Genomic DNA, 72,089 nt, shown 5'->3' on the forward strand with positions numbered 1-72,089 from the left:
TTCTCATCTTCAATTGGCATTCAAGGATAAGAAGCCAGGATGGAAAGCAGTCACAGGTTTGCTTTGGAGATCAGTCTCCAAGTGGGAGATTGTTAAGTATCGAGCTTGATTTACCCCTTGTAATTTTTTGTATTAAAAACGCACATTTGTAAGGCCCCCATTATGAGGAGAAGCCATCGTGCTTGAAGAAAAATCACTCGCCGGAGACCAAAATTTTCACGGCCAGCAGTCTCGGTCGGAATATTCCTTTTTGCCGGAATATTATGGCCGAACAGTGGCCGAAAAGTGGTCGGAAAATGAACACTCTGTTGGCTGGTGGCCGAATTCAAAAGCAGACTTGTCTTCTCAAGGGCAGCCACACATGGGCGGATTGGAGGGCCCGATTTGGACTTAACCACACAAGGGCGGCTACACATGGCTGCCCCTCATGAGAGAGGGCAACCCTTTTGGCTTATAAAAGGAAGCCGTTTCTACATACATTTCACAATGTGAAGTTGATACAACAAGGTGGGAGTGAGGTGGTGAGAGTGAAGCAAGGTGGGAGCTCTATTAAGGGTATACTCCCTTTGCAACCTTCTTGTTTTGAAGTACTAAAGCCATTGAGTGGTTGCTTTCCCGTGGACGTAACCCACATTGGGTAAACCACGTATATCATGTGTACTCTCTCTCTCTCTCTACTCTATAATCTCTTGTGTGTGAAAATTATCTCTCTCCATTAAGTAATCTACTCAATTATCTACTTAGCTACGCCATATTTCCTAACAGGCGACTCTAGGGGAGTGAACTTAGGACTTGAGGAGGACCAAAGAGGTCAGCATCCCACCTTTCAATGCAAAAGCAACTATCGTCAAACTTTTATCGGGGTGCCAATGTCATTTTCAAACCTGGCATTTTGACATCCTCAAAGTTCAATCAAACAAGAAAGTAGCTCAATTTGCTCATCATTTGCTCATCCAAAGTTGGTTAACATTTCTATTTCACTCCTCCTTTCAATCATTGTCCACAAAAAAACCAAGATTTAATGTAGTTTTAATTGACTAAAATTGTAAAATCTCGACCGGATTCCTAAGACGCAAACTGCTAAATCTCTACACATGTCAGGTTAGCAACTATATATAAAGGGGGAAAGAATTTCCTCCCCCTCCGCATGGACATGTGCCGCATGCTCCTGCTGCACGCGAGTGTTCCCTACAACCCGACAACAAATGTGACACAGTGCACACACGCACGTGCAAGGGAGACTTGCTTATTTGATCATCCAAACTTGGTCAACATTTCTTCTCCAATCCTCCTTTAAATCATAGTCTATAAAACAAACCAGTGTCTAATGTATTTTTAACCGATTAAAATTGTAAAAAATCTCCACCAGATTCTTGAGGCGCAAACTGCTAAATTTTTACACATTCAGGTTAGGGACTATATAAAGGGGGAAAGTATTCCCCCCTCCCACCCTGCCCGGACATGTGTTTGATGCTCCTGCTGCTCACGCAAGAGTTCTCTGCCTGTAGCCTAACGACACGGGTGACACAGTGCACACATGAGAGAGAGAGAGAGAGAGAGAGAGAGAGAGAGAGAGAGAGAGAGAGAGAGAGAGAGAGAGAGAGAGAGAGAGAGAGAGAGAGAGGTGCCACTGGTGGAGTGTGAACAATGTGACAGCGGGAGAGAGTCGACCTCTACCATGCCATCTCTACCCACGCCCGCGACCAGTGCAAATGATCTTTCCTAATGGTTATTTAGCATGTGTCAATAGATGGAAAAGGTGTAGTTCAATTTTTAATAGATTGGGCAAACAAAAGTAGGAAGGCAAGTCTGTTACATTGTATAGCATGTGCGTTGTCACACATCTATATCTATACTTCATGCGTAGGTTGAGGATCAAAGAGCAACAACACTGCACGCAGCGAGTTGCGACCACAAGCACGTGCTCACACACATAGAGTTGATTTTGTGAACATAGAGCAATGCCGAGACAACAAAAATTCCGCTACATGAGCAAACATAGAGGGGAAGAGAATAAGTCTTTTTTTTGTGAGCTCATTTAAAGACTCTGCTAAGGAGAAGGATTTCTATCAAGGAAATAAAATAGATGGTGCTATTTGTCATAGTGGGTGGCTTGAAAAGAACGCAGACTTAGGCAAGACATTAGTTAGCATATACGTCAAGTGTGGTGGAATTGATAGAGTGCAACAGGTTGTCTCGATGCCATTGATTATAGGATATGTACAACATAGGATAAGGGTGAAGAAGCTCAATAGATGCAGAGAGAGGGCATCTCTCCAAATGCAATCACCGACAATTTCACCTTGAAGGCATATGGCATTACACAAGATGTTGATATGGGCAAAAGAATTCGTGATGATATTGTTAGTCAAGGGTTGTTGAAAGAAAACATCGTGCTTGGCAGTGCCTTGGTTGACATGTATGCCAAACGTGATTGTGCTTGAGGAGCTTCCTGTCCGAGATGTCGTCTCTTAGAATGCACGGATTGCGGGATATGCCAAACTTGGGTAGGGCCAAGAAGCTCTAGGCTATATGCGACAGATGCAAAGTGAGGGTGTCTCTCCAAATGCAGTCACATATGCTTGCATCTTAAATGCAAGGGTCAGGTTCGAGAAGCTCTGGGCTATTTTCAATAGATGCACAGAGAGAGCATCTCTCTAAATGCAATCACACACAATTGCACCTAAAAGTCATGTGACATCACACAAGATACTGATATGGGGCAACACTGTTTCACTAAATGTAAGGCTTATGTAGTATATGGCATGCCTAAGCACCACCGGAAGCGGTGTTGTTGGCAAAGGCCTTGCCAATGTACCATTGGTAAGAGCGAGCGAGACCCATATATATATATATATATATATATATATATATATATATATATATATATATATATATATATATATATATAGAGAGAGAGAGAGAGAGAGAGAGAGAGAGAGAGAGAGAGAGCACTACAAAGTTGTTTGGCAACTAGACACAATTCCTATTTATCAGTTTTCCAATACAAAATTGTGAAAACTTAACCAATTCAACACTATTTCCCTCAAAATCTAGGTGAGACAAAGAGGAACTCAATTGGCCTTGTGTGTGTGTGTGAGTGTGTGTGTGTGTGTGTGTGTGTGTGTGTGTGTGTGTGAGAGAGAGAGAGAGAGAGAGAGAGAGTACTTTTCTTGATTCTATTTTATGAAGTTTGTCAAGAGCAATAGGCTTGAGGGTAAGAGGGGCCATGCCGTTGTCGAAGGCGGCGCCATTTTACTAGTATATATAATAGGGTCAAGAGTAGGGTCAACTACACAAGCAAAAGAATATGAAAACATGTATTAAGTTGCATATCGCGTGCTTGGGTGGTTCCCTCTAGGGGGAGATTGACATCTGATCTCCGGTTGGATGTGCTCGATAAGGGAAAAATATCGTCTCTTATGAATTGTGCATCCAGTTTTTGGAAAGGTTGTTCCTTCAAGGCACATGCACTACTTGAATATCATTGTACATTCTTTGCTGAGTTAATATAATATCTCCACTCACAATTGTGAGTATGGGGAAAAACAAGTGCCATATGACTACAGTAATTTCGAATATCAAAATGCTTGAGCACTTACATTCAACAAAGGGAAAGTGCATTGCGCTCACAAGCATCATGTCCTTGCAATGCCACACTTACACATCATCCACAATTCATTTTGTTCTCTCTCTCTCTCTCTCTCTCTCTCTACTACAATAAGAGCAAAGTCCCACTCCCCTTCTCTCCACCCTTTCTTATCTTTTGCACGTATATACATGCTTACAAGGGAGCACCTTCTCTCTCTCTCTCTCTCTCTCTCTCTCTCTCTCTCTCCCTCTTCAATAAGAGCAAAGTCCCACTCCCCTTGTCTCTGCTCTTTATTATCTTTCTCACACATATACATGCTTACAAGGGAACACCTTTTGTTTTGGTTGGTTTGGGGCAGCGGGATGGTGGGATGATGGTAGAAAATCTGAGTGAGAGTTTAGTAGAAGAATATTTTTAAGTCTAAATTTGGCTAGGAAATATCTACAAAGAGATTTCATTTATTCATTTTAGCAAAGTTTCTTGATCTAAGTAACATAATTTAAATTTGATCCTTGCATCAATCAACTATATCAATACAATAAGTTCTCAAACCCTAACCCTAGACACAAACAAATGTGGCCGGTACATTAATAAAATTCTTATAGCATTTGTGATTTTATAGTGTTCAGGAAAGGTTTGCATCAGCTTAGCCTTGAGCCGGTCAAAATTTCATATTAGGCAGTTTCAAATCAAGTTGAAAGGAAGAAAAATTCATATTAGGCGGTTTCAAATCAAGTTGAGAGGAAGAAAAATTGAAACAAAAAACATGAAAATTCGTATTAGGCGGTTCAAATCAAGTTGAGAGGAATAAAAATTCAGATTGAATTGTTTTAAATGAAGTTGAGGGGAAGAAAATTTCATATTAGGCGGTTTCAAATCAACTTGAGGGGAAGAAAAAATGAAACAAAAAACATGAAATTAGTTTAGATCCTACAAATTTGTGGAAATTGACTAGTATACACAGTTAGTATCTCTACAAGTAAGAAATCTGACCATTTCGAGAAAAATACTTTCTCGACCACTATCATAGACTTAAAAAGGGCAAGCTATCTTTATGATTTCTTTTACATCAATAGAAAATGCTAAATTGAATAGGTTATTTTTATGGCTCTCTCTCTCTCTCTCTCTCTCCCCAAATTTTCCTAACTAGCTTTCTATAAACTCCATACAGTCATAAAATGCATAGGTTACAAAGACTTAAAGCCGCAAATATGAGTCTATAGGATCTTTTTACAAGGAAGGCCGCAATCGCAACCCGTATATAGCATATACGAAACCAGTGAACAAACACATGGCTCCGTATGAGCATGGAGCAATTGTAATGAGTCTGTTGGCTTAATTTAATACAACTCCACTCACTCTTTGGCTTTCTAAAAGAAACCCTTAAATATGTTGTGTTGGGTTAGGGAGACTCCTTTCATTCCACATCCTCACATGTCTTTACTTTTCTTGGATCCTATTGTTTTAGAATGCTAAAGTGAAGCTTCACCTTCCATAAATTTTAGTAAATTTTACACACACACACACACACACACACAATTTTTTTTTGCATTCTATTGTTTTAGAATGCTAAAGTGAAGTTTCACTTTGCATAATTCTAATAAATTCTATACACACACATATATATTAATTAGTTCTTTTTATTTCACCTTTCATTTCGCAACTTCACATGGCTTTACATTTCTTGCATTTTATAGCTTGATTCCGGTCAGTGCTAACGTTCAAGAAAGTCTCTTTTATTAAGCGGTTGCTGATCTAGTTTTTTCCTTACAAAGAAAAAAAAAATACTAGCAAAAATTTTGAGATTTGTAAAATTTTTGGACGACTTTCTCACATATTTCATCGGTTTTTCTTCCGTTTACCATGGTTTGCAGTTACCTAGTCTCGATTTTCAATCGGCTCAAAACTAGCTGAGGCAATCCTTTCCCAAACACTGATACCGGTTTAATTCAACCTAGCAATTTTATCACTTTTTTATTATTTTTGAAAGCCATCGTGACCCTTTCATTTGTTTTGAGGGAATACTGCTAAAAATATATATGTTTTTTAAAATGCATAGATTACAATGTTACGTCAAGGAATAGGAAGAGAGGAAACCCAAAATTGGTGCAAGGGCATGAAGTGTCCATTGGTTTGAAAAACACATGGACGCTTCTTTTCTAAAGTAGCATACTTGGCAAGTAGAGAGTGTCCTAATAAGACATGTGATGCTCCTTTGTGTCCCCTAAAAGCTAAACCAAATGACTCCACAACCTTGCAAACTTCAAAGATGTGACAATTCGAATTCCAATGCAAACTAGTCAAAAGCCCCAAGGCTGGGGACAATTTCTCTTTGACATCTTACTATCCCAATTGGGAGCAAACAACTCATCAACCTCTATAGGCTAGTATATTGCAAAGGGATTATCCAAACACCTCACACTACATATCGTGTCCAATGGCATAAGATTATGTTGGATAGATTAGTCCATAAAACCTAATATAAGTCCTATCCACACTCTAACCCAAACAAGATCTATCTACTAAGTCGCAATTGTGCCTTTTAAGCTGCAAAAAGTTACATAATTATGTGTAGTTGTTGTCCCCTAAGCCGGATGGAAAGATGATTCAAAGACAACTCATTCGACCCACTGTATGTACCTGACTAATGTGTCTATTTGGCCCCATAGAAAAATGTGTAAAACTTAATTGAGCATTGTTTATTTTTGGGACTCCCATTTATGTTTACACACATCATTTGAAGGAAGACAATATACCAACCCACTGTGACCAACCCCCGTGTGGCTCGGTGAGAAGAAGGGGGGAGGGGGGGATATATCTTGGACACAAGGAGGCAAGGGGGTGGTGTTTGATGCAAAGGATATTTGCTATTAAAGAGGAAAGGGTTTTGGCTTCGGTCACTTAAAACCATGTATTGGAGAATATGTGTGCTCAAGCATGTGCAAGACCATGTTGTTTAAGCACTGTAGCTACCACACTCTTTTGACTAAGCTTATTTTGGTCAAAAGGAGTTCTTTTTTCTTCTCCAAACCCACAACTGTGAGCGGATGGATTGTGTTCAAAAGGAGTTCTGAAGTGAAGGAAAGAGTTCCTAGAGAGAGGGATATCCTTGAGCTTTTTGGCTTTCTAAAAGAAGCCTTAGAGAAGAGTTGAGTTACACATGCTTTCAATGTTTTAAGTATGAATTAGATTTATTTCAAATAATATTTTGATTTTAAAATATTAAATGGATTTTTTTAATTTCACCTTTCATTTCAGATCCTGACATCTTGACTTTTTTTTTTTTGTTGGCAAAACTCACAATTTTCTATTCTTTTCTTATTTTAAAAAAATTGCTCATTCAAGCTAAATTTGATTTAACTCAAAATAATACATGCAAGCCTTGGCATATCCTTTGTAGAAGGGTTTTCATCATATACAAAAAAAGTCCATTCAATGGGCACAAGGCCCCTCAAGGGATTTGAGGAGTTTTACCATACACCGAGCGAGATTTTTCGAGCGAATCAAAGTCCGAGCAAACATTTATATGACATGGGTCTATATTGTCCTTTGTGGTATGGTTTGAGCCCCATCTTTAACATCAAAGATGAATCAGAAGGGGTCATGCCACTTAGGGACCATGTCTATAGTTTTCTTCTATTCTCTCTCTCTCTCTCTCTCTCTCTCTCTCTCTCTCTCACACACACACACACACACACACACACACACACACACACATAGCATATGGAGAACCACCCTCAAAGCCTAATAGAGCAACGATCAATGTGTGTCAATTCTTGTCTTCACGTACTTATTCAAGAGATGTGACTCATGAGGCTTTGACTCCAGGAGCTGTAGGGAACAAAAATGTCGCATACTCTATGTCTCTCCTCTCGCATCACCTCGCTCTTACTCTCTTGCTACAAATGCACTCTTTTCTCTCTTTGACTATAACACAGAACATTTTGTCTCCTCTCACATGTTCTCTCTCTCTCTCTCTCTCTCTCTCTCTCTCTCTCTCATAATGGACATGTGATCGTGAATGTAGACTAAGGTGGAAGCTACTAGAGGAGCAGGGAAAACCCCAACTGGCTAGACAAGGCATACGTGTGGGTGAGGGTTATTGATTAGGAAAAAAAGGAGGGGGAGAGAATCTTTATAATATGTATAATATCTAGCTCTTACAATTGAGAGAGATAGGTAATGAGGGCACTAAGAAGAGTGAAAATGAGGGTTTGAGAAGTGCCATGTATGGGAACCTTGATTGTTGAGTGAAATTGAATTTTAAAATACACAAAAGGGTTGGTGTCTATTCATCTCTAAGACTCTTAAAATTATCAAAAGCCTAATTGTTGAGCCCTCTTCTCCATGTGTGTGTGTGTGTGTGTGTGTGTGTGTGAGAGAGAGAGAGAGAGAGAGAGAGAGAGAGAGAGAGTTCATAGTACTCTTGAATGAGAAGACCGATTTGTTTTTGGCACATGTCACACTAGGGCATGGAAGCGAAGGCCATGCGGAGGTGGTATCCAATCATTTTCATATGAAAACAAAAAGGAGGTATCTACCTCTTGTTAGTGGGACGACCTAGCACCCTCAGCCAAGTTCTCCAAGCAGCATCCAATTGTAAAAAGTGCACACGAGAGTTCATTTTAGAGGAATCGAACCCTAACAGAGACAGTGCCTAAGCCAGAGGTTTAACCACCTGGCTACTCCCATTCATTGAGAAAAATGCGTAGCTTTTGTTTTCAAGTTCAATGTGACAGTAGTGTTAATGGCCATTTGCAAAAGGAGGATGGGACAGGTGCCCTATGTCCTTTTGCTACCTGCCATGCTTGCTGGTCCTCAACAAATATATCCACCTTGTAGAATTGCTGCAACTCCTACAGATTAAAATATTATTAAAGGAGAAGTAAAATTTTGTAACTATCCACCATTGTAAAAAGGAGAAAAAGTGAATGAAAATAATATATAAAATTCATGCATGCTAGAGGTGTGCAATTCTCAAAACGTCCAAGCGAAGTCGTTTTATCAATGAAATTTCTAAGGTCCTATTTTGTATTTACTAATAGTACCATCTTACATGATGTGAAATTTCAACGTTAGCCACCATAAATCTATAACATCAAATCAAACACTAGTTGTATACTCGTTGAATCATTTTGTTAAGGGTTAAAAATAAGGGAAAACTACCAAAATACGCCTCTAATTATGGAAATTCCCAAAATACCCCCCATATTTTGTCACAAATTCCCAAATTGCTCTTCAAATTATTAAAATTCCCAAAATACCCCTCGATAGGAGACTAAATATCTCCAAAGTCAAATTGTTTTGTAGATTTTCATAAGAAGATTGATTGTCTATCATTGTAAGATGTTAAAACTAGAATTTGAGATGCTTATATAGGCTTTGACGATGAATTGCTTCATTGTTTTTAGAGATAAATGCCCTTTTTTGCTAGCTATTTCATAAGAAATTATGTGTTAAACACTCAAAAATGGATCTCAATTGTCAAAAGGAATAAACTCTAAAAGAATCCAAAGCAATAATCTACCCAAAACAGATACAAGGGTATTTTGGGAATTTCCACAAACTAGAGGGATATTTTGGTAATTTTTCCTCAAAATGCAAAAAAATTGATACTTCTATGTCTATCGCATGAGTGCTTAAAAGCGCGTTTCTCAACCTTCAAATACTGATATGTGAGAAATTTAAGGAGCACATTGATTATAGTAAAAAATTTTACACTAAGTTTCTTAAATTTTGTAGGTTACCGCACTTTTAAACTTATAATTTAAGGCAAATCTCAAAATTTGTAAGTGGGATGACATTAAAAGTTAAGAGCATTTTGAAAAAATAACAAGACCGCCTATAGCTTTTCTTGCCAGTGGCTCCCCATTATGCTTTTTGTGAGCCTTCAACAACCTTCAACCACGGTGTATTAAACCTTCTCCAAGCCATCTGCGGCGGCGCGGCTGGCTACGAGGGGGACAACCAAAGGGCAGTATGCACGCAGCTTCAAAAATGACCTGTAGATGACTTCATGAGGGAAGGGGGCAAATTTGTGCCAAGTGAATAACGGGCGGCAACAGAGCTAATGTGCAAGGCGACAGTTTTGCCTCGAGCGCTTAAGTTCACCTCCTCCTACCCATCTGCGGCGGCGGCGGCGGCGCAGATGGCCACAACAAGCTATATGCAACACACCTTTGCTTATTAAAACTTTCCTTTTCTGAACCTGCTGTGAATAAAACCCATTATTAAGCTTTGTTTAGTTATTAAGCTTCGGGACGTTATGATATTATTCTATTGAGAGGCATCGTCTTCATCCTTCTTTCCAGTTTCTTGCTGCTGAGGCATTGGGTGGTGCTAACATTACGAGTGGTGATGTGTCGAAGCTACCGCCGGAGTGGGTATATTCTTTGACATATACTATTGTCACTGCCATCTGATTGCTACTGCAAGTGATTCTAGTCAAGAAGTTCGGCTGTGCATCTCAGTATCCCCTAACCTCAAAAATAGTTATAGGGGGGTATCAACAGTCTTTGTGTATCTAGACATAGATTTGGACCTCGACCTAGGTGTAAATAACCTTTGCAAATGGTGGATGATGCTACATGCCTTTGCTTCATCGATTTGGTCTTGTACAACCAACAAATCATTGAGAGCATGAGAGGAGCCGTTAACGGACTCTTCGGTTGTGCACGCAAGGGGGAGCTCCTTGATAGCGCATTGTTTCAAGATGCACTGGCAAGTTACACTATTATGCAAGTCAACGAGCCTATGAACATTACCTTCAATTGGGCTGACTTTGAGCCTTGCTTACTCGAGGATGCCACCTACTACTTTGAATGAATAATCATAGTAGACAAATTTAGCCTTGACAAAGGGATAACCATACTTTTTTCTCGACATTTCACTTGAGTCCTCTCATACCATACCAGGCAGAATGCATATAGAAAATGGAACAGATGTATCCTACATAGTTTCCAAACGGAACAATCTTATTAATTGTAGTGTAAGGGATGATGAAAACACAATTCTCTCATAGAAACTTCATTGCACTATCCTGCACCCTTGAGACAATTATTTTAGAGGGGTTAAAAATCATATTCACAGGTTGCATCTCATACAAATTACATCATCCTCATAGACTCGATGCTGCAAATCACAGTTTTGCAATGCTAGGTGCTATCAATAATGTGATGTTAGGCTTGGAGAGTGTGGCATTCAAACAATATGCAAACACAAAAACCTGCATCTAAATTTATAACCAAAAGGCTATAGACAAATTGATTGTAGCAAACTCATCATTCCCATGGAAATCTCTTATAATATACACCTTTCATCCTTTATCCTTGTGCATAACACTCTTCCAACAAGTTCTCTTAAACTCAGTGATTTTTGGAGATTTTTTCCTTGTCAGGTTTGTCTATGTGATAAGCAAGCCATGACTATCCTCCCATTCCCCCATGCTCCACTACTTGTTGTCAAACCATTTTTGTTCTCTTAGACTCGGTGATTGTAGGATATTTTTTCCTTGTCAAGTTTGTCTCTGTGTAATGAGAAACCAATGACTATCCGCCCATTTTCCCATGCTCCACTACTTGTCGTTAAACCATTGGCCACATTGCCTTGTGCACCTTCAGATTTCATGTCTTTCACGCAGAATTGATTTTGATAAAATGTCTAATGCAATGATGATCTCTTGCTTGATATAATCGATGAAGCACTCGTTGTAGCCAACCATGTCGTTGCACATGGCTAGAGGAAAGTGCTAGAACGCTTTGCCAAACATGCTTTAAGTTGACTTTGAGTTTTGTAAAGATCTTTTAAAAGTGAAAATCACCAAATTAATTATTGCTAAACCCCTCTATAGCCATCTGCATTGACACAAGTGGCTAGAGTCAATATCTTCGTAAGATCTAAAGAGGAAATAATGAATAATTAAACACAATATCATATATATTTTATATTTTTATGATTAATCTCGCAATCAATATCCTTCAATTTTTTTATTTTTACGATTAAGCTAGCCACAAATATCCTCTATTTAGCTCTAGATAGTTAAAGAATACTCTATTTAGCTATAAATAGTTAAAGATTGCTATGGTGCAAGAGAATTCCGTATGGTAAATAATCTGATAATTTTTTTGCAAGTGCATCTTGGATAAGAGTAAGGAAGGGAGAAGGTTAGATTTATAGCAAAAAACACAAGAAATAACAAGCTCAAGAGTTATCCAATGTCACGATTGCTAGCACATATCTCTTGCTTAGCATATCCATTCTTAAATTTAACCGACATCTTTAGGAAGTCTAGGGCCAATTTATTCAAGTGAAGAAATGAGTGACTTACAGGTTCTCTTGGCTATGTGTGTTTTGATAAAATGTCTCTCATTAACTCGCTCGATTTTATCGTTGCTCAAAAAAGTTCGCTCGAAGTTTGGGATTCCTCGGATTTGAGACCATTGACCATACACTAATCCTTACAATGTATTGCATATTTCGAGATATTTGTTATGGATTTCTCTCACACTTTCTTACGAAGCTTGCATTGCAACTTTCTTCTATTAAGGATAAGCCACAACAAGTTTCCAGTACATGTTCTTTGTCCAAAGGATCACACTTCTTTTGAAAGAGTAGTGTATTTCTAGACTGTCAAATTGCTTTTAAAGTCGTCGCTCTTATTATACAAATTTCAATAAGGAGATCCTCATTATTGATGCGTCTAGAGCCAATCACAAGGTCGTGTTTAAAGAAGGGGGTATCCAAATGGGTGTACACCAATCTACAAACGGAGCCCGTGAAGCCTTTGATTGCGAGACATTCTCAGAACAGGTGTGAGAGGGTCTTGACTTTTCATTATTTTCAATGCTAAAGTGAAGCTTCACCCTGCATAATTCTAGTAAATTCTATACACACACACACACACACATTCATACACACACACACACATATGTTAATGAGTTCTTTTTATTTCACCTTTTATTATTTCATAGCCTCACATGGCTTCACTTTTCTTGCATACTATAGCTTAGTTGTAGTTAGTGTTCGGGAAAGTCTCTTTTATTAAGTGGCCATCGATCGAGTTTCCTCCTCACAAAGAAGCAAGCCAAAAATACTAGCAAAAATTTCAAAATTTGCAAGATTTTTGAACTATTTTCTCACATATTTCATCGGTTTTTCTTCCCTTTACCATGGTTTGCAATCGGCAAGTCTCGATTTTCAACCGGCTCAAGGCTAAGCAGAAGCAATCCTTTCTTGAACACTGATTCTAGTTAAACTCAACCTAATCATTTTATCACTTTCTTATTGTTTTAAAAGCCATCGTGACCCTTTCACTTGTTTAAAATATTGAGGTGCACTTTCCTGAACTAGCATAAAGTAGATCCATACTCCTTGTTGAAAAAAAATTGGACATGGCAAATAATAGTTGAAAATTCAGGGAACAAACATGGGCGTTGTTGTACCTTTCTTGGGTTTTTTCCAAACTCAAAATAATAGTTGAAAATTCATGGAACAAACATGGACGTTGTTGTACCTTTCTTGGGTTTTTTTTGAGACTCAAAATTGTGAGTGGATGAATAAAATTTTTTCAAAGAAAACGTACAAAGTAACCTCAAGATCATGTCATGCCTTGAGAGATCTCGAAATACATCATAAACTACCTAGCCCCATCAAAGAGGCAAACCGCTACCCATGTTCAAGTTAACCCACTTCAGTTAGCATGACGCTAATGACCCTATTACACTTGTCCGAGTCCTTTCTTTTACCAATGGAGATTATCACTTCCCTGCTTTCTGTGAAACTAGCTATTGAGAGAGCATTTTTGAACACCCAACACTTATTGGCCTTCCAGACTTGCTTGAAGTAGTAAGATCTAGTAATTTGTGTGAACACGAGCAACACTTGACTTTTCATCGCCTTCCCTCCTAAGAGCAGGTCATTCTTGAAGAATCCTAATTTCAAGGTCTTTTGTACCCATTTGTAGATCTTGCTTCCAAGATCGCTTATAGCTGGCATGCACTCTCTAAACAAGTGAGGGAGGTCTTCACTAGAAGTTTTGCAACCTGAGCATCTATCTAAACCAATACCTCTGGCTTGGATCTTTACTCATGTCGGCGAAGCCCCCCATAATACCTTGCATAGAAAGATCTCCATCGGCAACAACCATTGAGGACCCCTGCTGTTGTTTGTTATCGTCGCCCATCTTGACTCTAGCCTTTTTTCCACTTTGCTTGTTCAAGGGGGAGAACAAATCAGTTGACATCATTAGAGTGTCATAAATAGCCTTGGTTTGCGATTTAAAGAAGTGTCTATCCTTGGACCATTGCTAGGCTTTCCACTTGAGCTTGGGCTTGCACACGTGCATACAGAAGTTGTCAAGCCCCTCTACTGCTCTATTGATAAAAAATCTTCAGCTCCATTGAGGTGGAACTAGGTAGCCAGATAATCTGGCCCTTTCTAGCTCCGACTATTATTGTTCCACAAATGGGCCAGTTGATTGAGCTTTTTATTGTCAATTTTTTAAAGCAATTTCTCTCTAGAATGGGTTCAAGAGGATGCTATGTGCTTTAGAGAGCCAAGGAGACCAAGGAGTAATGGAATTTTGAAAATACCTCGTTAGATCTCTCTCACTTCTCCAGAGTCTCCATTGCTCTAGTGCATTTACATACTAGTTCATCCGTTGTGCCTCCGAGTCTTAGACTAGTCCACTGGGGGGCAAGCAGTTTGTTGTGCAACTCTAGGTATTTCCACTCGCCACCTTACGAGGATATTTTTGCCTTGTCAACCATGTCCTTTGTGTCATAATAGCCCATGCCTGGTCTTGCTTAGTCATTGATGCCAACAACTTGGCACACTGGGCCTCTGGATGAATTATAGGGCTAAGAATCATGATGCCCCCTTTCTCCTTTGTCCTTTGTCATAATATTCCATGCCTAGTCCCGCTTAGTCATTGATGCCAACAATTTGGAACATTGGGACTGCATGAATTATAGGGTTAAGAATCTTGTTGCCCCCTTGTTCCACTAGTCTTGCGACGTAATTCCACATGGCCCATTGCCACGGCATTGAGTCCTTGGTGCTATTTTTCCATAAGAATATTTTTTAGTGGTTTGAAGAAATCTTTCCAGTTACACTTGGCTAACTTATGGAGCGGACCAATGAAGGCTATGTATGGGATCATAAACGAGTTGATCATGCTAGCTAATAGGACGTAGCTAAGTAGATATTAGAGTAGTGTACTTAATGGAGAGATATAATTTTCACACACGAGAGATTAGAGAGAGAGAGAGAGAGAGAGAGAGAGAGAGAACACGATATACGTGGTTCACCCAATGTGGGCTACATCCACGAGAAATCAGCCACTCAATGGATTTAGTACTTCAAAGTAGAAGTAGGTTACAAAGGGATTATACTCTTAATGGAGCTCCCATCTTGCTTCACTCTCACCACCTCACATCAACTTCACAATGCACCACAATAATTTTTGTGTGTAGAAGAGGCCTTGTTTTATAGGCCAAAAGGGTTGCCCTCTCTCATGAGAGACAACCGTGTGTAGTCGCCCTTGTGGAGACAAGTCCAAGTTGGACTCTCCAATACGTCCATGTGTGGCTGCCCTTGAGAAGACAAGTCCACACCGGCTATCGGCCATTGACTTCTGATCTCTGGCCACAGCCAATCGGCCAACGAACCGATCATTTTCCAACCACTTTTTGGCCGTTGTCTGGCCATAATATTCCGACAAAAAGGAATATTCTTGGTCGTTGAAAATTGATTATTCCGTGAGTGATTTTTCTTCATGCACAATGTCTTCTCCTCATAATGGGTGCCTTACATATGTACGTTTTTAATACTAAAAATTACAAAGGGTAAATCAAGCTCCATACTTAACAATCTCCCATTTGGAGACTGATCTTCACAATGAAACTGTGATTGCTTTCCATCCCCGACTTCTATCCTTGAATGCTAGTTGAAGATGAGCAAAAGCTCAACTTCTCCTTGTTGACTACTTTTGTAAACATGTGTGCAAGATTTTCACTTGTGTGCACCTTTCCTAGCTTTAGCTATCCCTCTTCCAAAAGAGTAGGTATTAATTTATATCTCACCTCATAGTGCTTTATTCTTGAGTGAAAGACTGAATTCTTTGCAAGATGAATGGCGCTTTGACTGTCACTGTACAAGACACAATTGTCTTGCTTGTATTATCTAAGCTCCTCCAAGAATATGTGAAGCCACAAAATCTCTTTGCTTGCTTCTGTCATTGCAACATATCCTACTTCCATGGTAGAAAGTGAAACCACTTTTTGCAACTTTGAAACCCAAATTATTGTTATGCCTCCAATTGTGAAGACATAGCTAGTAGTTCTCCTTCGAGTGTCTTTGTCACCTACCATATCTGCATAAGCAAACCCTTGTAAGAAAATATCAGTGCCTCCAAAATACAAATAATTCGTGGTTTTCCTCTTTAGATACCTAAGTATCCACTTCACAACCTACCAATGCTCTTTACCTGGATTATTCATGAACCTACTCACAAATGCCACTGCATGTGAAATATATGGCCTTGTCCAAACCATAGCATACATTAGAGAACTTAATGCCGCATCATATGGAACTTTAGACATATAGGCTGTCTCCTCTTGTGTCTTTGCACACGTATCCTTGGTTGATTTAAATTGACTAGCCAAACCAATTTTTGATCTTGCATTGCAGACCTTTCTAGTACCTTCTTGATGTAATCCTCTTGAGACAGCTTTAGTGTCTTCTTTTTCTTGTCCCTTGATATCTTCATACCAAGTATCCTCTTTGAAACACATAAATCTTTCATTGAAAAAGATTTAGACAGCTCCTCTTTTAGATCTTTAATGTCCTGCATGTTAGCACTTGCAATTAGCATGTCATCAACGAACAACATTAGGATGATGAACATCCCATCTCCCAAATTCTTTGTGTAAACGCAATGATCTGAGTTGCATTTTCTGAATCCGTGGTCCAACATCAATTGATCAAACTTCAAGTACCACTGTCTTTATGCTTTCTTTAAACCATACAAGCTCTTCTTTAATCTGTAAACCATTTTCTCCCTATAGTCAATACCTTTCAAGCCTATACTTGTACTTTTCTTCCCACCTTCTTCTTTCTCCAGCTTATACACCCATTTGTTTTGCAATTCTTGCTTACCTTTAGGCAACTCAACCAACTCCCATTTTTGGTTGTGATGTAATGAGTCCATCTCCACCTGCATGCTCTTCATCCATTCTTCTTTGGATTTGTGTTGCATAGCTTCTTTGTATGATTCTGTCTCTCCAGAATCTGAGACCAAAAGATGGTTGAAGGAAGGAACAAACCTTTCTGGAGGTCTACTTGCTCTTGTGGAGCTTCGGGGAATAGGTTGAGGCTCCTCATTTGGTTGACGTTGTTGCACGTTCTCACCGTTTGCACTCCTTGAGTCTTCACATTTTTGGAGGTCTACTTGCTCTTGTGGATATTCGGAGAATATGTTGAGGCTCCTCATTTGGTTGATGTTGTTGCACGTTCTCACCGTTTGCACTCCTTGAGTCTTCATCGTCCTCAAGCTCCATATACTCATCATCTATTTCTTTATTTGTTTTTTCTCCAAGTAATCTTTGTACATATTTTTTTCATTGAAAATTATATCCCTACTTCTAAAGGTTTTACCATCTTCACGATTTCATAGGTGATACCCAAAGTAAGCTTCTCCATAGCTAATAAAGAAACACTTTTTGGACTTTGAATCTAGCATTGACCTCTATCTATGTGCATGAAAGCCTCACACCCAAACACTTTGAGGAATGCATAATTCACCGGTCTACATGTCCATGCCTCTTCTGGAACTCCCCCATCCAATGCCATTGAGGGTGATTGGTTGCTTTGTATACCGATGTACTTACTTCTTCCGTCCAAATCTCAAGCGATAGGCCTACATGTAGCCACGATGCATGTAGCCACATGCATCATGCTTACTCCATGATTGTTATGTTCATCCTTTCGGAAATGCCATTCTGTTGAGGTGTCCTTGGAATCGTCCTTTGCCTCCAAATGCCATTTCTAGCACAAAATCTTTCAAAAGCTTGGCTGCAATATTCGCCTGCATTGTCGGATCCAAGGCATTTAACTTTGGTACTTGCTTCATTCTCCACAAAGGCTTTTCACCTTTGAAATATGGAAAATACATTGGATTTATTCTTCATTACATAAACCCATGTTTTCCTAGTTTCATCCTCTATGAATGTTACATAGTACAATGAACCACCAAGTGACGGTGTACTTGCAGGATCCGAAACATCAAAATGAACCAAGTCAAGTTTTTTATTTTTTCTTTCATTTCCTGATTTTTGAAATTTTACCATCTTTTGTTTATCATAAACACAATCTTCACATAACTCTAAGTCCACTTCTTTCAAACCTGGTAGAAGCTTCTTGAATTGAAGGATTTGCATTCCTTTGGCACTCATATGCCCAAGCCTATAGTGCCGCACTATCGGCTTCTATAGCTATTGCATAAGTTGAAGATTGCATGCTGAAAATACACAAGTAAAGTGTACCAACCTTTTCTCCTTTGACAACCATCAAAGATTCCTTTGAGATCTTCCACTGTTTGTTTTTTAATGTAATGTTGTGACCTTCATCGTCCAATCGTCCTATAGATATTAAGTTTTTGCGAAGAGAAAAAACATGCCTAACATCTTTAAGCTTCCATCCATTTCCATTAGCAGTTTTGACACAAACTATACCTTTGTCGACAATTTCACAAACTTCATCATCTCCCAAGTATACATACACAAAATTACTTTGGTATAATCTTGGAAATGCTACTTGTGCGGTGTTGCATGGAATGAAGCCCCAGAATCTACTATTCAAGAATTAGACACATTGTCTAATGAGAGAATTAGAGCATCCTGGTCTTCTTTACCTACCACATTGGCCTTCGATGTTGGCTTGTTGTCTTGGGACTCCGACTCCTTCTTCTTCTTCTTCAAGAATTAGACACATTGTCTAATGAGAGAATTAGAGCATCCTGGTCTTCTTTACCTACCACATTGGCCTTCGATGTTGGCTTGTTGTCTTGGGACTCCGACTCCTTCTTCTTCTTGGACCAACCATCCTTCTTGACGTGGCCCTTCTTGCCACAATTCCAACATTTGAGAACTAACTTTGTGCGTGACTTGCTCCGCCTTGAGCAATCCTTTTGGTTTTTGAACCTCTCCTTAGGCCTTCCTCTTGTTTCTGCTGAGAGTGCAACACTTGATGATTCACTTGTGCTTCTCCTTTGCATTTCCTCACTTAGGAGAACACCTGCAACATCATCAAACTTAAGAGAATCTGTGCCAAAGATAGAGTTACTTACAACAATCACAAGGTTGTCCCAACAATCCGATAGAGACGATCGTATAAGGAGATCTTGCACTTCATTGTCGAAATTGACTTTCACCGAGTGAAGTTGACTTATGTTCATGTTAAAGTTTTTTAGGTGTTCTGCAACTGAACCATTCTCTGTCATGTTTAGATTGAATAAGCATTTCATGAGAAATACCTTATTGGATGCCAATGGTTTCTCGTAGAGGCCATCAAGTGACTTCATCAAGACCTCCATGGTCTTGATCTCCAAAACGATGAAGGCCATCGTTGATGCCAATCTTAGCCGAATTGTTCCTAATGAATTTTGGTCAAGGAAAATCCATGCTTCATTTGCCATTGTTGTGGGCTTCTTTGCAAGACCTTGTAGTAGAAAATAAAGGTTCTTCTAGTAGAGATAGTCTTCAATCTGCATCTTCCAATGTTGGTAGTTCTTGCCGTTGAACTTCTTGATTTTGAGCTTTCCTTCCGCTGCCATTACTCCCACTCAATTCAAGGAATCCTTTCCTTGAGGCACTTTAGCTACGAGAAAACCTTGCTCTGATACCAGTTGCTAGGAAATAGGACATAGCTAAGTATATATTAGAGTAGTTTACTTAATGGAGAGAGATAGTTTTCACACACGTAAGATTACAGAGTAGAGAGAGAGAGAGAGAGAGAGAGAGAGAGAGAGAGAGAGAGAGAGAGAGAGCCATGGGAAAGAAGCCACTCAATGTCTTTAGTACTTCAAAGTAGAAGTAGGTTACAAAGGGACTATACCCTTAATGGAGCTCCCACCTTGCTTCACTCTCACCACCTCCTCACATCAACTTCACAATGCACCACAATACATTTTGTGTGTAGAAGAGGCCTTCTTTTATAGGCCAAAAGCACTACCCTCTCTCATGAGAGACAACCATGTGTAGCTGCCCTTGTGTAGACAAGTTCAAGTTGGACTCTCCAATGCACCCATGTGTGGCCACCCTTGAGATGACAAGTCCGTCTTGAAATTGGCCATTGACCACTAGCCATTGAATTTTGTCCTCCGACCAACCGTTCGATCATTTTTTGACCACTTTTCGACCGCCATCCGCCCATAATATTTCAGCAAAAAGGAATGTTCTTGGCCATGGAAATTTTGGTTTTTTGGTGAGTGATTTCACAATGGATTCTCCTCATAACAAGGGCCTTTCATATGTGCGTTTTTAACATTGAAAATTACAAGGGGTAAATCAGGCTCCATACTTAACAGATCACTGCAACTTGGCTCGGGAAAGGAAGAAGAACTCCCACCTTTACATTTTTCTCCCTATCTTTTTCATGAGCCAATGGAATCTTTTCTTGTGAGTTACATTAGCCCCCAATGGAGCACCTAGGTGGAAAAATATCTTTCCTTCTACAACTATTACTTCAGTCCACATAAAGGGATCGAACGAGTCATTTTTTGATAGTGAAATCAATCTTGACTTATCAATATTGCATTTTGACCCAGAGACTATGGCACACATTTGGACAATCTTTAAATCCTTAGACTATCTGAAGACAAGATCTGAGGAAAAGAAGGGACTCATATGCAAAGAGCTTCATTATGAGTTGGTAATTGTTAGGCAACATTAGTCCTTAGATCTTCCCTCTCACAACACTGTCTTTGAGCATGGTAACCAAAGGATGGGTGCCAATGGCAAAAAGCATTAGGGTTAGCAGGAAGCCTTGCTTGATTGATCTTTTGACTTCAAATGTGTCCATAAACCTATTGTTAAACAAGAGCTCAAAGTGGCTTCCAACACCAAGGGTGCCAATCAATCGACAGCTACATCCCAAAGCCAAGCGATTTCATGACATCTTATATGAATGACCACGTGATCCATTCATAAGATTTTTCTAGATCTAGCTGGAGTAGGATACACTCTTGCTTGGTTGAGGTTGTGTAGTCAATGCCCACCATTGCTGCCAACATATTATCATATATAAAGAACTTTCTTTGATAATTTGTGTTGGTGGGGAGTAGTTGCTTTGTCAAGAATGTGAGAAAGCCCAAGGGCTACAACTTTGGAAATAATTTTATAAGCCCCTAAAAACTAGTGTTTTAGATGAGAGCAACAAATTTGCTTTGGAATAGGCTTTATGAGGCCTCTTTTGATGCTTGAGTCAAGGACTCCATCAATCAAGGCATGGTTAGCCATTCATGTGATCGAGCACTCGAAACCCTCCTAGAATTCTTTGAAGAATTTAGTGGTCAATCCATTCAATCTAGGGGTTCTTCCTCAGTGAAAGCCTTCTCACGTGTGCTGGCTTTTGAATGAGAAATTTTCTTCTTGATAGTCCTTAAAAGATTGAACCTAGCTTCATCTACTGCTAGAGAGTGGGCCTCAAGCTGGCCAATTATCTGGCATAGGTGATCCATCATCCGTTTAGCCATTTCATCTTGGTCCTTCACTTCATTTCCTTCCCCAGCTATGAGCAAGTGGATAAGACTCTGGCTTCTCTTGACTTTAAGGGCCCTGAAGAAGTGTGATTGGTTTGCTGCATCTACTGGCTACAAGTAGGTCTCCTTGGAGAGTAATCTGGCCTTTCAAAATTCCTCGAGTTTGTTATTCAGTTAGGTGAGTTTTTGCTTCTATCCACCTTTTGTGATCAGCTTTGGAGGTCATCCCTTTTCGTTTTTGAATGGTAAGTTGCTCTACTTATTCTGTAGCTGCTTCAGGTGATCCTTGTGGGACTTCTTCATTTTGGGGCTTGAGGTTTTGACCTCTTTTTGAATGCTCCTAGCAAAGGAATCCCAAGATTTAGGGTTTGCTAAATTGATATCTTTACATAGCTTTCTCATGGCTTTCTTGGCCAGTCTTTTGAATAGAGGGTCTTTAACCCCTGTAGTCAGAAGCTTCTTGGACCCTTTGGGGAGTTGTCATTCTCGTTTGTCTTTTCTAAGTTTCACTAAGTGGTAAGTGATAGATACTATGAAGTTCTCACCTTCGTATCAAGAAACAATGGGATACAATTGGCTTTATGAGAGCAGCAACATCGATCATGACGAAATGTTGTTTGGGAAATCTATAGGCTGGTGTACATGAAGCTTGGCATGCTCTTCCAAGGACCAATTTGCCGCATGTCCACCAACGCCCACTTCTCACACAAGCTTAGCCATTTTGTATTTCTGGATCCAATTAGCACACTTGAGGAACCTATTTTGTCCTTACTCTTCTCCACCATGTTAAAATATCCAATAAGGAGCCACTTCCCTTCTAAGGAGGTGTCTTTCAGGTGCTCCCACAATTTGACTCTTTCCTTAGCACTCCAAGGGACATATATGTTAATAATGGTGAATGTATGATTTTCCCAATTAAATTTCACTCCCACAACTCTCTTGGATGGATGATTGAACACTATCTTAGGCTTTGTCCACAATTGTGAGGATGCCACTGAACCCATCAACTACTTCTCTATAGAATACCAGCTTCTTCCCACAACTTGATTTCCTTTTTTGTAGGCATCCAAGTGATACTCTTGGATGGCCCAACAATTAACTTCCTTATCTTTTTCATCCCACTGAAGAGGGATTTTTTCTTTCGGGTTTTTAACCCTTTCACATTCCAGGACTCAATAGCGAACTCTTCCCTTATTGAGAGAGGGGTACAAACTTCTTCACCTCAAGGAACTCTTCATCTGTAATTCTTGTTGTCCTCCTCCATTGCCATTTTCCAACCCTTAGTCAATGAGTTTGCCAGCTTAATAGTGCTGAGATCCTCGGGATTGGTATCCTGCAACACTTCAAAGATGTTGTCATAAATAAACGAGGCTTTAGGATTATCTGGTGGGACTTCTTTCAATTGCCCAACTACCCTAGCTTGGGATTTGAAGCGCTTGCATGGGATGCTAGATACATGCTGCCTCGAGCCTACTGCCATCCTTCTTCCTTCTTTGTAAATGAGGGAAACAACACAATTTTCTAGAATACTCAGGTTGTCATTTTGTACTCGGCGACATACAAAAAGTGATAGTCGGGGACGGCCTTTCTATTGCTAATCAGACTTGAATGGGTTTCTTTATCTTCTCTAAGGATTTTTATTCTCATTTAGTTGCTTATCCTTCCCTAATTGTTTGACATTGTTCTTTGGAGGAGTCTCTATTTTAGTAGCTCTCAATGATGCTAGTGGCTCATCTTTTTGCCCATTCATGGAGCCTATTGCAATGCCCAAGGCAGTAGGACAAGACCTTGTGAAGTGCCCAAATTTGTTACACTTAAAGTAGGCCCCAAAAAAGGTGCCAAACTTCATTTATATGCTGGCCCACATTCACTACAAGGTTCTTTGGTTGCGGCTTTTTGAGGTCTTACCATATGATTGGCTTTGTTAGGTAGTAGATGCCATCGCTACTAGTGACAAGTAAAAAAAGGATATGTAGGAACATACAAAATGGAAAAAAAATGGGATGCATAATACAAGGTGACACACCTAATCATGCTTGACAAGAAGAAATAGATGATTGCACGGAATAAAGTGGATGTGGGGGGGGGGGGGGGCGAGGGGGGGAGAGAGAGAGAGAGAGAGAAAGAGAGAGAGAGAGAGAGAGAGAGAGAGAGAGAGAGAGAGAGAGAGAGAGGAGGGCCTCTAGAATTGTTGAATGCAAAAAGGTGTAATACAGTTCAATCATGAATGATGGCACCCATGTACGGTGTACTCCACTTAACATTTGAATTTTGAATTTTCAAATATACATTAGACACACTAAAACCAATTAGACACACTAAAACCAACTTTAAACCCATTCAATTTCTAGCTACCAAAACGTCCTTCTGGCGGATTTAAACTAGGCCACCTATTCATACACATGATTTTTTGTGTTCAATCTTCTTGGGGGGAGGTTCATTTTTATCATACAAAAAAGGTCCTTAAATTTTTTTTTTTATATAGGATTTGTTTGAATCTTGAAAGTGTGCTTTTATGGTATGACATGGTAAAAAGTTTGGGCATATAGTGTTCAAGAATGGTGTATGAGGCTACCAAGCCTGACTCTATCTTATTGTAGACATAGGAGGACCACATACATAATGTCAATATATGGAAAGTAGCTAACACGACTAGTGCACGAAGGCCACAAGAGTTAAATCTCTCAAAACACACACTCAATACCTATCCATGCACTACAAAACTCAACTATATGTAAAATAGCAAAAGCCAATCGTCACATCTACAAGCAAATCTTGACCGTTCATGAAGCAAACAAGCTCCAAACATCGCCAAACTCACAGGTCAAGTAGATAGAGTCTAAACACAAGTGCCAAGGGTCTCAATTCCACATCTCAATCACTTTTTCAAAAAACACTTATTATCGATAGGGTATAATTTAGTTTTTATGCTTATTTTGTGAGTTATGAGATTATTAGGAGGATTAGCAACAACATTTCAAAAAACCATCGCAAGAAACATACATCACTACATAATGATTTCAATTGTGAATGCGTAGAAGCAGACAACACTTCAAACGAACCTTCCACGAGTTAGATACAAACATTGAAAGAAAGAAGGAGAGTACACTACATTCAGAGATAGAAAATATGATTCATTATCGAAAACTTTTTAGAATATTTTTACAAAAGTTGGCTTTTATATCTTAGCCACCAAGGTTCAAAAATGACAAATTGGCTCAAACTTGGGGTAAGAAGGGACTTGAGACGATAAGTGGATAATGCTCGATTACAAAGTGGCAGCCCATAGCCCTGTCTATTGACTTTACAATTCCATAAAAATACTTAAAAGTACATAATTTGGACATAAGTTTTACATTCCAAAATGAGATGAAATTACAATGGTCGGGCTAAAAAAAAGTAGCTTTACGGTTAGCCTAGTGCTAACATTCAACCCCTCCTAGACCGGGTCCTTTGCAACACAACTATCTTATGGTGAGGTAATGTTTGGGCTTTCTTGTTTTATGATGCTTTTGTAGAGATTTGAGTGCTTTGTAATAATTTATCCACAACTTCTTATCATCTTTGGTGAGGAATTACAGATCTATTGGGCTCACAATTTATGGCAAAATAGCAAACAAATCTTGCATAGAGATTATCTATCATAGGGCCAAAAACTTAGGATCTGAAAGTAAAGAACCTTGTATAAAATTCATCTTCAAAAGTTTGCATGTAATAAGAGGGCAAGAACATCATTTGGACATAGAAGCCATAGAGGACTTCGCCGGGCGGTTGATTTTGACAAATCATAGCATAGCCCTTCGTTGCCTTCAAGGAATAATATCCAAGGCACATCTATTTGCTCTACTTTATGGAAGGTCTGGATGCAAGTTAAGATCATTATGGCTATCTTTATGAAATATAATACACACCATATTTAAAATCCTTTTAAACACTTCAATGACATGTGTCAATGTCTTGAGCACGTAATTTTTAGTGTGTTTACCTATTGGTGGCGATAGCCTAGGGTAGTTGAACCATGTTGGTTGTTGCTTGAGAACTATTTGTTGGTGGCTACCCTAACTTCTCACTCTCAAAATTGGCCTAATGCTTAAGTAGCCTCTCTATGACTTTAAGTACTTCATACTTGATTAGAGGGTATGGTAGAGATTGTTGGTGTCATGTGCCTATGATATGCTTGGAGGTGAGTTGAGATACATTTTTTGAGTGAAAAATGTGGTCTTTACATGCCATGGCCTCTTTCCATATCTCTTACATCTCTTGTTCAATGTTGACCTTTAGAGCTATTTCCAGTTCCACTGTGAAGCTATCAATTGGGCCCGTCTCTTCCTCGTGTTGAAGGGGGGCTATTTATGGAAGGGAAGTAGTTACCTCCATCTCTTCCATGCATTGCTTAAATTGCAAGGCCTCACTGTCTTTGGTGGCATGATATGAGGTGTCTTCCTCTGTAATAGTCTATTTGCCTTTGAGTTGTGCTTGGGCTGCTTGAAGTAAAGACTTGGAGACCAAGCTCAAACTAGAGTAGATGCAATGAAGGGAGATTTGCTTTTCTTGTTTTTGATATTCTTCTTCCGTGTGCATGAAGCTTAATGAACACCCCCTTCATTGCATCTACTCTTGTTTGAGGTTGGTCTCCAAATATTTACTTCTCTTTTCTAGTGCTTTATAAGCTAAATTAGACCCTTGGAGTGTAAGATCTATAGGGTTTGTTGGTATTTTGTCCAGAAGTTCCTTTTGATCTTTTAGCATGGAATTTGCTTAATTGAGGTATTTGGATGCTGGCTATATCCAATTGCAATTGTAGCCACTGAGAATGAGCACTTGTATCTTCAATTTGGGTTTCCTTTGTCACTTCTTTTTCAATGGTTTGTGGTTCTAGAGATGCTGCCTCCGGAAGGTTTTCTTTTGGGGGTTCTTCTTGTATTAGGGAGAGGGTTCTTGGCACTGTAGGCTCTGGCATAGTAGATGTGGTTCCCTTGGACTCCTTATCATCTTGTGTTGTGTCTTCCTTAGGTCCAGTCTCTTGTGTTCTTTCCCTCTTTTCTTGTCAATGTAAGAACTCTAAATACACTAAAGGGTCATCTCCTTGTTTTTACAGGGGATTTTTGATACGAAGATCGTGAGGGTTTGGCTGTTGATACTCTTCAAAGTCACCTTGGAGGCGTCTTTCCCTCTCAAATGCCTTCTTTTCTCTTTTCAATCTAGAAACATTATTCAAGATTTTCTAATTGTTTAGATAGTTCATGATCCATCCATTCTAGGTCATGTGCAACTTAAAGTATTCAAAGTAAAAATTCCATCAATAGTATTGGATCAAGTCCATAGACCAAATTGAAGGGAGTAGCATTCAAAGCTATTTTGTGTAAAACCTTATAAGCCCACAGAGCTAAATGGAGATTCATTTCCTAGTCAGTGTGACCGAGTTCACAATCTTTGTAAGCACAATGCTAAGTTTTTTTTTTGTGTGTTCTACTTGGCCATTTTCTTGAGGATGATATTGTGAAAATTTGTTATTGATAACCATAAGCTCACTTAGAAAAAATATATCACCTCATTGAGAAAATGTGTACCTTGATCACTCTCACAAATTTAGTCCAGAGTCTGTATCTTGTGAATATACATTCATATAAGAATGTAGCTGTGGTTTGTGCGTTATTCTTCCTAGTGGCTCTCACTTTGATCCACTTTGTTAGATAATATGTGGCTACAATGCTATATTGTGCTTGACTTTTTTAAGCAAGTGGCTATACATGACCAAAAATGCCAATACCCCACTTAGAAAATGCTCTTTCTCCCATCATTGGTCACAATGGCATGATATCCACTTTGGTTTGCATCTTATCCCTTTGGCAAGAATCACATCCTCTAAAAAACTCTTTATCATTAGTCAATAGAGTTTACCACCTTATGCTAGCCATTAGTCAATAGAGTTTGCCACCATATGCTAGCCATAAGTAGAGCTCTAGTAATGGTTTCATGAGGGAAGTGGCCTACTACTAGACCTACATGTACATGTATATTTATCTTCATTAGCACACAATCTTAGCTATTAGTCCTTTTCTCATTGATAACTGCTATAACGGATTATGGTATAATCTGTAGTTCCTAACCAATTATTTGCTCCACTTATGTACGACAAATATTTGGAATAAAGTAGCATTTGGCATGGCTGCTCTCTTTTGCACCGGGAGTATTTTTTTATATAGGTATTAACATCCCATTTCATGTTTTTCTAGTAAACTCCTAACCACGTAAGTCCTCTCAAAGTTTGGTCTATCGCAAAATAGATCCCCACTATTATTGTGTGAGCTTGATAAATATGTAGTTACCCATTCCTTAGGGATTATGCATAAAAGTAGAATTCCATCTCTGTTCTTTTGATACATTCTTCCTACTAATAGCTGATACATAGTCAATTATTCAATCAACCTTGATGTTATAGGAAGTGGAATTTGTCACAATCTACTTTTGCTATGGTAATCAAAGTGATTAATTCCTTTGACCAAGGTTCGATATCATCTCCACAAAGAACAAACTTACATCTGGAAGATCATCATCAGCTCCCTTGGGAGGTTCCCTTGAGGTGATCCTTGATACATGATCAACTCTCTAATGTGTGGTGCCCTTATTAACAGCCACCATAAAGTCAAATTATTGTAAGATGATGGACCATATCACCATTCTCTCTATATTGCATGGTTTTTTGATAAGAGAGGGTAGTGCTTGGTGATCTTCAAAAAAGATAAACTTATTTGCTAATAAGTATTGCTTCAATTTTTTGACGACATAAATCATTCCAAGTACTTCTCTATCTATCATAGTTCTTTTCCAGTATGTTCAATTGGATGCTAACATATGAGATGGAAACATCCATGGTGCCCTCTCCTAGTTGTGCTAATATGTTACCAATAGAAAAATTTGAAGCATCAACATGCACATGGAAAACTTTATTCCAAATGGGAGTTTTTAAGATTGGAGCTGAAAACACAACTTACTTGAGCTTTTGAAATGACTCTTCACATTCTTCAGTCCAAAAAAATTGAGTGATTAGGCCATACATAGGCATATCAATGACTATGTACATGTAGATAAACCTTTGGTGATTTCCACAATGTCCCATAAAGGCTTGAACTTCCCTAACATTGGTAGGTCTAGACATTAGTAGGGCTTAGATTAGGCATTTCAACAATTACTTCCAATTTCTCCATATTAGTAACAATCCCATTCTTAGAGACTTTGTGTCCAAGAATTTTGCCTTGCTTGACCATGAATAAATATTTTTCAGGATTTAAACAAATCCTATATGGGCAACATTTCTTAGAGACACTCTTTGAGATGTCAAAGTGGTCTACTCTTTTGGATGAGTGTATGCACATGTCATCCATATAAACTTCTAGGAAGTCTCATAAGTATTTCTTGAAATCTTGACTCAAAAATCTTTTGAATGTTGCTGGAGCATTTGTCAGCCTAAAAGGTATGACTCTAGATGCAAATATGCTCCATTCCATGAAAAAATACATTTTATGATGATCCTTTGGATCAATGGCTAGTTGAGTGTAGTCAAAGAATCCATCTAGGAAGCTGTATGTCTTCTTGCTAGACACTCTTTCTAGGACATGATCAATGATAGGAAGAGGATAATTGTCCCTTATGATATTTGCATTCACCTTTTTGAGGTTGAAACATCCTCTTAGCTTCCCATTTTTCTTTTGTACCACCACAATCGGAGATACCCAATCTATGTGCTCCATCTTGTAGATGAATTCTATCTCCTTAATCTTTTCAATATCTTCCTTGATCTTTCTTGCAAAGGTCTCATTATATGTGTAGGATCTTTTTTTATGGGTTTAGCATCATCCCACATGGATATAATATGTTGATAGATGTCAAGATCCACTCCCTTGAGATATTTATAGAACCATGCAAAGACATCCATATATTATTTTGAGGTTTGGATAAATATTTCCTCTTATTCTTAAGATAGGTCATTGGATGTGCATGTAGGTTTTGGTTCCTCTCGAGGTTCTACTAGGTCTGTAACATTTAATGGCCTAAAAAATTGTTTGTAGCGGAAATTAGCATGAACATAGTGGGCATTTCATTAGAATAGATTCCTAATGAGAATTACAAGAGTGCTAGGGTGGAGAGAGCAACAAAAAGCATAACACCTAGTTAGATAGCATGAACAATACTTTCAAAAGAAAGAGAAATTAAGCTATTGACAACAATTGAGGACCGGATTTTCATGGAGCCGCCCCCCCCTCCAAAAGGCTTTGTATTAGGGTTTCTCCCATCAAGAGAGACATTGTACAATACAATTCTTTGTGTTCCTTCAAGACTAGCTAGTGCAATGAAGATGAAAGCTTAATGCACTAAGCAAAACACTTATTAGACACAACATCAATTATCCCCGGTCTCAGACCCAAGACCTCACACACCTTCAAAGATAGTGAGAGCTAGCAGGGTATGAGAGTAGATTGAGAGGAAGAAGGAGTATTCTTACGAGAAATATGTACATCTCCTCACATAATCACTCATATTAGCATATCTTAGCTTAGTAATTAGCATGGTAGAGGAGATGAGCATGCATTGAAGCTTGGATCATGGTTGGATTTGCATCACAAAGCCAAGAGTTGTTGGTGTAGGCCTCCCTTCTCACAAGCTTGGAGTAGGTGGTAAGCTTTCCATTAAATCTTGAGAAGGAGAGAGAGTCTTATTTACTTCACACATGAGATTGTGTGAGTGTGTGTGTGATAATGCCTTGCAAAAATTAGCCCCCCCTCTCTCTCTTGGGAGACCCCTCTTGCTATTTGCTCTTGCTACCCTCTCATTGGACCTCCCTAGGGCTAGCCAATGACAATTAAGCAGCATAAGTGATAGCCTTCTGACATGTGTCCCCCTTTCCCCTTTTGTGAGAGCTTTAGGTAATTTAATAATTCAACTAAACTCTCATTGGACCCCTTTGCCTCCTGGCCAATAGGAATCAGGCAAGCCATTGGGCTGCTGAATGCTCATTGGACCCCTTTGGAAACTGTCCAATAGTCTTCTAGAGGACTTGATTCTCATTGGTTCTTTTATGAAAGTAATTAAACTAGATTTACTCTAGCCTAATTTTCATTGGTCCACCTCCAAGGCCATCCAATAGGAATTGGGTACACCTTGTGGGCATCTGGGCTAGGGAGCTAACATGTGTCCCTCATTCCCTTTGTGTAAAGGGAGCTTGTGTGTGTGTGTGTGTGTGTGTGACTTTATCTCTCATCCCCTACAAGCTAGGCTCGCCCCCTCCTATGTAGGGATTTGAAAAGACTTTTGGGACACACACAAAGCATCCAATTTCCCCCATGGTTGACCTTTGGACACAACCTTTGAATTTTGGAACCTTAGCATTTTGGAAGTCTTAATGGTCTGAACCTTAGGGTCTTTTTAGCCCATTGTTGCACATGGATCTTTTGCAGATGGCCCCCCCTTTGGATCCCTATTTGCCTTCCTTTGGATCCCTACTATGGCCGGTCTACTAGCTTAACCAATATTCTAGCTTTTTCTCCCCTAGCACTTCCCCATATTAAATGATCATTTTAACATGAGAAAATCATTTAGGAGAATTAGATATTGATTCCTATGACATTACCTCTCTCTTTAAATCATAGTCGTCCTCGACTATGGTGTAGATAAGATAAAGAATATTCATGAGTCCTTTTCTTTGTGGGTAGAGGATCCCTATGTTACCCTACGACATCATTCCACAATGGATGACTAGTCCATTTGGTGCTTGAGAGCCTGAGGCTGCCGCAGGCATGTGTGCACATTAGTCCTATCAATCTTCCATAGTAGAGTGACAAGCTCTACTTGGTGTTTGGGAGACGTCGTCTCCGCAAACTTGATCTAAGCATGCATACTACTTCATTTTTGTGCACAATAAAGTCTTATAAGACAAAAACTTTGTTCATTTTTAACATTTTGTACATTTTCTTACTTTTGGGAAGCATTGTAAGCATTGACAAGGTTTAGGTTATCCTTTTAATGTATGCCTTGCATCCATCTAGCATCTTCAAAAGGATAATTCTTAAACTTAATAAGATATCGTCGGATAGTCTTACCGCCTCTTAGTACCTTGTCTTCATGTCGGAGAATGGACTCGGGCTGCAGTACCTCCTCTTGGTCCTCAATCTCCGGTGGGTCTTCAGTAGTTGGTTCTTGAGGTGGCTCTCCTTTGTAAGGCTTTAAGAGGCTCACATGGAAAGCATTTTGTATGAGCCAATGATTGGGCAACTTGAGTTGATAGGCCATCTCATTGATTGGCCTAAGAATCTGGAAGGGCCATAGTACCTTTTTGCTAGTTTAGCATAGTACTTTTGGTGTCCCGTAGGATTCTTGCCCGTCGTGTGCCTTAATCGAGCCTTGAGAAATTTTAATAAGACCCAATCGTTTTCCTTAAAGGCTTGGGCTCTTCTGTGCTTGTCAGCGGCAGCAGCAGCCTTTTGCCTTTGTTGTGAGATAGAGATAGCATCCTTAATCTTTTGAAAAGATTCTTGTAGGTCTCGGCTATACTCATCTGCAGCGAAGATCTTCCCATGTACCTTAAGTAGCAAGGGACTTTTTGATCTCCCCTCAATTAATTCGAAAGGTGATTTTCCCGTGGAAGTATGTACAGTGTTATTGTAAGCATACTCCACTAAGGGTAAGTACTTCTCCCATTGGGATCTTTGATCTACTTTCGTTACATAGGCTTTTAGTAGATCGAGAATTGTTAGGTTAGCTATTTCACTTTGGCCATCCGTTTGTGGATGATAGGCCGAAGAGAAGTTTAGCCTTGTCCTCAAATTCTCAAAGAGACCCTTCTAGAAATTACTGGTCATTCTAGGATCTCTATCCGACACTATGGACATTGGCAAGCCATGGTACTTGAAAATTTGTGAAATGAAGAGGGTTGCTATTTGATGGGCTTTGATAGTCTTTTTGACAGGTATAAAATGAGCTTGTTTATTGAACCTGTCGACTATCATCCATATTCTCGTATTCCCATGGATAGACTTAGGCAATCCAAAGATAAAATCCATGGATATGCTCTCCCATGGTGAATTAGGGATTGGCAAGGGTTGGAGAAATCCAAGTTGCTTCCCTCTATCAAATTTTGTCTTTTGGCATACCACACATTTAGAAACATACTCTTGTATGTTCACTTTCACAGTAGACCAATAGAAATATGTTTCAATTACCTTTAAGGTAGACTGAATCCCTCTATGCCCAGCATAAGGAGGAGCATGAGATTCATACATTACTTTCTCACGTAGTGAGTTAGTAACGCATAGTCTATTGCCATAGAGAAGATAACCATCTTGTAAAGTAAATGGTTCTTCTTTCTTCCCTAATGCAAGGGCTGCAATCACATCTCTAAAATCGGGATCAATAGCATACTCATCTATCATTGAAGATAGATCATTATGAGTTGCTATGGAAACCGCATTCACTCTCGGCCGTCTTGAGAGTGCATCAGCTACTTGATTATGCTTGCCAGCAATGTGAGCAATATGAAAATGAAATTGCGAAAGGAAATTTGCCCACCTCATTTGTCTTTCGGAGAGCTTGATCTGCGTCATGAAGTACTTAAGACTTTGGTGATCCGTTCGCAGAATGAAAGGAGTCCCCAATAAATAGTTCTTCCATGAGTCTAAGGCATGTAGAACTGCAAGGAGTTCCTTTTCATATATGCCTAGAGCTTGCTCAACAAGGTCGGGAGCCTTCAACTTTCATAGCCTATGGCGTGCTCTTCTTAGAGTAAAACAACTCCAAGGCAATCACCACAAGCATCACATGGGACCTCAAATGGTTTTGAGAGATCCGGTAGTGTAAGCACAGGTTGAGAGATAAGCTTTTCGAAAGCATTGTTCTCCTTAGCAGACCATGTGTACCTAACGCTTTTCTTTGTTAGGTCATGTAATGGTCCCGCAATCTGTGAGAACTTTTCTATGAAGCGTCTATAGTATGCAGACATACCTATAAAGCTTCTTAATTCATGAAGATTCTTTGGTTTAGGCCATCATTTTATTACCTCTAACTTTGATGGATCCATTTGGATGCCATCTTGAGAGATAATGTGACCTAAATATTGAATCTCTTGCAAGAAAAATTCACTTTTCTTTCAATTAACATAAAGTTTATTCTCTCTTAAAACTTGAAATATTACCTGGAGGTGTTGCTTGTGTTCGTCTAATGAATTAGAGTAGATGATAATATCATCAAAGAACACTCCAGTGAAGGTTCGATGAGGCCTGAACAGCTTCTCCATCAAGCGGTTGAATGTGGATGGTGCATTGGTCAAGCCAAAAGGCATGACAATGTATTTGTAAAGACCAAATGTGGTGCGAAATGCAGTCTTTACAATGTCTTGATCAACTATCCTTATTTGATGGTAGCCACTTTTTAGGTCAATCCTACTGAAGTAGTTCGATCCTTGTAGTTTATCAAATAGGTCTTCTACCCATGGAATGGGAAACCTATTCTTGATAGTGATCTTATTTAGTGCTCTATAATCGGCACACATAGGATATGTGTTGTCTTTCTTTTGCACTAATAGCACAGGTGAGCAAAATGGAGATGAGCTAGGCCTAACCATGCCCTTCTCAACCAACTCATGCACTTGCCGCATAATCTCCTCTTGTTGAGCTTGAGAAATTCTATAAGGAGGTTTGTTAGGCGGTGAACTTCCTGGAAGAAGTTCAATTGCATGGTCATCATTACCTCGTTTAGGAGGTATCTCACAAGGGATGTCGTCAATAAAAACATCTTGAAACCCCTTGAGAAAATTGTATAACTCTAATTCCTTTTGGTTGCTTTTATTTTCTTTTTCTAAAGCATTAGGTTCATTTTGAGAATCTTTAACAAAAATCATGTACACGGAAATAGAGCTCTTTATTGACTTGTTGAAAGCTGGTGTATGTACAATGGGGATAGTGTTACCCATTTCCTTAGCATCTATATACATGTCTTTTTCCTTGAACTTAAAGGAGATTCTCCTTTCTGGGAATTTAGCATTGGCAGCCAGGTGATCAAACCATGGTGCCCCTAGGATTACATCCTCATGCTCAAGAGGAGAGATAAAGAAGTCCTCTTTGTCCACATAGCTTTGGACATGAAGCCTCAATTTCCCGATTAAGGGAGTGACTGAAGCTTCTTGCCCCTTGAAAGCACTGTCTGCGGGTAGAACATCTCCCATCTCATAGGCTTGTATGCCTAGCTTGGTGGCCAACTCTATAGATATAAAATTGTGAGTAGAACCAGGGTCAAAGAGAATAAAAGCATCATGTTCTCTTACCTTTCCCCAAGCATGGCATAGAGGAGATCCTTTGTGGTGAGTTTGGTGAGTCTCCTCCTCTTCGATTTCAACCAAGGTAGCTCTAGGAGGATCTTGGTGGTTGTTCTTTTGGGGACAAGCACGGTACGCATGCCCTTGTTTTCCGCACTTGAAACACCGGTTATCCTTGCGATAACGCTCAAGCTCTTCAGGAGAGAGTTTGTTTTTACCTTTGTAAACTCCCTTCTCTTTAGCTTTGTTGGAGTTGCCCTTAGGAGACTTTTGGACCTTGTCCTTCCCCTTAGGCTCGTTGGAACCCTTGTTTTCCATGGGCTTATTATTTCTCTTAGCCCCCGTTTGGAAATTGATTTGAGAGGCCACCATAGTATGGTGTATTACCGCCGATATGGTACGTGGCCTTTGGAAGTTGACATACTCCGCCATTTCTGCGGTTAAGCCCGCACAGAATTGTTTCTTTTGCTCTCCAAAATCCAACTTTTTGAAGACAGTGGCTTTGAGTTGTAGGTCCCAAAACTTGTCTACATATTTGTGGATGGATTCATAGGGAGAGAGCTTTAAGCTTCGCCATTCGGTGAGTACTTTGCCTTTGGCATCGGTGCCCAAAAACTGATTCATAATGGAAGCTCTTAAAGCTTTCCATGTTCGTGGAGCTTCACCATTGGCTTGTAGGCTAGACCACCATTGCCTGGCGGACTTTTGAAAGTGCATAGCTACATGGCGTAGCTTAGAGGACTCCATGAAGCCCTCATCTCCGAACGCCGCATCAAACTGTTGAATAAAGGCCAAGACTTTGTCCGTAGCACCAAAGGTGCCATCATAGGTAAGGAAAGAGATGCTCTTCCCACCCTCTTTGAACTTCTTCATCTTGGACGACCTCTTCCATGCGGCATAGGATTTCCTATGGCCTCTTCTTTTTGATGGTTCAAAGGTTGCACCATCACTTTCTTCAGAAGGTGAAGAATTTGAAGAAGGTGGAGAAGAGGGTGACCTCTTTCTCGCCTTTTTCTTGTCTTGATATTCATCATCTTCACCATCACTTTTGTAAGAGCAAGAGGATGAAGAAGATGGAGAAGAGGGTGTCCTCTTTCTCGCCTTTTTCTTCTCTTGCTTTTTATCATCCCTCTTTGTGGTGTGGAGAAGGGTGCGATGGTCTTCTCCGCTTTGGTGGTGATGGAGAGCGTTTAGCCCGCCGTCTTGGTGGAGCCATCTCCCCCGAGGTGGCGGGAGATTCACTTATTTCTCGTTCCTTCGGTGGAGGCTCTTGAGTTCTCCTTTGGGAAGCCTGATGCATCATCAAGAATTAAATTCTTGAGCCCTTCGTATGGATTCTCTTCTTCTTCCCGAATCGGAGAGAGACCTCTTTTGGGAGTTTCACAAGGAGGCTTCCTAGGTGTTCTCTCGTCATGGTAGTGAGCTTGCAGAATCCCATGAGCACGGAGCTGCCGTTGCACTTCACTTTGGAGAGATGGATTGCCCATGGCTTGTTGAAGCCTGGAAACAAGATAGTTAACAAGCATTGGAGCATCATTAGTAGCTTTCTCATTAGCAAAATCAAAGTTATCAACATTAATATCACTCTCTTTACTATTGTCAGCCATTCTAACAACTTTTAGGTGTAGAATTTTTAGGTGTACTTTGGCACTTCAAGCCCTAGTTGCTACTCCTCTTTACCCCTTTAGAAAAATCACTCAAGCTACTGTACCCATGGCTCGAATACCATTAATTGCAAGGAATAGAAGAGAGGGTCGTTCAACACCAAAACAGCACCGGCCCCTGTCAAGCTTCTAATAGCTCAATAGTGGTTAAAGCCGTAGGCAAGCCCCGTAGGACTCCACTATTAAGACCATATCTCTCGACGGTGATGCCCCATTAACTGCACAAAGGCAGGTGCAATGCAAGGCTGAAAAATCCCTATTCTACTTACTCACAGGCAATTAATAATACCAACCATTTATAGCTAGCTTCAGGACTTCCCTTCTTGATCAAGAAAAGAGAAACCTTGTGCTCTGATACCAATGTAACATTTAATGGCCTAAAAACTTGTGTGTAGCGGAAATTAGCATGAACATAGTGGGCATTTCATTAGAATAGATTCCTAATGAGAATTACAAGAGTGCTTGGGTGGAGAGAGCAACAAAAAGCATAACACCTAGTTAGATAGCATGAACAATACTTTCAAAAGAAAGAGAAATTAAGCTATTGACAACAGTTGAGGACCGGATTTTCATGGAGCCGCCCCCCCCTCCAAAAGGCTTTGTATTATGGTTTCTCCCATCAAGAGAGACATTGTACAATACAATTCTTTGTGTTCCTTCAAGACTAGCTAGTGCAATGAAGATGAAAGCTTCATGCACTAAGCAAAACACTTATTAGACACAACATCAATTATCCCCGGTCTCAGACCCAAGACCTCACACACCTTCTGATGGGGGCTTTTCACAAGCCAAGCTCCCATACCCCTCTTCTCTCATCCCCACCCCATGAAAACCCCTCTTAGGGAGGGAGTGATAAAAAAGCATTGGAAAAAGTAAGGAAAAAAATAAAGTATGATTATGTAAATATATAAGAAAGGTAAAATAGGCCACCTCATGCCTGCGGGGTACCCCATCCCCACCTTGCCTCCTTTTTCTTCACTGCTGCCCCGCCGGGTGTCTCTTTTCCTCTCCTCCACTCAAAAGGTCAACCCCCTCTCTCTTCCCCTTGTCCTTTCTCCTTTCTCTCTCCCCTCAAGCTACCCCACCTCTCACCAATAATGCATTATAACTCACCAATAATGCACCCTAACTCACATGCAACTTACCCTATCTTCCAAAATAGTATACCCCACCCCCTCTTTCTCTCTCCTATCATATCCCATGACCCAAATACCCCCCCCTCTCTCTAAAGGGCGCCATGTCTCTTGTCTTGTAGCTAAATAACCTCCCCCACACTCACACACACTCAGTTTCACTGAAAAAGGTGCCCACAGACCCATGCCCACCCGATGGTTACCTGATTTTTCTTGTGTTCACACACATCTACACACAGATTCACCTCTGAACACACTCCCCTCTCTCCCCTCTTATAATTACTTTATTCTCCATGTCACCTCTCACTTTTTTCATCAAACCATCTCTCTCTCTTAGTCTCTCTCTCATGAGACTGCTGTTCTGGCACATATACACACAGCCAGACAAGTGGGGCCCACAGTCACATGGCCTATGTAGCTAATGATTTCTTCATTTCTAAATTCTAGAATTTCTCCCCCCTCCTCCCCTATATAAAGAGGGGTCACCATCACACTAAGGACACAACATCACCAAAGAACACACTATGCACTGTGTGTGCCTAGTGCACATACACACACCCACACCATCACCATCACCGCAATCACCATGCTTGTCTTGAGCATGACCTCTACACCCTTGGCTATGGGAGATGAAGGGAAACTAAATGAAGGATGATGGCCATAACCCTCATGCGAGTTTTCGCCATCAACTCCCACCTATCCGCCATGTGCTCTACCACTCTCTCCCTTCTCATTCCCCTACCCTATGCTCCCCATTTCATCGCCTAATCCTCTAAATAAATCTTGAGGTTTTGTGAGTATGTTTTCTTGCAATGTTTTGCCCATGTGAGGTGTGCGGAATCGCCACCTAGTCTTGTGTTTTGGAGTGAGCTTGTGTATGTGTGAAGGGTGTGCGGATTCGCCATCCTTTTCTGATGCCTAAGTAGTAAGCCGCTATACCCCCTCACTCTCTCTCTCTCTCTCTCTCTCACTTGATCTCATTCCCTTTCCTTTTCATCATTACTCCCAAGCATCCATCTCTCTTGGATGAAAACTTTGTTATGGTGGTGTGTTGTTTGCGTCCTAGCCGCTGAAGCTAGGTGGTGCCCCCTGTTTGCTTTACCATGACAGGCTCGAGGCGCGCCATTCGGTCCCCGGTGTTTTAGAGGCCGTCAAGGTTCGGGGTTTGCTTTGCTCCCGTCATTTGGTGCCCCCACTGAGGATCTTTTCATGAAACCCTTCAGTTTACAAGACTGAAACCCCTAAACTATTGTGAATGGATGAATGGCTAGCAGGATTTGCTAATTGGATGACAGAAGAAGAAGAGCTCCAAGCACAACTAGACGAACTCCGCATCTCCATCCAAGCTCGAGTGCCAGGCGTAACGGTAATCGATTTGCAGTGGGAGAGTCAACCAACACGCCAAACCCAGTGGATATACATAGGCCAAGTGCCAAGAAGAAGAAGGAGAAGGTCGAAACCATGTCCGCAACCTACAACTAACCCACAACAACAAAATGGAAGGAGCTCTACACAATAGGGAATCAACACTATTCTACTTTGAGAATCGGGTAACTCAAGTCACCGAGGTAATTATCACAGTCAGTTTTCAAGTCGCACCTGATGCTGCAGCACAGATAACGGAATCATTGGCTCACACTCTCACTAGAGAAACTAGGGATCTACTGAGTTTGTTTCAGGAAAGAACACCACCCTCTCCCATAAGCTTGGACAGTGACTAAGCACCTCTAAGCTTCACATGAATCAGTACAACCTACCTCAAGATAGATCACACATACCAACACGTGTACGCTCAATCAAGGTAATACTGGATTTGAAGGCTCACTACCAGCACGTCATTGACACCATGCCGGGTGGGGAGCGGTTTTTGGAGGTTCTGGCATCAGATCAACCATTTGTCTTACCTTTGGTACAAGGCAATGTACCGTTTGAAGTTTTAATCTATGTCCTAGTATAAGAGGGTATACACGCCTCCTTGTAAAGAAGAAAAAAAACTTTTGCAAGTTAAGCAGTGTGTCTTTCTAGCTCTCTCTCAGTAATCATGGCAAGTGTAGCATTTCCAACATTTAAAGGAAAGAAGGGGGAGGATTTGGTAACAGACTTCCTAGATGACTTTGAAGTAGCATGTGTAGTGAGCAACAAAGATACGGATGAATCCCGGGTTAGAATCTTTAAGCATTTCATGAAGCTAGAAGCTAGAAGCTAGATCATGGTACAATGCACTTCCACAAGCAACCAAGGATGACTGGGAACCCTTAAAAACCGCTTTTAAGAGGTGCTTTGGGGGAGGTACCACTTCAAAAAAGTTGTGGGACAAGTTGAGAGACTTGAAGCAGGAGGGTCTTTTAGAATATGCCACCTATGAGTCCAAATTTGTGGATTTGTGGGAACAGTGGGTTGAGTCACTGGCTAGGGAGGAAGCTACACCCGATTTCCTAAAAAAAGATCAGTTCACGCATGGCTTATGGCCGCTTCTCAAGGAGAAGGTGAAAGGTAGATTCCCGGCTACGTACGAGTTAGCCGTTGAGATTGCTCGCCTTAAAGACAAGAAGCTGCGAATGAAAGCCAAATAAACCGAGTCAACAGAATGAGGAACATCGTGTCGACCAGCAACTACGACAACCACCATTCCACCACCACCACCGGCTCTTGGGGTAAGAGATGACCAACAAGATATGTTGGCCCATATTACTGACCAACTGCAGAATTTGTCTGTCCACTTAATACAACAAGGGAGGAGTCAAGAAAGAGATCAAGACCCTGGAAGAGCACGACGACAAAACAGGGAGTATCATTGCTACAAGTGCGGAGAAGACGGTCACGGTATGTACTACTGTCCCAAACCACGACAAAACTATAATAGAGGAGGTAGGAGGAACCAATTGTCACCCCCTAGAGAAAGAACACCCCCACCCCGAGCACCACCCCCACCAACACAAATTCTACGTCCACCCCAGACACCACTACAAGCATCCATCCCACCTCTTCCACCAGCCCCACCACCTGATCGCCTTGTAAACATCATAAGGCTAGAAGAGAAAGGAAAAGCCATAGTAGTGGATCCACCCAGAGCAAAGGAGAGGGACAAGGGTAAGGAGAAGGTAACCTTTTTAGAACCACTTGAAGCCATGACTGTGAAAAGATCTAGGAGAGAGAAAGCTACACAATTAGATGATGAGAGAAGCATGAGAGGAGAAACTAGCAAGAGGCCATCTAGGCCACGACGGAAATTGGGCATCACCGACTTCCAGCTAGGGGAAAGTTCTAAGCCCTATGATCTAACATTGGATGTGGCAGAGCAAGGATCGAAGATTACATGGCCACAGGTGCTACATCTTGCACCAAAAGTAAGGCGACAATGGTCTAAAATGGTAAGTACAAGACGCTCCAAAACAAAGGTAGCCGGAGCAATTTCGGGATGCAACATGGATGACATCCTTCCAATTGTCGACGTAAACATAAAAGGAAAGAGGGTTGGAAACACCTACATTGATGGAGGTGCACAAATCTGTGTAATGAGCGAAGCTATGATGCTTTGATTAGGGCTCGAGGTTGACAGGCCGTCTCCATGCAAGGCAAAGATGGCAAACAACGCAAAACTAAAGTGTGTGGGTGTGGTAAGTGCCGTGAAAATCAAATCTTTCAACACTGAGGTAGACGTAGATGTTTTTGTAATGCCTACTAAGGGGGAGGGCTATCCACTAATTTTGGGACGGCCATGGTTGATGGCCATGAAGGCAAAACAGTACTGGGGTACTGGCCTTCTACGCATGACCGGTAAGAAAGGGGAGACAATCTACTACATGTGAGGATTGGCAAGCAGAAGCAAATGAATCTGGAAACATCGGCAGATGAAACTACTAGCGAATCTTCCAGTTCTGAGGAGGAGACCACATCCACCGACGAAAGTGACAGTTCCATTGATGTGATGGGTATCATTATGAAGGATCCACAAAGGGTAAGCACAACTGGTGATCCATCACCAAAAGGGCAACCCAATGAAGAGGAGAGCAAATCACCTGGCCTAGGAGGAAGTAGGTTGAAGGGTATGTTGTCTACGGAATTAACACTTGAGGAGAAAGATAGTTTTTTGCAAATGTTGATGGGATTTCCTAACCTATTCATTGACAACTATGAAAGAATCACAGGCATTACAGTGCTGGAACATCATATTAAGCTGAAGGAAGGGGTAAAACCAGTTGTGCAAAAGTTACGACGATTGGGGGTCATACAAGAAAAGGCACTCTTGGCCGAGGTAAGGAAACTGCTGGAGGCGGGATTCATCTATCCTATAGAAAACTCAGAATGGGTGTCACCCGTAGTGGTGATGCCTTTAAAAAATGGTAAGTGGAGGGTCTGTGTTGACTACAAACCACTAAATGCAGCTACAAAGAGAGACCACTTTCCTCTCCCTTTCTTGGATGAAATTCTGAATAAATTAGCGGGTTTTGAATGCTATACCGTCTGTGATGGTTATTCTGGATACTTTCAAATACGCATAGCCTTGGAAGATCAGCTAAAAAACACTTTTATCATGCCATGGGGTTGTTTTGCATACAGGGTTATGCCATTTGGTCTCACAAATGCACCTGCCACATTCCAAAGATATGTCACATATGTTTTTCAACCGTTCTTTGGAACATCCATAAGAGTGTTCATTGATGATTTTTGTATATATAGCTCCCGTATTTCACATTTAGAAAAGGTAACTGAAGGTTTGGCCAGGTTGCAGAGCCTAGGTGGGCAATTAAATGTGGATAAATGACACATTGGGGAGAGTAAAGTCATTCTACTAGGCCATGAAATTTCAGCAAAAGGTATCAACGCCGACCCAAGTAAGGTGTCCGCACTCATAGCCCTACCTTCACCAACGACCGCACGCCAACTGGTCTCTTTTCTACAGAACGTGAGGTACGTAAGTAGATTCATACATCTACTATCACAACTTGTTCTACCACTGCAACAACTCACTCAAAGATCAACTTTCACTTGGGACGAGGAAAGCGAACATCACTACAACAAGGTAAAGGAGGTCTTAGCCACTCTGCCAACTATCTCACCACCTAAGTGGGATGAAAAATTCTATGTCACCTCAAGTGTTGGTGATGACTCATTGGGGGCTGTGCTACTCCAAAAGGATACGAAGACATCTTTCATGAGGCCAATCTACTTCTCTAGTCGAATGATGACAGCAGGAGAGAAAGGTTTCACCCATGTGGAACACTTAGTCCTAGCTCTTAGATTTGCAACTACAAAGTTTAGGTCATATTTGCTGCCTAAGCAATTTGGATTCTAACCACGGATGAAATATTTCCCTATGTTGTACAACACATGGATGTGTCTGCTAGAATTACTAAATGGCTAGTTCGTCTGCAAGAGTTTGACTACACGGTACAGGTAGAAAGCACGACAAGGGCAAGTTTGGGGGGACTCATGACCTACCAAGTCTTTGAAGGGAAGGAGAATCAATCTAAGGAAGGAGAAGTACGATTACCTCCAGTACCACCAATGGTAGAAGGAGCATACTCTCTCTACTTTGATGGAGCCTACAAGCGAGCGTCCGACAAAGCAGCTGCATGCATAGTGGTCTTTGATGACAAAGGGACAAAGGTATTTTCGTTGGGCCAATTGTTAGATTCACATTCTAACAATGAAGCTCAGTATGCAGCACTAACCAAGGGTCTACAATGGTGTGTCTCGCAAGGTGTACAACGCCTTAATGTATTTGGGGATGCTCTATGGTAAGGCAAGTAAATGGAGCATGGACATGCAAGAATCCTAGTTTAAGGACTCACTTAGGTGGTGTAAAAACCTTGTTGGGTAAGTTTGAAGAAGTTCAAATACACCATATCCCAAGGGCTCAAAACCAAGAAGCAGATGCCCTAGCAAGTGAAAGACTACAGGAAGTGGTGGTTGGAGCAATAAAACTAAAGCTCCCTCTATTTCAAGGCAGTGATGCCTTGCCTGACATCATGCATTTTTTGGAAACAGGGGAATGCCCATCAGATTTAACAAAGGGACAGAAGTAATGGCTGACGTGGAAGGCCACAAGGTATCGACTCATCAATGATGGTTTGTACTGTAAGGGTAAGGACCAAATACTCAGGAAGGTCCCTCTCTCTCACGAAATCACAGGAGTAATTGCTAGCTGTCATGATGGGGTTTGTGGTGGTCACTTTGCCCTAGACATAACAAGTAGGAAAATCTTGCAGGCAGGCTTCATATGGCCTATAGCCTCAACCATTATGTACACCACTGGTGCAAAACATGTAAGTTGTGTCAAAAGGACGGCACTAGGTCACTTATTCCTGAACCACAGACACCTATTCTCTCATATGGCCCATTTGAAAAATGGGGTATCGATGCCATTGGGCCATTACCTAGGGCCAACTCAGGAAAATTCTACATTATCATGGGGGTCGACTACATGACTAGATGGGTAGAGGCAACATCCACCACTAGAATCACAGCGGTAGAGGTAGCTAAATTTATCTACGAGCACATATGCTGTAGGTTTGACACACCTTTAGAGATCATCTCTGATAGAGGGCCAGGTTTCAGAGCAGACTTGGTAGGAGAATTAATGCAGAAACTGGGCATTACAAGGAGGCACTCTTCACCATATTACCCTCAATGTAATGGCATAGTTGAAAAGGTAAATGGAATGGTTTCTAAAATTATTACCAAGCAGGTAAACAATCATCCCGAAGACTGGGATAAGTATCTACTACCAGCTTTATGGGCCTACAGAACTTCATTTCGTACATCCTTGGGATTCACACCGTATCATCTAGTATTTGGTAAGGAAGCAATCTTGCCCATTGAAGTGCAACTACAAAGTCTTAGAGTAATGGCAAGCCAACTTCAACAGCCCAACATGCATTTGAGAGATCACATCATCAACTTGGAAAGACTGCAGCTGGACAGAGAAGAAGCAATAAATTATTATGCAGCACAAGTAGACCATAGACGGCTTAGCTTTAACGAGCATCTCCGGAAAAAAGAATTGAAGAAAGGAATGTTGGTGCTCCGCTACGACAATCGCTTCGACACGCGCAAGGATAAGAAACTCCTACTCCGATGGGAAGGTCCTTTCATCGTCAGGAAAAATTATGCCAATGGAAGCTACCAGCTTATGGAGGCTGATGGAAAACTTCATAAAACCAGGGTAAATGGTTGGTGACTTAAACCTTATTTTCTTCGATTTGACCAGGCTCCACCAATTGACATTCCAGATGAGGACACACCATCAGCCGCCACCTCCGACGATAATGATCAAACAGATGAGCTAGAGACATGAATGCCTCTAGCCAAAAGGGGAGGGCTAATGATGGGGGCTTTACACAAGCCAAGCTCCCATACCCCTCTTCTCTCGTCCCCACCCCATGAAAACCCCTCTTAGGGAGGGAGTGACAAAAAAGCATTGGAAAAAGTAAGGAAAAAAATAAAGTATGATTATGTAAATATATAAGAAAGGTAAAATAGGCCACCTCGCCTGCGGGGTAGCCCATCCCCACATTGCCTCCTTTTTCTTCACTGTTGCCCCGTCGGGTGTCCCTTTTCCTCTCCTCCACTCAAAAGGTCAACCCCCTCTCTCTTCCCCTTGTCCTTTCTCCTTTCTCTCTCCCCTCAAGCTACCCCACCTCTCACCAATAATGCATTATAACTCACCAATAATGCACCCTAACTCACATGCAACTTACCCTATCTTCCAAAATAGTATACCCCACCCCCTCTTTCTCTCTCCTATCATATCCCATAACCCAAATACCCCCCTCTCTCTCTAAAGGGAGCCATGTCTCTTGTCTTGTAGCTAAATAACCTCCCCCACACTCACATACACTCAGTTTCACTGAAAAAGGTGCCCACAGACCCATCCCCACCCGGTGGTTACCTGATTTCTCTTGTGTTCACACACATCTGCACACAGATTCACCTCTGAACACACTCCCCTCTCTCCCCTCTTATAATTACTTTATTCTCCATGTCACCTCTCACTTTTTTCATCAAACCATCTCTCTCTCTTAGGACTGCTGTTCTGGCACATATACACACAGCCAGACAAGTGGGGCCCACAGTCACATGGCCTATGTAGATAATGATTTCTTCATTTCTAAATTCTAGAATTTCTCCCCCCTCCTCCCCTATATAAAGAGGGGTCACCATCACACTAAGGACACAACATCACCAAAGAACACACTATGCACTGTGTGTGCCTAGTGCACACACACACACCCACACCATCACCATCACCATCACCATCACCGCAATCACCATGCTTGTCTTGAGCATGACCTCTACACCCTTGGCTATGGAAGATGAAGGGCAACTAAATGAAGGATGATGGCCATAACCCACATGCGAGTCTTCGCCATCAACTCCCACCTATCCGCCATGTGCTCTACCACTCTCTCCCTTCTCATTCCCCTACCCTATGCTCCCCATTTCATTGCCTAATTCTCTAAATAAAGCTTGAGGTTTTGTGAGTATGTTTTCTTGCAATGTTTTGCCCATGTGAGGTGTGTGGAATCGCCACCTAGTCTTGTGTTTTGGAGTGAGCTTGTGTATGTGTGAAGGGTGTGTGGATTCGCCATCCTTTTGTGATGCCTAAGTACTAAGCCGCTATACCCCCTCCCTCTCTCTCTCTCTCTCTCTCTCTCTCTCTCTCTCTCACTTGATCTCATTCCCTTTCCTTTTTATCATTACTCCCAAGCATCCATCTCTCTTGGATGAAAACTTTGTTATGGTGGTGTGTTGTTTGCGTCCTAGTCGCTGAAGCTAGGTGGTGCCCCCTGTTTGCTTTACCATGACAGGCTCGAGGCACACCATTCGGTCCCCGGTGTTTTAGAGGCCGTCGGGGTTCGGGGTTCGCTTTGCTCCCGTCACTTCAAAGATGGTGAGAGCTAGCAGGGTATGAGAGTAGATTGAGAGGAAGAAGGAGTATTCTTACGAGAAATATGTATATCTCCTCACATAATCACTCATATTAGCATATCTTAGCTTAGTAATTAACATGGTAGAGGAGATGAGCATGCATTGAAGCTTGGCTCTTGGTTGGATTTGCATCACAAAGCCTAGAGTTGTTGGTGTAGGCCACCCTTCTCACAAGCTTGGAGTAGGTGATAAGCTTTCCATTAAAGCTTGAGAAGGAGAGAGAGTCTTCTTTACTTCACACATGAGATTGTATGAGTATGTGTGTGATAATGCCTTGCAAAAATCAGCCCCCTCTCTCTCTTGGGCGACCCCTCTTGCTATTTGCTCTTGCTACCCTCTCATTGGACCTCCCTAGGGCTAGCCAATGACAATTAAGCAGCATAAGTGATAGCCTTCTAACATGTGTCCCCATTTCCCCTTTTGTGAGAGCTTTAGGTAGTTTAATAATTCAACTAAACTCTCATTGGACCCCTTTGCCTCCTGGCCAATAGGAATCAGGCAAGCCATTGGGCTGCTGAATGCTCATTGGACCCCTTGGGAAACTGTCCAATAGTCTTCTAGAGGACTTAATTCTCATTGGTTCTTTTATTAAGTGTTTTTAAATTAATTAAACTAGATTTACTCTAGCCTAATTTTCATTGGTCCACCTCCAAGGCCATCCAATAGGAATTGGGTACACCTTGTGGGCATCTGGGCTAGGGAGCTGACATGTGTCCCTAATTCCCTTTGTGTAAAGGGAGCTTGTGTGTGTGTGTGTGTGACTTTATCTCTCATCCCCTACAAGCTAGGCTCGCCCCCTCCTATGTAGGGATTTGAAAAGACTTTTGGGACACACACAAAGCATCCAATTCCCCCCATGGTTGACCTTTGGACACAACCTTTGAATTTTGGAACCTTAGCATTTTGGAAGTCTTAATGGGCTGAACCTTAGGGTCTTTTTAGCCCATTGTTGCACATGGATCTTTTGCAGATGGCCCCCCCTTTGGATCCCTATTTGCCCTCCTTTGGATCCCTACTATGGCCGGTCTACTAGCTTAACCAATATTCTAGCTTTTTCTCCCCTGGCACTTTCCCATATTAAATGATCAGTTTAACATAAGAAAATAATTTAGGAGAATTAGATATTGATTATTATGACAAGGTCAATCTTCTTGGCATGTTCTAGTCTCTTGTAATATTTTCCTAGTTCTCTAGGCTGTCTTATGGGCTATTCAATAGTGATTCTTCTATCCTAAAAAGTGTATTTCTTGTGATGTGATAGAACACTCATAGCCTCCTTTTTGTCAATTTATGACTCCATTTCAATGGTCCAAAAGTATAAGTTTAAGGTTAGTTTCAATTCTTGATATTTGGCTTCTCTTTCCATATTTGTCATGGAAGGTTCCTTTTCTTTTTCTTTGTCAAATTTTTGAGGGTTTTGTTTTGTTTTAGTCCATTGTTTTGAGTTTCTCTCTCTTTTTGAGATGGGGTATCTACTTGTGATTTTATCCTTGATACAATCATCGATATTAACCATCATTAGAAACTACATCTTGCCCCTGATTTTTGGCACAAATTTGTTTCTCCTCAGTTTACTCTCTCAATTTTTCCTGTGCCTCTCTTTTTATCTATGACATTGATTGAAAATTTAAAGATTTTTTTCTCTCCTCCTTGCAATAGTAGTTTTTCTCTTATGTGCTCCTTTTCCGAGTCCAAATCCTCTATCATAGGAGTTTCCTCGTCAAGTTTCTCAATAGCATTATAGTAATGGTCCAAGAAAACTTTTTGATCATCCAATGATACATTAGTTACCATTTTGGATAGGAACAATGTCGTAGCTCTTGTCATCTTCGAATAAGGTGGATGTGGGCTCATTAACACAAACATACATGGTAGAATATATATGAGTCCACTCAAATGGCTCAAACAAGTGTTCAAGAAAAGGTTCTAATATATTATTAACATTGTTCACTTCTCAATCCAAGACAATTCTCTTGCTTTAAAGTACCAATTTTTGATGCGCCACATATGCAATTAGGAGTATCTTTGCTCAAGCAAGATGGTAATTTAGCTTTAGTTGAAGTTTCAAAATAGAACTCTTGGATAGGTGTTTTTAGAACCTCCTTATAAGAATGATCTTTCTAATGGGAGGCAGGTTAGCACAAGTGTCTCCCTAATCACCAATGGTGAGCATTGGGCTATGGAGGATGGATCCTTAGCTTCACCATGGTGCTAGGGTTAGAGTAATCAGGATTAGGGTTTAGTCTATGACAATAGAAAGAGGATAAAGGGAGATAATGTAGACACAATGATAGCTCAAGGTACAATTGATTCATAGAGAGAAGCCTCTTAAATAGGATTAGTTGTAAGGACATGGGTCCTACAGGCAAGGCCACCGGCACAGCTGGACAGTGTGTACGCTAGGGGGAGGCTATAAGATAGCACGATTGGGTGGAGACTAGAACACGCATTACCACTACCCTTTCACTGGTATCCGAGCTATTTTTGGGAAAGGGGAAAAGCGGGTTGCATGTGCATGCAACGTGCTGCTTCTCTCCCACGATCCGTAGACATTGACGCCTCCATTGTGCAACAAAATGAAGACAGACACAGTTTTTTGTGCACGCAATGCGCGAAGGCAAACAGCAACAGCCGGCCGCAACAGCCCCACATACGCCCTCCACCAAGGTGGGTGACGAACGCAAACTCAACCGGAAACTCTATGACACCGAGGCTTCAAAGGCTCCATTGGCACCGTTGACTGCACGTGTAGGAAGGTCCTCTTAACCCTTGCATGATGGAGGTTGAACCCACCCCATGAGGATAAGAGGCCAACACTCTACCATCAAGCTATTGAGCCTTGTTGTGTATAACAAGGAAAGATAGCATTCTTGTGTTGAGAAGAAAGCTAGAAGGAAAAGTAAAACTTTAAACTTCAAGAAAGTAGTTTCATCCTTCCTTTTCACCTCTTGGAGGAAGGCAAGTTTTTCTCCAAAAATTCTTTTTTCCTCAAGAAGGAAGCTTCAAAGTGAACAAAAGCCTTCACAAAAACGACAATTTCTTGTGAAGAATCAACGAAGGTGGTCTTACGATGAATAACACGTGAAGCATTACAATTTTTGCAAGGTGAGATTTGCATGCGATACAAATTGCCGAGCATAAAAAGCACAAAGACTTCAAGCTTTACAAGGTACAAGTTGAAAGCTTTTTCTCTCTTTACATTAGTGTGTTTTTACCATTGCCAGTGAGGATATCCCACCTATGCACACTTTTGATTTTGAGCACGCAGATCGAAATCAGGGCACCATGGGTGCTGTTGATACTAATATGCATGACGATGATGATCTAGGAGATCATGGCCTTTTAGGTATGGCTGCTTTCAAGACTTCAAAAAATCACCAAAGCGTACTTGTATGCAACCTTTCTGCACTCAATGCAAATGTTACAAATCTTACTGAACTACTAGTGAAATTTATGAATTCACAGATGGTTGAAGGAGCCAAAAGTGGCACGGTTCAAGGAAACCAAACTTGCACAAGTCAAGGAGTCCAAGAGACAAGTGCTTCAAAAGATGCAGAAGGTAGCAATACATTGCTTAAGAATATCACCATTCCTGAGTTTCACGGGGAAGAGCGTGATCGCAACAAGGATGCGGTCAATACGTTCTTACACAAATGGAGTGATATTCACAGGTTGAGACACACCCCGTATATAAAGACGGATGTGAAAACAAGTCTATATCTTAAAGGCAAGGCCTATAAGTGGTGGATGAAATTTCCAATAGATGCTTGTCCTCCGTCTTGGGCTGTGTTTCAAGATTCTTTCTCCAAAAAGTTTTTGGACTCCAATGAAGAACATAAGAATTGGTTATCATAGGATGCATTCCGCATGTGTGGCCTCTCTCTCACACAGTACCTTTCAAAGTATCAGGAAATCATATTAAAACTAGAAGGTCTAGATGAATTCCAAAAGATACGGGATTTTAATAGGGGTCTTGACAAAGACTACCATGTTCATGTCAAGACCCAACATCCTAAAACTTTGGAAGAAGCCATCAGTCATGCCCAGAGATATGATGATGACTAAGAGAGGAAAGGAGATATTCCCTACTGTAAGAATAATTTTGTTAAGAGCAATGTGGTTAAGAGCCAATGGCGAGGTAGATCTCCCACACGTTCCAAGAGGAATAAGAGACAATCTACCTCTCCATGCCCACAAGAGTCTAAGAAGCATAAGCAATCACGAGATACTCAACATGGGTTTCTCAACACTGCTGACTTTGAGCGTGCAAAGAAACACAATTTGTGTTTTAGATGTCTTTTGGACTAACATCACAAGAAAGTGTTAAGTATGGAGCCTGATTTACCCTTGTAATTTTCTGTGGTAAAAGCGCACATTTGTAAGGCCCCCATTATGAGGAGAAGCCATCGTGCGTGAAGGAAAATCACTCACCGGAAACCAAAATTTTTAGGGACAAGAATCAGGGGCAACTTTAAAGGCCTCGGGGGCGGAGACCCCCGAGACTTTTTTTTCGTCGGAATATTCTTTTTCACCGGAATATTATGGCCGGACGGCGGCCGGAAAGTGGTCGGAAAACAACCGATCGGTTGGCCGGTGGCCGGTAGTCAATGGCCGATGGCCGGTGGTCAAAAGTCAATGGCCGGTGGCCGGTGGTCGGAAGTCAATGGCCGGTGGCCGAATTCAAAAGCGGACTTGTCTTCTCAAGGGCGGCCACACATGGGCGGATTGGAGGGTCCGATTTGGACTTATTCACACAAGGGCGGCTACACATGGCTGTCTCTCATAAGAGAGGGCAGCCCTTTTGGCCTATAAAAGGAGGCCATTTCTACACACATTTCATAGTGTGAAGTTGATGCAACAAGGTGAGTGTGAGGTGGTGAGAGTGAAGCAAGGCGGGAGCTCCATTAAGGGTATAATTCCTTTGTAAACTACTTCTTGTTTTGAAGTACTAAAGCCATTGAGTGGCTGCTTTCCCGTGGACGTAGCCCACATTGGGTGAACCACGTATATTGTGTGTACTCTCTCTCTCTCTACTCTATAATCTCGTGTATATAAATCTGTCTCTCTCCATTAAGTAATCTACTCAATTATCTATTTAGCTACGTCTTATTTCCTAACAGCTGGTATTAGAGCAAGGTTTGCTCGTAGCTAAATTATCTCAAGGAAAGGATTCCTTGAATTGAGTGGGAGTTATGGCGGAGGAAGGGAAGCTCAAGATTGAGAAGTTCCACGGCAAAAACTACCAACATTGGAAGATGCAGATTGAAGACTATCTCTACCAGAAGGACCTCTATTTGCCACTAGGCTGTCTGGCGAAGAAGCCCGCAACAATGGCAGATGAAGCATGGATTGTCCTTGATCGAAAGGCACTGGGAACAATCCGGTTAAGCTTGGCGTCCACGGTGGCCTTCGATGTTTCGGAGATGAAAACCACGGAGGACTTGATGAAGTCACTTGACAACTTCTACGAGAAACCATCGGCATCCAATAAGGTATTTCTTATGAAGCGCTTGTTCAATCTAAAGATGGCAGAGAATGGTTCAGTTGCAGAACACCTAAATGACTTTAACACAAACATAAGTCAAATTTGATCAGTGAAAATCAATTTCGATGACGAAGTGCGAGCTCTCCTTATACTATCATCTCTACCGGATAGTTGGGACAGCCTTGTGATGGCTGTAAGTAATTCTATCTCTGGCACAAATACTCTTAAGTTTGATGATGTTGTGGGTGTTCTCCTAAGCGAGGAAATGCGAAGGAGAAGCATAGGAGAATCATCAAGTGCTGCACTATCAGTGGAAACAAGAGGAAGGCTTAAGGAGAGGTTCAAAAACCAAAAGGGTCGTGATCGCTCAAGGCGGAGCAAGTCACACACAAAGTCAGTTCTTGAATGTTGGAACTGCGGCAAGAAGGCCACGTCAAGAAGGATTGCTGGTCCAAGAAGAAGAAGGAGACAGAGTCTCAAGACAAGAAGCCAACATCGGAGGCCAATGTGGCAGGTAAAGTAGAGCAAGATGCTCTAATTCTCTCATTAGACAATGTGTCTAATTCTTGGATAGTAGATTCCGGGGCTTCATTCCATGAGACACCACATAAGCAACATTTCCAAGACTACACCAAAGGTAATTTTGGGTATGTATACTTGGGAGATGATGAAGCTTGTGAGATTGTCGGCAAAGGTACAGTTTCTGTCAAAACTGCTAACGGAAATGAATGGAAGCTTAGAGATGTTAGGCATGTTCCTTCTCTTTGCAAAAAATTGATCTCTACAGGACAATTGGACGATGAAGGTCACAACATTGCATTCGGAAACAAACGGTGGAAGATCTCAAAGGGATCTTTGGTGGTTGCCAAGGGTGAAAAAGTCGGTACACTTTACTTGTGTACTGTTAACACGCAACCTTCAGCTTGTGCAGCAACTACAGAAGTTGACAGTGCGGTGTGGCACTACCGACTTGGGCATATGAGTGCCAAAGGAATGCAAATCCTTCAAATAGAAGCTTCTACCAGGTTTGAAAGAAGTGGACTTAGATTTCTGTGAAGATTGTGTTTATGGTAAACAAAAGAGGGTAAAATTTCAAAAATCAGGAAATGAAAGAAAAAAAAAAACTTGAGTTGGTTCATTCTGATGTTTGGGGTCCTGCAAGTACACCATCACTTGGTGGCTCATTTTACTATGTAACATTCATAGACGATGCGACTAGAGAAACATGGGTTTATGTCATGAAGAATAAATCCAATGTATTTTCCATATTTCAAAGGTGGAAAGCCTTTGTGGAGAATGAAACAGGTACCAAGCTTAAATGCCTCAGATCCGACAATGGAGGCGAATATTGCAGCCAAGCTTTTGAAAGCTTTTGTGCTAGCAATGGCATTTGGAGGCAAAGGACAACCCCAAGGATACCTCAACAAAATGGGATTTTGGAAAGGATGAACAGAACAATCATGGAACGAGCACGAAGCATGCGGCTACATGCAGGCCTACCACTTGAGCTTTGGGCAGAAGCTGTAAGTACGTCTGTGTACTTAATCAATCGGTCACCCTCAACGGCATTGGATGGGGGAGTTCCAGAAGAGGCATGGATAGGTAAATCGGTGAATTATGCATTTCTCAAAGTGTTTGGGTGTGAGGCTTTCATGCACATAGATAGAAGCCTAAGATCAAAGTTAGATGCAAAGTCCAAAAAGTGTTTCTTCATTGGCTATGGAGAAGGAGACTTTGGGTATCGCCTATGGAATCCTGAAGATGGTAAAATCTTAAGGAGTAGGGATGTAATTTTTAACGAACAAAATATGTACAAAGATTACTTGGAAAGAAAACAAACAAAAGAAACAGGTGATGAGTACATGGAGCTTGAGGACGGTGAAGACTCAAGGACTGCAAACGGTGACAATGTGCAACAACGTCAACCAAATGAGGAGCCTCAACCTATTCCCCGAAGATCTACAAGAGCAAGTAGACCTCCAGAAAGGTTTGTTCCTTCCTTCAACCATCTCTTGATTTCAGATTCTGGAGAGCCGGAATCATATGAAGAAGCTATGCAACATGAATCCAAAGAAGAATGGACGAAGAGCATGCCAGTGGAGATGGACTCACTACATCGCAACCAAACATGGGAGTTGGTTGAGTTGCCTAAAGGTAAGCGGGCACTTCAAAACAAATGGGTGTACAAGCTAAAGGAAGAAGAAGGTGGGAAGAAAAGGTACAAGTCTAGGCTTGTGGTAAAAGGTTTTTCTCAAAAGAAAGGTATTGACTTCAATGAAATATTTTCTCCTGTTGTAAAAATGAACTCAATTAGGCTTGTCTTAAGCTTTGTGGCTGCTCATGATCTAAATCTCGAGCAAATGGATATAAATACGGCATTCCCTCACGGTGACTTAGAGGAGGAAATCTACATGCTTCAACCAAAGGGGTATGAAGTAAAAGGTAAGGAGAAGATGCTTTGCAGATTAAAGAAGAGCTTGTATGGTTTAAAGCAAGCATCAAGACAATGGTACTTGAAGTTTGATCGATGGATGTTGGATCATGGATTCACAAGATGCAACTCGGATCACTGCGTCTACACAGAGAATTTGGGAGATGGGAAATTCATCATCCTAATTTGGTATGTTGATGACATGTTGATTGCAAGTGCTAACATGCAGGACATCAAAGACGTAAAAGAGGAGCTGTCCAAATCTTTTTCAATGAAAGATTTAGGTGCTGCAAAGAGGATACTTGGTATGAAAATATCAAGGGACAGGACGAAGAAGACAATAAAGCTATCTCAAGAAGATTACATCAAGAAGGTACTAGAAAGGTTTGCAATGCAAAATGCAAAACTTGTTTCTACACCTTTGACTGGTCATTTTAAACTAACGAAGGATATGTGTCCAAAGACACAAGAGGAGATAGCCTATATGTCTAAAGTTCCATATGCTGTAGCGGTAGGTTCTCTAATGTATGCTATGTTCTGGACAAGGCCAGACATTGCACATGCAGTGGGAGTTGTGAGTAGGTTCATGGACAACCCAGGTAAAGAGCATTGGCAAGCTGTGAAGTGGATACTTAGGTATCTAAAAGGGACAACAACAAATGCTTTGTATTTTGGAGGAACTGATATTTTTCTAGAAGGATATGCTGATGCAGATATGGTAGGTGACAAAGATACTCGAAGGAGCACTACTGGCTATGTGTTCACGGTTGGAGGCACAGCAATAAGCTGGGCTTCAAAGCTGCAGAAAGTGGTTTCACTTTCTACCACGAAAGCAGAGTATGTAGCAATGACGGAGGCAAGCAAAGAAATTTTGTGGCTTCACAGATTCTTAGAAGAGCTTGGATTCAAACAAGACAGTTGTGTCTTGTACAGTGATAGCCAAAGCGCTATCCATCTTGCGAAGAACTCAGCCTTTCATTCAAGGACAAAGCACATTGAGGTGAGATATCACTTCATACGCACTCTTTTGGAAGAGGGACAACTAAAGCTAGGGAAGTTGCATACAAGTGAAAATCCTACAGACATGTTTACAAAGGTGGTCAACAAGGAGAAGTGGAGCTTTTGCTCATCTTCAATCGGCATTCAAGGATAAGAAGCCAGAATGGAAAGTAGTCACAGGTTTGGTTTGGAGATCACTCTCCAAGTGGGAGATTGTTAAGTATGGAGCCTGATTTACCCTTGTAATTTTCTGTGGTAAAAGCTCACATTTGTAAGGCCCCCATTATGAGGAGAAGCCATCGTGCGTGAAGGAAAATCACTCACCGGAAACCAAAATTTTCAGGGACAAGAATCAGGGGCAACTTTAAAGGCCTCGGCGGCGGAGACCCCCGAGACTTTTTTTTCGTCGGAATATTCTTTTTCGCCGGAATATTATGGCCGGACGGCGGCCGGAAAGTGGTCGGAAAACAACCGGTCGGTTGGCCGGTGGCCGGTAGTCAATGGCCGATGGCCGGTGGTTGAAAGTCAATGGCCGGTGGCCAGTGGTCGGAAGTCAATGGCCGGTGGCCGGTGGCCGAATTCAAAAGCGGACTTGTTTTCTTAAGGGCGGCCACACATGGGCGGATTAGAGGATCCGATTTGGACTTATTCGCACAAGGGCGGCTACACATGGCTGTCTCTCATAAGAGAGGGCAGCCCTTTTGGCCTATAAAAGGAGGCCATTTCTACACACATTTCATAGTGTGAAGTTGATGCAACAAGGTGAGTGTGAGGTGGTGAGAGTGAAGCAAGGCGGGAGCTCCATTAAGGGTATAATTCCTTTGTAAACTACTTCTTGTTTTGAAGTACTAAAGCCATTGAGTGGTTGCTTTCCCGTGGACGTAGCCCACATTGGGTGAACCACGTATATTGTGTGTACTCTCTCTCTCTCTCCCTCTCTCTCTCTCTACTCTATAATCTCGTGTATATAAATCTATCTCTCTCCATTAAGTAATCTACTCAATTATCTATTTAGCTACGTCTTATTTCCTAACAGAAAGATTGTCCTCTTTTGCAAGGCAAAGAAAAGGCCATGCACACGGTGCAACACCTCACATTAGATTCATCTCCTAAACATTGTGTTGTAGAGGGTCTTCATAAGGAAGAAAAACACAAGTGTTGTGTGCTTGCTTCAATGTGGTAGCCCACTTTGGCCCCCATGGTTTGATTCGCAGGCATGGCACTATTAATGGATAACGTGTTCGTATTTTAGTTGATGACTGTGCAACTCATAACTTCTTGAACTATAAGCTAGTAAAGAAATTGAAGCTTACACAGACTCCTTGCTCCCACAAGTATGTGGTAGAGCAGACGTCTGGGAATGATAAAGAAGTATGGGACACGGTAGTTCAAGGGGTTGAGCTTATTTTTCAAGATCATACGATGGCCCTTGACTTCCAAGTTATGAACATGGACCGTGCTGATGTAGTTTTAGGACGGGAGTGGCAGCATGGTTTAGAAAACACATTTCACACTAGTTATGAACACAACGCCCTATCCTTTATGGCCAATGATAAACATGTGCTTTTGTTGGTGAGAAAAATATACCATCTACACCTCTTATATGTACAGCCGAGCTTTCTATTTTACAGAAAATAGATTTAATAGATGAAGTCTTTTTGTGTTGCTTGTCTCCAAGTCTTGTGAATTCTCTCGAGCAAAGTGCTATGAGTTCTAGTAATGGTAATCAAAGTGCAATGAATTCTAATGATAAGCAAAGTATTAAAAAATCTAACGAGCAAAGTGCTCTCAATTTTAATTCTATTGAGCAACGTACAACTGTTGCAAAACAAACATTACAGGAATTACAAGATTCTCCATCCCAGCATAACTCTAGTCTACTTTCTCCTGTTGCACGGCAAAAGCTAACTCACTTAATCACGGAGTATAGTGATGTATTATCAAGTGATTTACCGCCAGGTTTACCCCCTACATGTGATGTGCAACATGGCATAGATGTTCTGCTAGGCACTAAATCGGTGAGTAAACCACCTTATCGTATGAGTGCTAAATAAGCCAAGGAGGTTGAGCGTCAGTTGAATGACTACCTCACCCGTGGTTTCAGTAGAACTAGCACTTCGCCTTGGGCATCACCAATTCTATTGGTAAAAAAGAAAGATGGTACTATGTGCATGTGTGTAGATTATCGCGGATTAAACGCCATAACCATCAAGAACAAGTATCCTCTACCTCAAGTGGATGAGTTGTTTGATTAACTCCATGGGTCAAGATAATATAAAAAGATAGATCTTCGTTTAGGATACCACTAGGTGCGTATCCTTTTGCAAGATATCTCTAAAACTGCCTTTAGAACACGGTTCGGGCATTTTGAATTTTTGGTTATGTCTTTTGGTTTAACCAATGCTCTAGCTACATTTATGACACTCACGGATAGTGTCTTACATCCCTATCTTGTAAAATTTGTTGTGGTCTCCTTCAGGACATTCTCATTTACAATAAGACTAAAGATGAACACATAGAACACTTACGATTAGTGTTCAAACAGCTACAAGCTCACAATATGTATGCTAAGCAAAGCAAGTGCAATTTCTTTAAAACAGAGATACATTACCTCAGTCATGTGATCTCTTATTGTGGCATCAAGATGGACACTGACAAGGTCACTTCCATTCTTTGATGTCCACAACCCAACACGGTTGAGGACCTTCAAATATTCTTAGGCATGGCTAGATTTTATTGACAGTATATTTGTGATTATGCCAAAATCACTGTTCCTATGACGGATCATCTTAAAGAAAAATGTAAGACCTTTTCTTGGGAAGAAGCCCAAAAACATAGTTTTGAACAGCTCAAGGTAGCTATAGCCACTGCTCCCATCCTAGCAATCATTGACCCACTTAAGCCGTTTGTGGTAGAGGCTGATGCTAGTGATAAAGCAATTAGTATGGTACTTCTCCAAGAGGGAAGACCTATAGCCTTTGAAAGTAAAAAGTTAGATAGAGCTCAACAAAATTATTCCGTCTATGAGAAAGCTCTATGCCATAATTCACACTTTACGAAAATGGCGACACTATTTATATTGTACCGAGTTTGAAGTAGGTTTTGACCATGAGAGTATCAAATGGTTTACTGCTCAAATGGATTTGAAGGGTCGTAAAGCTAGATGGGCAAAAATCCTTCAAGATTATGATTGTAAGCTACGATGTCGCAAAGGGCGATATAATGTAGTAGCGGATGCACTAAGTTGGATGCCTCAGATTAATTCACTTGCTTTCACTAAAATAAAGAGTGGATTTTTGGAGTCATTACGTGGCAAGTGTGCACAAGATCAATCAAATGCTAAAGTGTGGAGTGCAGTTTTAAAAAGGGATCCCTTACACTCACATGTCTTTGTACAACCAGATCAACATGTCTCTGCATGCACAGATAAAAACTCAAAAACACAGAGCTCCATCCCTACTCAAGAAGAGCTTAGGTGATGGAAGAATTTTTCCATTGATAATGGCTACTTACTCCACAGAGGTAGAGTATGTGTGCCAAAGGACTCATACACTAGGTGCCAAATATTATTAGAGTGTCACAATAATCCAAGTGTTGGTCATCCAAGTATTCGTAAGACGTATGCCTCAGTTCGACGGTAATTTTATTGGTCAGGCTTACATCATGATGTTCAAGAGTACATAATAAACTACCAACAATGCCAAGTAAATAAGGCAGAGTGCCTCAAGGTAGGTGGCCTTTTACATCCTTTAGAGATTCCACAAGGTAAGTGGGAGATTATCTCTATGGATTTTGTAGTAGGACTACCTACTACAAATCGTGGCCATGATGCCATATGGGTAATTGTAGATCGTCTCACAAAGATGGGTGGATTCATTCCCACTAAGACTACGGTTAAGACACCAGAACTAGCATGGATATTTATAGAGCATACATATAGACTCTACAGTCTTCCAACTAGTATCATTAGTGAGATAGAGATCAAAAGTTAAATAATCACTTTTGGAGAGCTGTGTTTCAAAAGTTGGAAACTAAACTTAATCTAAGATCATCCAGAAATAGATGGTCAAACCAAAAGAGTTAATCAAGTGCTAGAGGATATGCTACAAGCGTACGTTAGCAAGAAGCAAACCAATTGGGAAGACTAATTACCTATATTGGAATTTTCTTATAATAGTTCAAATCATGTGACTACAGGGTTTAGTCCATTTTATGCTTTTATATGGATTTCAACTTAGATCACCCGTTATGGTGGGATTGGCTAAGGAGAAGTTACAACAAGCGAAGGATTTTCTCTAAGAACATTTTGACATGCTTCGAGTTGCTCAACAGAATGTTAAGCAAGCTCAAGATCGATATAAGAAGTACGCAGATGAGCATCATCGTCTTGCTACTTTTGAAGAAGGAGACAAGGTTTTCCTCAAAGTTCCGAAGCATTTAGAAAGTTTGAAGACAAAAAAAGTTGCTAAACTTTCACCAAGCTATTGTGGATCATTTACCATTCTCAAACATATAGGTCAAGTGGCCTATAAAATAGCTCTTCCAGAGCACTCACGAGTTCATCCTATTTTTCATGTTAGCCATTTACGAAAACAGCTAGGTTAGAATGATAATGTCATTGACACAGGTGTGTTAGTTGACCTTATCGAACCGCCAAGCATACCTCATGAGCTCGAAAAGATTTTGAATTCTCATGAGCTTCACACCACGCAGACATCAGGTCAGACGACATGTGTTGGTAAAATGGCTAAATAGAGTTAAAGAAGTTTCTACCTTGGAGAATGTCTCTGCACTTAAGAAACATTTTTCTACATTCATTGTCAAGGACAAAAACGATTCTTCAAGGGGGGGGGGGGGGGGGTGGTAATGCAAGGACATGGGTCCTACGGGTAAGGCAACTGGCACAACCAAACAGTGTGTACGCTAGGGGGAGGCTATAAGATAGCATGGTTGGGTGGAGACTAGCACACGCATTACCACCGCCCTTTCATTAGTGCTTTGCATCCATTGGCTACAAGGGTTGCATCCTCTTTTCCATGTCATCATCTATCCTTTCTTATGTGTCTAGATGTGTTTCCCATGTGGTGAAGAAATCTAGGCTCTCACCCTAACACTTTCAAGTCTTCTCTTGACTTGTTTCAAATATAGATAGTCGTTTCCTCATTCTTGGATTTATTGAAGCTATCTCATGAAAGGTTGTCTCAAAATGATTTTCTAGTTCAATTTATTTACAAAATCTACAATAGGAAAAGCATGTTGGTAGTCAATCTTGAATGAGCTAACTATACATTTTCTTGTAATCCCAATGGTTGCTCAATATGGCCTCTATCACTTGCAATTTCATTCTCATCTATCTTATTGCGGGTCTACTGTAGGCTTCCCATATTTCGTTGATGTCTATGGCAATGCACACCCCACTATTCAATACTACCATGGTTTTTACATTGTTATATTCCACAAGAAGAGTAGTGTTTCCTTGTTTCCCTTTGCAGTAATCTCCTACTTTGTTCATTGGAACCAATTTGATAAATTTTCTTTGAGATTCTTCTAGTCATAACTCTTTGGCTTTTACCTTTGTTAATCCAGTTATTCCCACTTTTTTAAAAGTGCTTTGTAGATTTTTCCATAGATATGGTATGATCTTCAAGAATTTTCTCAATGTTATGGTACACTAAATGGGTGTCATTAGGAAATTTCGGAGGTCATTTGGAGGGCCATATGAAGTGTTATGGCGGTTACGCCGCTAGCGGAAGCTAAATAGCGAGAACTCAACCAACAACAGAATTTGTCAGACGAGGACGGAGCTTGACCCGCAGGCGCATGGAAACAACTAGGTGGGTGTCAAATCACCTACTCGACCTTCTAATGACAATCACTACTAAGGAAATCAAATCTAAGTTCTAAAATATGCAAGTGACTGAAATCCGTACTACGAACGAATGCTATACGAAACAGGAACTAGAATCATTGAATCGATATCAAACTCAAGGGGAAGTCTATACACTAGGTAAGAACAACACCCTAAAGACTTGAACTGCAAAATCAACCTATAACCACCCCGTGCGGTAAACGCGTATGAAGACAGGCCAAAAAATACAGGTGATCGAAACTTGACCCCGATGGTACTAATGTGTAGCTCTACTCTTTGTGGTTCTATAGATATGCTGCACGCTCAATTCCGACACACGAGTTGGAAGAAAACTCACACCGAAGCTCGTGGGAACTTACCATACATAGAAGCCGATAGCGCGCACTCTTGGTATCTGTACGTAGCTCTCGCCGTTGCTAACACAATGGCGGTTTCGCTTCTCCAATGGCGGCTCCGTAGCTCGCGTAGCAAGTAGATAAGACTCTCTCTCTATCTCTCTCTCTCTCTCTCTCTCTCTCTCTCTCTCTCTCTCAGACACAGTCACGGCGCTCAAAAACTCATTTTGATTAATAATCCGCCCCTTAGGTTACAAAAACTTTGGCTTATATACCTCAGCCTTGGAGGTGAGAACATCTCTAACTAATTACATCAGCAAGTGAAATTACTTCGGGATTACAAGCTGGAAACTCAATTGAGTACCGTTACTTAATGAATGGCTCAAATCAAAATTAATGTCGGAAAGACATTTATTACAATCAATGGTTACAAAATGATGAGTGTGAGCAAAAATGTGGGTGTGATCCTTTGCTGGCTCAACACTCCCTCCCTCCGCGTTCATGTCGTCCTTGACATGACTTTTATGCTTGGTCAATAAAGTCCTGTCGTCTTGAGCATCTGCAAATGTGATTCGTATCGTAGGTTGCCGATGGTCAAGGTTGGGCCGAATATTTTGCTTTCGTGGGTGAAAAAGACGGTGTAGAAAGCTTCTTCGAATGTTTGCATGGGAAGCTTGGCAAAAACATAATCCTTTGGTATAGGAGGTGTAACACTTTTGGAGAAGGCTGCAATGAAAGATCGTACATCATATCAGTCACTGTGTCGGCCGTCGATAGTAGACTCGAGGTCGTGGCTTTATCTGGCGCGAACACTTCAATGCAAGCTAAGAGAGTCCTGCAGATTTTCTTGAGCATCTGACATGGAAGGTCAAGAGAGCCAGTAAAGAGCTTGATGGTCACCGTTAGGGTTTTCACCATGTAGGCTTTACCTATTCTCTCTCCTGCCTTTGGTCCTGGCATCCTGGGATAATTAAGCCAATTTGGCTTCTTTTCTGCAATCCTGCCATGCTCTTTCCAGTTTCTGACTCTTGGCACCGGGCAGAAGGTTGCATCCTCCGGAATCTCCTTTGATGCCTCCACCAAGTAGATGAGGTAGGCTGGGTATTTGTTCAGCCAACCTTTCCTCCATCTAGGTTGTGAATCTACTATCTTCTTTGATTGTTCCTCCTTTGTGATGTCGCCTTCGTAAAGAGCGACATACTGCTCCTCCTCTATTCTCTTTTTCGTCTTTAGCACTTCAAATTTCATCAAAGGGAAAGGCAGGCTGGGTTGCATCCACTGTTCATGGAGCACTTTTGTGTCTAGTCCCTGAAGTCTAATGGAGATTAGGAGTCTCCTCTCCCATTCCATTTCCACCTTGGCACTCTCCTCTGCTGACTTTTCTATTTGTTCATGGAGCCTGTGTTCTTCTTCTTCAGAGATTCTTGAAGTCGAGGCCACCTCTTGAGCTGGGGCTGGATCTTCAATTGTGGTTGCCTCTCCAGTTTCTGGTAGCTCTATGGCTGCTCCACCTGATTCTTCTTGTGGTGTCTCTGTCTCTCTTCTTTGTTGCTCTTGGAGATCTTGGAGCTATTTGCGAAGGGCCTCATTCTCTGTCCGTAGTGTTTGATTTTCTAATGTGAGCCTCTCCTCTGCGGCCAATGATCCCTCCGCAATGTGCAACCTTTGCACTTGCTCTAATCTCAGCTCTCTTTGTAAACTTCGGACCTGGTCTTCCAAAGCTGGTATGATAGCTCCCTCTTATTCGGTTCCTGCTCTGCTAGCTCTAGGGGTAGTCTTGAGTCTAGTGATTGTTCTTTCCTGGAGCTCGACTCTCTCCCTTAGCTCAATGAGCTCATCCTTGGCCGCCTCCAACTCATCCTCTATCCGCTCCCTTGCTTCCTGTGCACTTGTTACTTCTCTTGAAGCCTTGGCTAGCTGGAGTATCAAGCCATCTCTCTCGTTTTCCGCGTCATAGAGTGATGCTTTATGACTTTCAGATTCAGTCATAGCATTCTCTAATTATCTCTGCAACTCCGCTTCCCTTTGTTTGGCTGTCTCAATCTCTACTTCCTTTGCCTTGGACCTTTCTTTTATCTTGCTGAGAAGTTCATGCACCATGTGCATGTCTTTTTCATCATCATCTGTCAACTCTAAAGCTCTTTCCGCCACCACCTCCACTGGCTTTGGCTCTTCTAGTACTTTCGGTTCGTCCAGTTTCTCTTCACTTTCTTTTTTACTTTTTGTTTTTTCCTCCGTTCATCTTGTTTTTGTAGGGTGATCCCATAAACTGCCTCAAGGGCCTCTTCTTCAGTGTATCCTATCGCTACCAGATCCTCATAATCATTTCTCTTTTGTTGAAATGGATCTATCTTCTTTTCTTTGGTCTCGGCTTCTGGCTTTTCCATAACATCTGTGTCCACCTCTACTGTGGTCTCTTCCACAATTTTTTCCGTCTTCTTTGGGCTTGGTACATCAGTAAAAGAGGGATGTTTGTCCTCAGCTTCCTTGGCTTTCCCTTTGTCGGCTTGCCCGTCTATCTCTTGAGGATTAATAGACTCATCTACTTTCCTTTTCCCTTTGTCGTCTTTTTTCAGCTCAGCTTTTAATTGTTGTATCTCCTCTTCAGTGTATGGCTCGACAGGTTGCTGCTCCAGAATAGCCTCTGACTCCTCATAAGCTTTAATATATTGATCGTATTGATCAATATGTGGTCTGGCCGAGCTAGTTCCGACTTTAGTGGGGTCTGGCACCCACTTTTCTTCAAAGTCACCCTTTAGAGCTCTTTCCGCTCTAAACTGCTCCACTAGTCTTTCCATTCTTGCCGCTTTCTGACTTTTGGTTTGCTCGGGAGAAACCTTCTTCTTTACTTTCTTCTTAAGCGGCTCATCCACATCCTCTTCAGGTTCTGAAACTACTTCTAGTTTCCGGCGTGCTCTTGTGGATGCCCTCTTGGATACTTCGGGCTGTTCTTCCTCCTCGTCGGCTTCTCTAAGCCACTCATTCTGGGAGGGATCCTTTGGCCACTGGTCTCTAGCTCCAATAGCTTCATAAGCTATTCTTGTCAGAATTTCCGCTCCTCCTATGTACTTTGGCTTCTCGTTGTGCATGGCAATTACTTGCTCGTGGATGTGTTGAGCGTAATTCACCTCTTTTGGCATATTGCTCTTTAATGCCCATGTGATGGTGGTCGCAATGGCATGGGGTGGTGTCGTATACTTTTGCGGTCTTTTACTGCAAACATGGAGAAACTGGTTGTACAGTCGGCAAAGGGTTGCCGCTCTTGGGTCCGCCATATCTCCATAGGTTGCATTCTGTTTCTTGGACCCATAGACCTCTATGGCCTCCCTTCTTTCCCTGACCGAGCTCCCTTTGTTGTGCAGCTTCAATGCGTCTGCAATGAGCTGTGGAGTGATCTGTACTTCTACTTTCTCTCCATCCATGGCTGTCAATGTGTCTTTTCCATCCTTCTGAATGGATGTTGCCAACTCGTACACTCTTCTTGTATCCACACCTGATGGTCTCGAGGTGAAGAAACTATGCAAGTCTGCCCTTTCCAGGTACCTGCTGATGTCTTCTGACCTGCTAGAATCTACCAATTCCTGTGGGATCATCGGTACATCCACTGCTTGCCCTTGAGGATCTCTGAAAGTCCCCTGGTAGATCTTTATTCCCTCTTTCTCCAATACTGCTTCCTCCACCCAAGCTTGGGTGGGCTTGAGGGTTTCTGCTGGAATGTCAAAGGGTTCCGCTTCTGTAAGAGCATCTTTGATTGTCGGTCTTTTTCTCTTTGTTGCTGATGACTTGGCGGAATCCATGGAGGCAAAAGATACTTTTTCACTCTGCATCCATTAATCCAATTGGGCATTTCTTCTCCGTCTAATGTAGCAAGCTTGACGGCTCCACTTGGTGATAGATTTTTAATCACCAGAGGTCCCATCCCTCGCTTTTTAAGCTTCTTAGCATGCTGTTTTAGAGTGTAAACTAGGACATAGTCCCCAACCTTAAACTCTTTAGTCCGCACATGCTTATCAAAAAATTCCTTTTGTCACCTTTTTTGAGCGTAGATAGAAGCTACTTCTTTTAGGCAAAGCTCGTCTAGTTTTTCCAGGTCATCTATTCTATCAGAAAGCTCATGCCCTGTCCACTCTAGATCCTTAACCACCCTTAAAGTTGAAATCAAGAATTCTATTGGTAAGATAGCATTTAGCCCAAAAACCATGTTATATGGGGTCGTTCCTATTGATGTTTTATATGCTACCCTATATGCCCATAATGTTGAATGCAACTTCTGGTCCCAGTCAGTTCTCGACTCAGATACAATCTTCGTAAGGACTGTGCATATGATTTTGTTTGTTGCTTTAGCTTGTCCGTTTGCTTGTGGATGATACGGGGCTGATTTCCTATGGATTACCATGAATTCATCTAGAAGGATCTCTATCACTTTATTTATAAAATGTGTGCATCGATCACTCACAATTTCTATTGGCAATCCATATCGTACAAAGACGTATTCATATAGAAATTGTGTCGTGGTCCTGGCATCTGCTTTTTGAGTTGCCTTTGCTTCGAACCACTTTGTTAGATAGTCTGTAGCCACAACGATGTATTGTGCATGGGTCTTATATGCAGGAGGTGAAATGGGTCCGACATAATCAATCCCCCATTTTGCAAAATCTCTTGCCCCCATCATTGGTCTAAGCGGCATATCATCTCTTTTAAGTGGTACTTTGGTCCGCTGACAGTCATCACACCGTTTAACATATTCCTCAGCGTCCATATGTAATGTTGGCCACCATATTCCTACGGCTAAGACAAGTTTTGCTGTCTTATCACCTGAGAAATGGCCTCCACCTACTCCTCCATGAGCTTGCTCCAGGATTATCACATACTCAGACTCTGATGTGCAAATTCTAAGCTGGTTGTCTTTACCTCTCTTATAGAATTGATCTCCTATTAAAGCGTAATCTCTAGCTTCTGTCTCTACAGATTTCTGACGAGCTTTTGACGTTCCTTCTGGGAAAGTTCTATTTGTGAGATATTCAACAATATACTGACTCCATTCCGGAGCGATCATTATCTAATATAATGTCGAATACTCTGCTGGCGGTTTTGATGAACATACAAAACATACAGTGACATATTCATGTACGCTTTCTTTCATTCCTGGCCAATAGACTCCCAATTGTAAAAAATTCCTATATGTGTTCCTTCTTGAACAATGAAATGCACATTCCTGAACATGTGCTTCGCGCAGATATATATTATATTCCTTAGGATTGATGCATAGTCGTAAAACATGATCATTTCCCAATTGATACAACCTTCCTGCAACCAATTGAAGATTCTTGGATTGCTGAATAGCAATATGTTTCTGGTTGTATTCTCTTCTATCAAACTCTCCTCCATAGGTTAATAGGCTAACGACATTTTGAGACCACTTTGGTATCATTTCTATGTTGAACAAGTACGCGTCTGGCATGTCGTCATCTACTCCTATAGGGTCTTCTCCATTCGTCAATCGCGAAAGATGATCAGCTCTAAGATGTGTTTTTCCTTTCTTTACTACTACCGTGAAGTCGAATTCCAGTAAGATAATGAACCATCTCACTATTCTCCCGGTATTGCATGGTTTATTCACTAGGTAGAGCAAAGCTTGGTGATCCGTAAAAAACACAAACTTGTTGGCTAGAAGATGATGCCGAAATTTCTTCACAGCATATATCATTCCTAATCCTTCTCGCTCTATTGTGGTGTAATTCTTCTCTGCATTGTTGAGCTGTCGACTGGCGTAATAGATAGGAAAATCCATGTTTCCTTCTTTTGGCTGAGCCAGAATGCATCCTATTGCATATGCCGAAGCATCTATATGCACATGGAATATCTTCTCCCAATCTGGTGATTTCAAGACTGGAGCAGTAATGAGTGTCTCTTTCAATTTCTTGAATGATTCCTCACACTCCTCTGTCCATTCAAAGTTCACTATTAGCTTGTAAAGTGGTTGGCCTATTATAGCGTACATGTAAATGAATCGTCTATAATATCCGCAATGTCCCATAAAGCTCTGTACTTGTTTCGCATTGGTTGGTCTAGGCATATCCACTATAACTTTTATCTTCTCTAAATCCGTGGATATTATGTTTTGTGAGACAATATGTCCCAGAATTCTGCCCTGTCGGACCATAAACACACATTTCTCAGGATTGAGACAAATGCGATATGTCCTACATTTCTCAAATACTTTTCTTAGGTGTTCTAGATGCTCATCTCTCAGTAGAGAATGCACACATAAGTCATCCATGTATATTTCTAGAAACAACCTTAAGTATTCTTTGAAAGCATGCGTCATCAGCCTCTGGAAGGTTGCGGGAGCATTGGTTAGACCAAAAGGCATAACCCGATAAGCATAAATTTCCCACTCCGTTGCAAAAGCTATTTTATGTTGATCTTCCGGTGCTATGGCTAGCTGGTTATATCCTGAAAAACCATCAAGAAAGGAGTATGTTGTTTTCCCTGATACACGCTCTAGAACATGATCAGTTATCGGCAAGGGATAATTGTCCCTGATTGTTGCAGCATTCACTTTCTTTAAGTTGACACACACTCGAAGTTTTCCGTTCTTCTTAGGTACCACCACAATCGGAGATACCCAATCGGTGTGTTCAATCTCGTATATGAATTCAGCTTCCATCAGCTTATCTATCTCTTCTTTGATTCGCTTAGCAAATGTATCATTATATGTGTATGGTCTCTGTCTGCTAGGCTTTGCATCTTGTTTTAGTGGGATTGTGTGTTTGGCATATCAATGGGTCAACTCCCTTTAAGTCCTTATAAGACCATGCAAACACATCCCTGTACTCTCTGAGAAGACTCAAAAGTCTCTCTTCCTCACCTGGAGATAAATCTGTGGCTATGTACACCGGTCTAGGTGTCTCACCTGGAGCTGCTAAATCAACTTTTTTTGCATCCTCCAGTCCGTCATAAGATTCGTTCGCCTTTCTCTCTCGAATAGGTTGGGTTAATACCACCTTCCTATCCTCTGTTGTGAATTTCCTGTAGTGAGAGGGAACATCCATGTTTTCTTTGATTTTGGCGTTTTCGTCCTCTCCACTCTCAATTTCTGTCGTCCAAACTTCTTTCAGAGTTTTCTTGAGCTCTCTGTACTTGTTTCTACGTTCTAACTTGGACTCCGTGTGTTCTCTATTGCGCTTGTTCTTTTCTGATTTTTCTGTTTCAGTTTTTGTTTCATTCCTTTGAACTTGATTTCTTGAGCTTCTTTTGTCTTTTCGTAAGCTCTTTTGATCATTGCCTCTCATTCTTCCAGAAATTTTGTTCTTAACACAATCTTCCGCCTTTACTAGCATTAGGAATTGATTTTTTCCTCTTATTCTAAGCATCGGATTGGTTCTAACCTCCTTTGTTTTTCTCTTTGCTCTATAGCGTTTCTGGCATTGTTTAGTTTGGTTCGGAAAATCATGAAATCGGACATCCGTTATAGTTTCTTCGTTTCTGCTTGAATTGTCCGTTGACTCGTTGTCTGCTTCATTTCCCCACTCTGGATGATCGGGAATGTCGTGAAACACCTCTTCTTCATCTTTCTTTTCCAGTGTATCGTTCTTTTCAGTTTCTTTTTCAAGTATAGTTCTGAGCATGAAGTAAGGAACCACGTCGTACCCGTCCTTGTCGCAAAATTTCGTTGTGGGACCATCCGGAATTGCACAAACATCTAGGGTTGCTAGAATGTGTGTCCATTCTAATGGTTCAAGCGTGTCCTCTGGAAAGGGTTCTCCTATATAAGATTCTTCTTCGATAGCCCTTTCTAAAACACATTCTTCTCGCCTCAGACTTCCACATTTCGAGGCTCCACACATCCATAACTCCTTGGGCTTACCTAACCAAGCTGGAAATTCGGATCCCGCCAAAGTAGCTGAATCAAACTCCTTTACCGGTGTTCGGTTCACATCTTTGTAGCTATGGTCTTTCAGGTTCACACGTGTAGTGGTTTCCATATTTCTCAGGTATATGTGACTGTAGCCCCAATCCTGGACCATTTTCAACTGTCTCATGAATGGTCTTCCCAGTATGATATCATAGTTATTCTCCTTGCCAAAATCGACAATAGCAAAAGTATGTTCATATTCAATGCCGCAAGAAGTCACTACAACTTTCTCTAATAACCCCATAGGTTTCTCCATGTGTCCATCTGCTAATTGGAGTTTCAACCTAGTCTTTCTTATTGCTGGTTTCCCCCATTTTTTCCAGATTTCTTTTGTGGCAATGGCTACCCCAGCTCCGCTGTCTAGTATTGCCATCGTGTTCACTCCTTGGAATTCAACTGGTAAGGTTGTATTCCCCTTCGCAATACTCTCCGACCTTGTTTAAGGGTACAGGCTTAGCGTTCTTTTGTGGTTTGCTCAGCTCTTGTATACCCTCTTGCAGTCTCGATGTTGGGTCTTTTATCCCAAATTTCTCCAAGCATTTTCCTACAGTGGTCCACAGATGTGGTCTTAGCCTCAAAAGCTCAGCTAGAGTGATAGTGCATGTCACTGGTGTTGACAAGATCTCTATCAATCCTTGCGAGTCCATGACTTTTTCTGATGAAATTCTTCGTGAGGGAAGTGCTCTAATCTCGGATTTTGCTTCATACTCTCCTAAGTATGAAGGTAAGGTTTTTAGTGAATGAGGTTTGCTCTCCATTGTTCTAACAGAGCCCCCATCTCCCCAGTAAGATTGCAGATCCAAGTCCACTTGAGATCCTGCCTCAAATTGCACTATGGGAGGATTCCTGATGTCCTTTTTCCAATTTGTCTGATTAGCTTGGCAACTTAGCTCGTTTGCAAAGTTTGCCTCTCTCACTTGTTTCCAAAATTCATTGTAATCCTCATCTCTTCCGTAAGACCTCTGTATGACTGGATGAAAACTCTCTATCTCCTGATCGGTTGTGTTCAATACTATGCGGTCATCCTTGTGTGTATTTTCAGGGTCTTGTGCACTGGAAGTCTTTTCAGCTACCCGTGAAATGATAGTCTCTTGCTGAATTGGGTTTTCCGTTCCACAATTCATTGTTTCTCTTGGTGGTTCTAATAAGGCTTGTGCAGTCTCGATCATTCTCTGGCACATTTCAAGTCTCTGCTTTTCCAATTTCGCGTTTGGGTATGTCATCCACCTCTGTTCTTGTGTTTGGTTGTTCTTTAACCTAGCTTCGTAAGCTCTCATCAGTGCGTCCAATGGTTTGTGTACTTTGTCGACTAGCACTGATCCCCCTGAGCTTAAGCTCTTTGTTTCTTTGATACTCTTTTGTTTCGTTCTTTCCGGGCTCATCTCTCATTTCCCGTTTTGACTTTCAAGTTTTTCTAATCTATCTTTAGTTCGCTTTAGTTCCTCAGCTAGAATAGCGTCTTCACGTTCTTTTCTCAACTTCATTCGTGCTTTTCTAGCTTTCCATGTGTTTCTCTGACTCCGCGGTCCTTGACTAACCACTTCAGTCGCTAACTTTCCATTCTGAGGTTCTCTAGTGGTTTTCTTAGCTTGAGCTCTAGTAACAACTTGCGTTGGTATTAGAGTTTCATTTTCAGACCCACTGCTGGTAGGAATAGTTTCTAGCATGTTCAATGTCTTCTTTTGCACTTTGTTTGGATTCTTTGAACAATCCTCAATGAAGTGAGTAACCCCACACTCAGTGCAATAAGCGTTAATTCTAATGATTTCCGTATGTGGACAAACATTCATCAGATGGTCACCTCCACACTTGTAACAGGGTCCTAGTGCTGGTCTTGGTCCCACTTGATTCGTCCTTTGTGGATAGGATGGTCTTTGTCCTGTTAACCCTCCATGAGCTATGAACATCAATGTTCTTGCATCCAAATTGTATCTCTCTTCATCAGAAGCACTTGTAACTGTTGGTGTTGCAACATTCCCAATCATGCCCCATGGTTCTGGTTGTTTGGGTTCTTCTGGTGGGTAATACACAGCTGGAGACATGTGTGCACCAGATTCTTCATAATAGGCTTGAACAGGCACTAAGGCTTGTTCCTCCTGATTCTCTAAGGTTGGTGCATATCTAATGCCCACTGGTCTTGCTCCTGGTAAAGGTGGTTGTTGTCCCAATACCGGTTGCGGTCTTTCTATCCCCATAGGTCCTGGTACATTCCACGTTGGGTATCGAGGTACTGGATGTACCTGAGGTGGTGCTAATTGAGCAGGAGGTGCATACTGGCGCTCCCTTACATACCCTTTGTTGTAATAGCACTCCTCTATTGGATGGTTTGTCCATTTTTGTTCAATCGCACACCATTTCAGTGGTTTTGGCAATGGTTTTTGGTATGGTGCCATCCTTTTTAGAGCCTCTTCTATCATTTGCTCTACATTTGGCATGGTTGTTGTTTGAACATTCTTTTTAGTGGTAGTCTCGCTCGCTACGGAGGAAGAGCTACTGGATGCAAAATCTATATCCGCTGACACCTCTCCATAAACCGTACAGTTATCTACTAAGTACAATGCTTCTCTCATTACTTTCCCGAAACTTGTACAAGCTTTCAAGTGCAAGTCCTTCTTGAGAGTGTCGTTTCTCAATCCTTCAATAAAGAGAACAGATAGTCTGTCATCTTGTG

This window comes from Adiantum capillus-veneris, chromosome 20, assembly GCF_014529385.1.
Source record: "Adiantum capillus-veneris isolate H3 chromosome 20, ASM1452938v2, whole genome shotgun sequence".
NCBI lineage: Eukaryota > Viridiplantae > Streptophyta > Polypodiopsida > Polypodiales > Pteridaceae > Adiantum > Adiantum capillus-veneris.